The sequence below is a fragment of the Ranitomeya variabilis genome, chromosome 4, assembly GCF_051348905.1.
Source record: "Ranitomeya variabilis isolate aRanVar5 chromosome 4, aRanVar5.hap1, whole genome shotgun sequence".
In the NCBI taxonomy this organism is placed as follows: domain Eukaryota; kingdom Metazoa; phylum Chordata; class Amphibia; order Anura; family Dendrobatidae; genus Ranitomeya; species Ranitomeya variabilis.
This window is the reverse complement of record NC_135235.1, coordinates 415,979,334-416,051,422: the sequence shown is the minus strand read 5'-3', so window position 1 is coordinate 416,051,422 and position 72,089 is coordinate 415,979,334. Positions and strand designations below refer to the sequence as shown.

Here is a 72,089-nt window from a genome sequence, read left to right as displayed (position 1 = left end):
CTGTTATGAGACCTTGCGCCTTTTTCTCTAGGAAGTTTTCGCCTGCTGAGCGAAATTATGATGTGGGCAATCGGGAATTGTTGGCCATGAAATGGGCATTTGAGGAGTGGCGTCATTGGCTCGAGGGTGCTAAGCATCGTGTGGTGGTCTTGACTGATCACAAAAATCTGATGTATCTCGAGTCTGCTAAACGCCTGAATCCTAGACAGGCCCGCTGGTCATTGTTTTTCTCCCGTTTTGACTTTGTTGTCTCGTATTTACCAGGTTCAATGAATGTGAAGGCCGATGCTCTTTCCAGGAGCTTTGTGCCTGATGCTCCTGGAGTCGCTGAACCTGTTGGTATTCTTAAGGATGGAGTTATCTTGTCAGCTATTTCTCCAGATCTGCGACGTGTGTTGCAGAGATTTCAGGCTGATAGGCCTGATTCTTGTCCACCTGACAGACTGTTTGTGCCTGATAAGTGGACCAGCAGAGTCATTTCCGAGGTTCATTCCTCGGTGTTGGCAGGTCACCCAGGAATTTTTGGCACCAGAGATCTGGTGGCCAGATCCTTTTGGTGGCCTTCCTTGTCAAGGGATGTGCGGTCATTTGTACAGTCCTGTGGGACTTGTGCTCGAGCTAAGCCTTGCTGTTCTCGTGCCAGCGGGTTGCTCTTGCCCTTGCCTGTCCCTAAGAGACCTTGGACACATATTTCCATGGATTTCATTTCTGATCTTCCGGTGTCTCAAGGCATGTCTGTTATCTGGGTGATATGTGATCGCTTTTCCAAGATGGTCCATTTGGTTCCTTTGCCTAAGCTGCCTTCCTCTTCCGATCTGGTTCCTGTGTTTTTCCAGAACGTGGTTCGGTTGCACGGCATCCCTGAGAATATTGTGTCAGACAGAGGATCCCAGTTCGTTTCTAGATTCTGGCGATCCTTTTGTAGTAGGATGGGCATTGATTTGTCGTTTTCGTCTGCTTTCCATCCTCAGACTAATGGACAGACGGAGCGAACTAATCAGACTTTGGAGGCTTATTTGAGGTGTTTTGTCTCTGCTGATCAGGACGATTGGGTGACCTTCTTGCCGTTGGCTGAGTTTGCCCTTAATAATCGGGCTAGTTCCGCCACCTTGGTTTCGCCGTTTTTCTGCAACTCTGGTTTCCACCCTCGTTTTTCTTCGGGTCATGTGGAACCTTCTGACTGTCCTGGGGTGGATTCTGTGGTGGATAGGTTGCAGCGGATCTGGAATCTTGTGGTGGACAACTTGAAGTTGTCACAGGAGAGGGCTCAGCGCTTTGCCAACCGCCGCCGCGGTGTGGGTCCCCGACTACGTGTTGGGGATTTGGTGTGGCTTTCTTCCCGCTTTGTTCCTATGAAGATTTCCTCTCCCAAATTTAAACCTCGTTTTATTGGTCCTTACAAGATATTGGAAATCCTTAATCCTGTATCCTTTCGTCTGGATCTTCCTGTGTCGTTTGCTATCCACAACGTGTTTCATAGGTCCTTGTTGCGGCGGTACGTTGTGCCTGTAGTTCCTTCTGCTGAGCCTCCTGCTCCGGTGTTGGTTGAGGGCGAGTTGGAGTACGTGGTGGAGAAGATCTTGGATTCTCGTCTCTCCAGGCGGAGGCTTCAGTACCTGGTCAAGTGGAAGGGCTATGGTCAGGAAGATAATTCCTGGGTGGTCGCCTCTGATGTTCATGCGGCCGATTTAGTTCGTGCCTTTCACGCCGCTCATCCTGATCGCCCTGGTGGTCATGGTGAGGGTTCGGTGACCCCTCACTAAGGGGGGGGTACTGTTGTGAATTTGCTTTTTGCTCCCTCTAGTGGTCATTAGTGATTTGACTCTGGAGCGTCTGTCTTCTCCTATATGCTCACCTGGGCCGTTAGTTCAGGGGCGTTGCTATATAAGCTCCCTGGACCTTCAGTTCAATGCCTGGCATCGTTGAAATCAGAGCTAATCTGTTGTGCTCTTGTCCACTGATCCTGGTTCCTGCGTGTTTAAGCTAAGTCTGCTTCCTTGCTTTTTGCTTTTGTTTTGTTTTGTATTTTTGTCCAGCTTGTTCCAAATCTGTATCCTGACCTTTGCTGGAAGCTCTAGGGGGCTGGTGTTCTCCCCCCGGACCGTTAGACGGTTCGGGGGTTCTTGAATCTCCAGCGTGGATTTTTATAGGGTTTTTGTTGACCAAATAAGTTATCTTGCTATATTCTGCTATTAGTAAGCTGGCCTCTCTTTGCTGAACCTGGTTCATTTCTGTGTTTGTCATTTCCTCTTACCTCACCGTTATTATTTGTGGGGGGCTTGTATCTTGCTTTGGGGTCCCTTTCTCTGGAGGCAAGAGAGGTCTTTGTTTTCTTCTCCTAGGGGTAGTTAGATTCTCCGGCTGGCGTGAGTCATCTAGCGATCACCGCAGGCATGATCCCCGGCTACTTCTAGTGTTGGCATTAGGAGTAGATATTTGGTCAACCCAGTTACCACTGCCCTATGAGCTGGATTTTTGTATCTCGCAGACTTACACGTTCCTCTGTGACCCTGTCCACTGGGGTCATAACAGTGATGGTATGTCTCCCTTGTATGTGCTAATATTGGGTCACTGAGTGGTGACAATATGTGGTCAGATCAGTGTTTGTTACTTGCATGTGGTATTATTCATTCACTATGTGGTGGTAATATCTGATATGGTCATGGTATGGTGGAATTAGTCCCCTGTATGGTATTATTTGGTCACTACAGGTCCTTCTCAAAAAATTAGCATATAGTGTTAAATTTCATTATTTACCATAATGTAATGATTACAATTAAACTTTCATATATTATAGATTCATTATCCACCAACTGAAATTTGTCAGGTCATTTATTGTTTTAATACTGATGATTTTGGCATACAACTCCTGATAACCCAAAAAACCTTTGAAACTGCTCTGACAGTGCCGCCGTACAGTGAGAGCAGTGCGCAGCGGTAACGTCACTGCTGTGCTGTGCTCTCACTTTACGGCCGGCGCTCACAGTCAGAGCAGGAAGCAGACGGCAAGGGACCTGACGGACATCAGATGGTGAGTATGTATGTTTTTTTTTTTTTACATTTACGCTGGTAACCAGGGTAAACATCGGGTTACTAAGCGCGGCCCTGCGCTTAGTAACCCGATGTTTACCCTGGTTACCAGTGAAGACATCGCTGGATCGGTGTCACACACACCGATTCAGCGATGTCAGCGGGACCTCAACGACCAAAAAAAGGTCCAGGCCATTCCGACACGACCAGCGATCTCACAGCAGGGGCCTGATCGCTGGTACGTGTCACACATAGCGAGATCGCTACTGAGGTCGCTGTTGCGTCACAAAACTTGTGACTCAGCAGCGATATCGCTAGCGATCTCGCTAAGTGAGACGGGGCCTTTAGACCTAAGCCTCTATAATCCGAAACTCCCACTCCTGTCTCCAGAACTTCTATTGTGATGCACTAGTGTTCTTGAATGCACTACTAAAGACAATCCAATTAATTTCCAGTATCCACAGTTTAAAGTGTGCCCTAAAAACACATTTCTTTAGACTGTCCTGTCACCTCACTAACCATATTCCCTATTCTCCCTACCAAGCACTCAATATCACTTTGTTTCTGTACTTGTGAACAGTTCAAGCAGCGTTATTTGAATGCCCCTATTTATTATATTGATGGCTGGTCTTTACACGACAAGCATTTTATTTTTACCTTTTGTGTATTTTCACTGTGTGATAGCAGCAAAACCTAAAAAAGTATCGCTGTAATCGCACCGACCCAATCAATAAATCTGCCTCATCACTTATACCCCAAAACCGCTATTCAGACAAAATCCCGGATGGAACCACTCACTTATGAGACAGATGAAGTCACCTTGGACTGGTTTGCGTTCCGGCGGTGTCCAAAATTAGGTGTAATTTTAGCGCACTAGTGTGGACGACCACCGATCTGTGCATGCCTAAAAAATGGATACCACTAGAACAGACACCAAACGGACTCCAAAGTGTCCCCACCTGCCTCATTATGGGGCGTGGTTCTGTTTGGGGTTTCGTCCGAATCGCTTTTTTGTGGAATTTACACGGATACTCCAACATTAGTGCTCAGCGTAGAACACAATAATGTGATCCCAGCCTTATTCTGGAAGCGATCAAAAAAATATAAAAATATTATGTACCCCAAAATGTTACCAATAAAAACCTTATTTATCCAACACAAAACCAGCTCCCACTCAGGTCCATCATTTGTCACTAATTATAGGGGTGATTTTTTTTTCACAGCTCTACGTTATAAACTTCTGTGAAGCACCTCGGGGTTCAAGGTGCTCAATATACATCTAAATACATTCGGTAAAGGGTCTAGTTTCCAAAATGGTGTCACTTGTGGGATGTATCCAGTTTAGGCACATCAGGGGCTCTCCAAACACGACATGGTGACCGCTCTCGATTCCAGCCATTTTTGTGTTTAAAAAGTCAAATGTTGCTCCTTCCCTTCCAAGCCCTGCCATGCGCCCAAACAGTGTACAGTACTCAGGATAAATTGCAAAACAAATTTTAGGGACCATTTTCTCCTGTTACCCTTGTGAAAATAACAAAATTTAAGCTAAAGTAAAATGTTTGCAAAAAAAAGTTAAATGTTAATTTTTTCCTTCCACATTACTTCAGTTCCTGTGAAGCACCTGACGGGTTGATACACTTCTTGAATGTGGTATTGAGCACCTTGATGGGTGCAGTTTTTAGAATGGTATCACTTTTGGGTATTTTTCTTTTATATGGGCCTCCCCCTGTGCACAGTAACCTACAGACAGTGTCAGGTTGGCACCATTATACTGATTACAATGACACCTGGGTTGATGAAATCTGTCTTGTGGTTGTTGTTTACGGTAATCTTTATTTTCAGTTTTGAATTAATTATATGCTTGTGCTCTGGGGCGGCCTGTGGGGGGTCTCCATTTGGTTATCTGATTAGGTATTCATACTGATGGCTTCTGATAGGTCACTGACCCCTCTGTGACTTGCCCCATAGTTTACATAATTTATATTATAAAAAAAAAAAGAAATTCTGAAAGCAGGCATCTGAATCTGCGCTGCACCATGATCGCATCCATATTGTGCATTTAATTATTCTTTTTGATTATATCCATAAATTAATTTAATAAAATCAGTTTGAAAATGGCGCTGGCCGTGGCTGCGCGATAGCTGCTACTGCGCGGGCACGGCCGATGCCGTTTTCAAATTGATTTTTCTTTTTTACGAATTTAATTATTCTTTTTGATGGTATCCATAAATGCACAATATGGATGCCTGTCTGCAGAAGGTGATTTAATATATATATATATATATATATATATATATAAATAATTTTGAGCATAAAATAAGGGGCAGGTCAGTGAGGAATCAGTGACCTGTCAGCAGTCTTCATTATGAATACCCTAATCAGAGCACCACAGGCCGCCCCGAAGCATGAGCATATCATTAAAGGTACCTTCACACTAAGCGACTTTGCAGCGAGAACGACGACGATCCGTGACGTTGCAGCGTCCTGGATAGCGATCTCGTTGTGTTTGACACGCAGCAGCGATCTGGATCCTGCTGTGATAACGCTGGTCGGAGCTAGAAGTCCAGAACTTTATTTCGTCGCTGATCACCCGCTGTCCATACCTGGATCGGTGTGTGTGACGCCGACCCAGCGATGTGTTCACTTGTAACCAGGGTAAACATCGGGTTACTAAGCGCAGGGCCGCGCTTAGTAACCCGATATTTACCCTGGTCACCATTGTAAAAGTTAAAAAAAAAAACAGTACACACTCACCTTCTGATGTCTGTCACGTCCCCCGGCGTCCACAGGGTTACGCGCAGCTGCTCAGAGCTTCCTGCACTGAATGTGTCAGTGCCGGCAGTAACAGCGGTGACGTCACCGCTGTGCTCTTCTTTACGGCCGGCACTGACAATCAGTGCAGGAAGCTCTGAGCAGCAGCGCATAACCCTGTGGACGCCGGGGGACGTGACAGACATCAGAATGTGAGTATGTAGTGTTTTTTTTTTTTACTTTTACAATGGTAACTAGGGTAAATATCGGGTTACTAAGCGCGGACCTGCACTTAGTAACCCAATGTTTACCCTGGTTACCCGGGTGCTGCAGGGGGACTTCGGCATCGTTGAAGACAGTTTTAATGTCTTTCCCCTGATCGTTGGTCGCTGGAGAGAGCTGTCTGTGTGACAGCTCCCCAGCGACCTAAACAGCGACGCTGCAGCGATCGGCTCGTTGTCTATATCGCTGCAGCGTCGTTGAGTGTGACGGTACCTTAACTCAAAACTACAAATAGAGATTACACAACAACCACAAGACGGATTTCATCAACCCAGGTATCATTTTAATCAGTATAACGGCGCCGACCTGACACTGTCTGTAGGTTACTGAGCACAATCCTGCCGACAGGTTCACTTTGATAGGCATAAGAAATAAAAGTTTGAAAATTGCGAAATTTCCAATATTTTCACAAATAAACTCAAGTCACATCAATGTTACCACTATTATGATGTACAATATGTCATGAGAAAACAATTTCTGAATCACTGGGATCAGTTGAAGTGTTGCAGAGTTTTTACCCAATAAAGTGACGCTGGTCAGATTTAAAAAATTTGACCTGGTCATTAAGGGTATAAGAAAAAGGATAGAGTGAATTTTCTACTTGTAGTTCTGTGCATTATAAAATGTGTTTCTATAATTTACACAACCAGTACACAGATTAAGTTGTAGAAAACTCCAAACATGTGAAATAGCCAGGTGCTCAATTATTGTTCTGTCCTTGTACATGGACTGTCCTGTAGAGCACGCTGACCCAACAACACTATTAATACAAATACTGAAATGCTTATGCAATCAGGGCAGCGATATGATCCAGCAGGCGGGACCCATCACCTGGCACATATCGGTGTCTATCCAGGTATTAGATCAATTTCTGGCACTACACCGGCAACACCGTGCACTGCAGCACAAAGTAGGGCACCACATGGACTGCGATCACTACGGTCACTATTCTAAATCATATTAACATACACTCCATAACGTTCACATTACAACATCAAGAAGGAAAAGTTGTGGGGTCTGTAGGTTCCTCAGCACAATCCTGCTGACTGGTTCCCTTACCTACATGGAATTGCTCTTCCTAGGCTGTCTGGAGCTACAAGGGAGGCTTTGGATCTGCCCCTGGACTTGAAAGAACTAGATGATGCATTACAAACATTGCAAAATGAGAAAGCACCTGGTCTCCCAGGAGAATGGTAGAAACTAAATAAAGAGGTACTGTTGCCAAAGTTCTTAGATGTCTTTAAGTAAAAAATAGAAAGAGGTTCCCTACCAAATTAAGACCAAATATTGTAAAAAAAATTTTTGTATCTATCCTCAAAATGGTATCAATAAAAACATCAGCTCAGTGAGCAAAAAATAAACCCTCACTCAGCACTAGAGCCCAAAAAATGGAGATGCTACAGGTATCGGAAAATGGCACCTTTTCTTCTTTTTTAACAAACTTTGGATTTTTTTTCACCACTTAAATAAAAAAGAACCTAGACATGTTTGGTGTCTGTGAGCTCATAATGACCTGGAGAATCATAACGGCAGGTCAGTTTTAGCATTTAATGAACATGGTAAAAAAAAAAATTGTGGAATTGCACTTTTTTTTGCATTTTCAAATTTTTTTCGGTTTTCCAGTACACAATATGGCAAAATCAATGGTGGCACTCAAAAGTACAACGCCTTCTGCAAAAAACAAGCCCTCACATGGTCACACTGACAAATAAATTAAAAAGGTATGGCTCTGGGAAGAAGGGGAATGAAAAACGAAAAAGGCCCAGTGGTGAAGGGGATAAAACATCAGTCAATCCCTGGACAGTCTGTGGTGCAACGTGACGTTGGTGGATGGAGTGAGACATGATGTCCCGGATGTAATCGGATTCAGGTCTGGGGAACGGGCGGGCCAGTCCATAGCTTCAATGCCTTCATCTTGAAGGAACTGCTGACACTCTTCAGCCACATGAGGTCTGGCATTGTCCTGCAGAAGAAGGAACCCAGGGCCAACCACACCAGCATATGGTCTCACAATGGGTCTAAGTGTAAGAGGGTGAACTGTAGTCACACTGAGAGAGCACTAGGACCCTGTGGTTTCTGCCTGCTGCAGCAAGGGACAAATTCTGATACTGCCAGAATCCCGGAGACAATCTGGGCTGGTGGGTGGGGTCTGGTGTCTTCTGTGTAAAAATGAAACAAGGAAGTGAGAGAGAAAGTGCGGGAAGAGAAGACAGAAGCTGCGGTGATATTGCAAGGAGTCAGTGTGTGGACTTTACTGCGAGTGTGTAGAGAAAAGAAGCTGTGGAGAGACTTAGTCTTGCTAACGTTCCCCTGGAGAAGAGCCAATCTTTTGTTAACCTTTGAGAGACTTCGTTGCCAGCGTATTCTGAAGAAGAGCTAATCCATTATCTAAAAAGACTGAGACTTGACTAAAGACCCACTACGTGTTTGAGAGTCTGTGATTCCCTGTGCATTGATTGGAGAAACAAGTCTGACCGATTGCTGATACAGAGACTGACGGGTTGTAGTGGAAGCATTCCTAGGAGCTACAGAAGAAGAGACAATATCATGAGGCCACTAACTAAGTCCCCGGCGTTTGGGCTCGGCATCCGCCGATCAGACAAGAGGAGCTTGCTGTAACTTATTGGCGCTGAAGATATAGACTGGGCTGCAGCCTGTGCGGATTCTTACCTGAGAGGAGATCTATCTCAGGATACGGTACCAATAGTCATAGATACCCGGGTATCCCTGCGCAGAGTGTTTAATTGTTACTTTAGAGGTGTATCTAATATTAGAGTTGTGTAAGTTATACTCAGTGTGCCGTTCCAGGGACTCCCTTTATAACATTACAATCAATTTACACTTGTTCCTGTTTTAGTTTCCTTGTTAGGTAAATTTCTTACTAGTCTTTTGTAGCATACAGTTCTCAGGAGACCTTGGAGTGGCACAGTGATTTCAGCTGATGCTGAGCTGGTGTATCTTTGGGGTGCATCTACTTTAATATTCTCCATATTACCTTTATTATTTTGCCTTTGAGTAAATACCGTTTGGAGATTTCTGCCTTAGTCTTGGTTTGTGACTCACTGGATCTTATTCGGACCTCTGGTCATTACATTTTTGGCGTAGTCGGCAGGATACAGTGTTTGTCATGGACGAGGGCGAGGGTAGAAATGACCCCGATGTATCCGCATCCTCCTCGGGGGTTGGGGTTCCCCTGGCAGCCGCGGCGATTTCGGGAGGGTATGTGCCTGTAGGAGCTTTACTTCAGCACATGCCGAAATACGACGGGCGCAATATGGCGTTGCAAGATTGGGCTGAGAGAATCCGGAGTATTCTGCGCATGTGTAATTTGACCCCCGCGTTACGCGCTGAGCTGGCATTAAATGCACTGGAGGGCGATATTAGACGTATGGTGATGGTGCGCCCAGAATCAGAGAGGGATACGTTAGAAAAGATTTTGGAACTGTTAGAGGGGAGTTTGGGGGGCCGAGCGCGTGTGGCCCAGCTTCGGTCCCTATTCTTTAATCGCCCCCAGAGAGAGTGTGAGTCCCTGATGCAGTACTCTAATATCTTGCAAGAGACGCTGAATGAGATGCAGCGACTAGACCAGGGGGCCATGGGAGCGTTCCGGGAGGTAGACCGCTTGCTCCGGGATCAATTCATCACCGGTTTAGCTAATAGACTTCTCCGGGACAAACTGTTGGAAATGGCCCGGGCTGCACCAGAATTATCCTTCTGGCAGATTTACCGAGCTGCAGTGGAAAGGGAAGAGAAATCTGCCCATGTGCCCGAGGGGTCAGTGAACAGTGCCCAGCTGGAAGAAGGTGGGTCATCAGGGTCAGGGGGAGAGGGGCTGGTGAGCGTGGTACAAGCTTTGCGTGCTGAGGTGAAGGAGTTGAGGCTGAAATTGTCTCAACTGACAGTTGATCCCGCCTCTACCCCCTCACGGGGGCCTCCTGCCTCACCCCCTGGAACGGTGACCCCACGGACGGCCAGGTCGTCCTATCAGAATGAGTCAAGCCCTCGTCCACGAGGAGCAATCACCTGCTGGAAGTGTGGACGCCAGGGACACATCTCTCGTTACTGCCGGACGCTTGCAGCCCCAGAAACTCCGTCGCCGGCTTTAAACTTCCGGCCGCTGCCATGAGAGGGCAAGCAGCAGCGGCCCCACTCACACAAAGTCCTCGACGGAATGAGCAAGATTTGTTTGCATGTAGTCCAGTGATAGAAGCAGAATTTGAAGGGCGGAAGATGAGGTGCTTGGTTGACATGGGATCCGAATGTACTATAATGCCACTAGAAATATATGAGAGATACTTCAGTCGACTAGTGATTCCAGAGGATGGCCGAGTGAACGACTGACCGCCGCAAATAATGGTCAACTGTCAGTCAAGGGAATCGTGTGGATGCAACTAAAAATGTTTGGTCAAGAGCTGGGGCAGAAAGGGGTAGTACTGGTGGATCACCCCCCTAGAAGAGGGATGGAAGTGACGCTCGGAATGAACGTGCTGCGAGACTTGAATCACCAGATGTATGCCAGTGAAGGACCCCGATACTGGGCCCGTGCGACAAGACACCGACCCACACAGAGAATTCTACACCGTCTAGTGCTGAGTTGCGACTTGCTGAAAAGTGCGGTCCCAGGCGGCCGGGTGGGCCGGGTCCGAGTGCCATCGAGGGCCCCGATCCTGCTGGGACCAAGACAAGAGGAACTCTTAATGCTGCCTGTGGGAGCTGCACAGAGATTGAATGGACTTGAAGTGCTACTTGAGCCCGTCCGAGAGGGTTCCTCATTCGCCAAGGTACATGTGGCCCGGTCTCTGGCGATTGTGAAGAATGGACGAGTGCCGGTCCGATGCATCAATGTTTTAGATGAAGCTGTTGCAATTCCTGCTGGAACCATACTGGCTGAACTGTTCGTGCCGGCAGAAAAGGTGCCGGAAAATGCCGGATTCGAACTGCGACCAGACCAACAGTCATCCTGGACCTTTGCGGTCGAGGTAGGCCGGGCTGAGCCTCCTACGGAGGAATGGAATGGTCATGTGATCATGGAACAGATGGGAGTGGATCGGGAGAAGCTGACTCCCGCGCAGTTGGAGCAGTTGGAGAAAGTTTTGTGGGAACATCAAGAGACCTTTTCCCGACATGGAGAGGATTTCGGGTGTACCCAGATGATTGAGCATGAGATTCCAACGGGGGATACTCCACCCATTAGAGAAAGATATCGGCAAATTCCTCCAGCGCTTTATCAAGAGGTGAAGAGCATGGTGGCCAGTATGCTGGACAACCAAGTGATCCGAGAGAGCCGGAGTCCCTGGGCGGCTCCTGTAGTCTTGGTCCGCAAGAAGGATGGGACACTCCGATTTTGTGTGGACTATCGAAAATTGAACGCCCACACCGTACGGGACGCATATCCTTTACCCCGTATTGAAGAATCCCTGTCGGCCCTGGGTCGGGCCAAGTATTTCTCAACGTTGGATTTGGCAAGCGGGTACTGGCAGGTCCCAATGGCTGAAAAAGATCGGGCCAAGACGGCGTTTGTCTTGCCAATGGGGCTCTTCGAGTTCAACCGGATGCCCTTTGGCCTCGCTACCGCCCCGGGAACCTTCCAACGCCTGATGGAACATTGCTTGGGCGATCTAAATTTTGAATCAGTCTTGATATATCTAGACGACATTGTGGTGTTCGGAACCTCATTTGAAGATCATCTGGAGAAGCTGCGTCAAGTTCTCCGGCGGCTCAAGAGCTACGGCCTGAAAATAAAGCCAAAAAAATGTCAACTGTTACGAAACCAGATTGAATATTTGGGGCATCTGGTGACCCCGGACGGGGTACTACCTTTAGACAGTAAGATCAAGGCGGTACAAGAGTGGCCACCTCCTTGTGACTTGCGAGAAGTGCGGGCCTTCCTGGGTCTAGCAGGATACTATCGGCGGTTTGTGCCTAAATTCTCACAAGTGGTGAGTCCCTTGAATGAACTTTTGAGAGGGACAGCGCTGGGTCCTCGAAATCGCCCCATCCCATGGGGGCCCCTACAGAAAAAGGCATTTGATGAAGTGAAAACCGCCCTAACGAGTGCCCCATTGCTGGCCTACGCCCGGTTTGACACCCCTTTTTTGTTGTATACCGATGGTAGTCTTCATGGGTTGGGGGCAGTGCTAGCACAGGTGCAGGACGGCCGAGAGCGAGTGATTTCTTATGGTAGCAGATCTTTAAGAGATTCCGAGCGAAATCCGGCTAACTACAGCTCATTCCGGCTGGAATTGCTGGCCCTGGTGTGGGCAATGACAGAACGCTTCGCCGAGTATCTAACAGGAGCGGAGGTGCTAGTCATGACAGATAACAACCCGCTAGCTCACTTAGAGAATGCAAAACTTGGGGCGTTGGAGCAGCGGTGGGTCGCCAGACTAGCCAAGTTCAATTACCGCATTAAATTTCGTTCTGGTCGAGAAAACGGCAATGCAGATGCATTGTCAAGAGTGCCCCTTGGGTCATCAGGGGAAGATGTTGACGAACAACTGGAGGACACTGAAACTCCAGTTTTGGGGCAGATACCTATCTTCCAAAGTGTGGTATACTCAAGTGGGGTGGCCACCGGGATGCCCTGTGTCCTGGGTAAAACATCCTCAGATTGGATAAGAGTCCAGGATGAGTGTCCGGACGTTGCACTTGTGCGCCGTTGGGTACAAAACAAGGCCTGGCCCAGTGCAGAGGAGAAGGCTCAGTTGTCCATGGAAGGAATGAAACTCCTTCGACAATGGGATAAATTGTGTGTGGAACAAGGTCTTTTGTATCGTAAGGTGTACCTGCCATCGGAGCTGCAGCATCGGTACCAACTGATAATCCCTGTGGGGATGGGTCCAGTGGTCGCTCGTGAGGCGCATGAGAAGGGGGCCCATTTTGGAAGTGAAAAGACACTCCAGTGGTTGCAGCGAGTCCTCTACTGCCCTGAGTTGGGAGGGATGGTGGCCGACGCGTGTCGGCAGTGCCGAATTTGTGGGCTCAACAAAAGCCCTGAGCAGCGGGCTCCCACACAATCTATTAAAACTTCAGCTCCGCTGGAGCTACTCATGATTGACTACGTGTTGATAGGGTACTCTACGTCAGGGTACTCCTATTGCCTGGTGATGACAGATCACTTTACCAAGTATGCTGTAGCGGTGCCGACAAGAGATCAGACGGCCAAGTCGGCGGCTGAGGCAGTGTGCCAACATTTCTTCCAAGTGTTCGGGTGTCCGCAGAGAATACATTCAGATCAAGGGGCCTGCTTTCAGGGGACGCTGATGAAAGAGTTGCACCAGCTCTATGGTATCGAGCAGTCGAGAACAACGCCTTACCACCCTCAGGGTAACGGGGCATGTGAGCGTTTTAATCGGACCTTGTTGCAAATGTTGCGGTCCTTAGAGAGTCAGCAACAGACATGCTGGCCTGAGTATCTCCCCGAATTGATGTGGGCTTACAATAACAGGGTGCACAGTACTACTGGTTACTCGCCACACATGTTAATGTTTGGTAGACCTGGCCGAGACATTGAGGATTTGAACATGCCAGATCCCTCCTCCGTCCCCCCCCGGACTGCATCCGAGTGGGTACGAGAACATCGGCGACGGTTAAGGGTGGTGCATCAGGTGGTGGGCGACCGTCTTCGCCAGGTGGTTCATAGGGACATGCGACCCGTGCAAACAGAATTGTTCTCTCCGGGAGACAGAGTGTTGGTGAGGACAAAGCGACGGTCAGGAAAGCTGAGTGACCGATGGGAGGCGATACCGTATCTGATAAAAAAACAAGTGAATCCTGAGATTCCAGTGTACGAAGTTGAACCGGTGGGGACAGGGGGGCCAACCCGTAATTTGCACCGTAACATGCTACAACGGTGCTGGTTTGAAGATTCGGCGCCTATTCCCCCAGAGCCAGAGGCCATGTCCCAAGGGGCGGGAACTCTGAATGATCTTGAGTTTGATGGTGTGCTTATTCCTGCGCCTGCTTATTTGCCCCCTGTGACCAATCTTGCCTCGTGTGATGAGAATGTTGAGAATGTGGCGGATGCTGTTGAGGAGAGCGCATCAGGTCAACTGCTTGGTCCTGACGCTGTATCGCGGAACATCGAGCCGCGGAAGGAGGCAACTCCACTTGCGCCCACTAACACGATCACGGAAGAGACTTTAGCTCCCTCTAGGGTTGCACCTGTTGATGTAGGACTCAGGAGAACTACACGATCTACGGCAGGAATACCGCCTCAGCGATAGGCTCAGGATGAATTTGAGTGGGAAGGTGTGTCGAGGACGCCAACCTCTAGTGGGGTGGCATGTAAGAGGGTGAACTGTAGTCACACTGAGAGAGCACTAGGACCCTGTGGTTTCTGCCTGCTGCAGCAAGGGACAAATTCTGATACTGCCAGAATCCCGGAGACAATCTGGGCTGGTGGGTGGGGTCTGGTGTCTTCTGTGTAAAAATGAAACAAGGAAGTGAGAGAGAAAGTGCGGGAAGAGAAGACAGAAGCTGCGGTGATATTGCAAGGAGTCAGTGTGTGGACTTTACTGCGAGTGTGTAGAGAAAAGAAGCTGTGGAGAGACTTAGTCTTGCTAACGTTCCCCTGGAGAAGAGCCAATCTTTTGTTAACCTTTGAGAGACTTCGTTGCCAGCGTATTCTGAAGAAGAGCTAATCCATTATCTAAAAAGACTGAGACTTGACTAAAGACCCACTACGTGTTTGAGAGTCTGTGATTCCCTGTGCATTGATTGGAGAAACAAGTCTGACCGATTGCTGATACAGAGACTGACGGGTTGTAGTGGAAGCATTCCTAGGAGCTACAGAAGAAGAGACAATATCATGAGGCCACTAACTAAGTCCCCGGCGTTTGGGCTCGGCATCCGCCGATCAGACAAGAGGAGCTTGCTGTAACTTATTGGCGCTGAAGATATAGACTGGGCTGCAGCCTGTGCGGATTCTTACCTGAGAGGAGATCTATCTCAGGATACGGTACCAATAGTCATAGATACCCGGGTATCCCTGCGCAGAGTGTTTAATTGTTACTTTAGAGGTGTATCTAATATTAGAGTTGTGTAAGTTATACTCAGTGTGCCGTTCCAGGGACTCCCTTTATAACATTACAATCAATTTACACTTGTTCCTGTTTTAGTTTCCTTGTTAGGTAAATTTCTTACTAGTCTTTTGTAGCATACAGTTCTCAGGAGACCTTGGAGTGGCACAGTGATTTCAGCTGATGCTGAGCTGGTGTATCTTTGGGGTGCATCTACTTTAATATTCTCCATATTACCTTTATTATTTTGCCTTTGAGTAAATACCGTTTGGAGATTTCTGCCTTAGTCTTGGTTTGTGACTCACTGGATCTTATTCGGACCTCTGGTCATTACATAAGCATCTCATCCCAGTACCCAATGGCAGTAAGGGTACCTCTGGCTGGCACATTGAGAGTTGTGCGGCCCTCCAAAGAAATGCCTCCCCACACCTTTACTGACCCACTGCCAACTGGTCATGCTGGAAGATGTTGCAGGTAGCAGAACGTTCTCCATGGCAGCTCCAGAATGTGTCATGTCTGTCACATGTGCTCAGTGTGAACCTGCTCTCAAACACAGAGTGCCAATGTCAGATCAGCCAATTTTGATGATCTCTGCCAATTGCCAATGGCCCTGCACGGTGTTGGGTGGCGAGCAAAACACCCACTTGTGGACGTGGGGTCCTCATACCACCCTCGTGGAGTTTTTCTGACAGTTTGAGCAGACATATGGATGCTCCATGCTCTGGACACTGTGCTGACAGACACAGCTATTCTTCTTGCCACATCTCACATTGATGTGCCATCATGGATGAGTTGCACTAAAAGAGCAACTTCTGTGGGTTGTAGACACCACCACATGCTACTATACAGTTCCTCTAGGGGTGATATCAATAACAAAATGCAAAAGTGATCAAAACAACAGTCAAAAAGATGATGGACAGGTTGACTTCACAGAAGTGTGATTGACTTAGTTACATTGTATTGTTTAAGCGTTCCCTTCAATTTTTAGAGTAGTGCAATATATATATATATATATATATATATATATATATATATATATATAAATAAATATATATATATATAAATAAATATAAATATATATATATATAAATATATATTACAGCCCCTGGCAAAAATTATGGAATCACTGGCCTTGGAGGATGTTCATTCAGCTGTTTAATTTTGTAGAAAAAAAGCAGATCACAGACATGGCACAAAACTAAAGTCATTTCAAATGGCAACTTTCTGGCTTTAAGAAATACTAAAAGAAATCAAGAACAAGAAAATGTGGTAGTCAGTAATTTTTACTTTTTTTAACCAAGCATAGGGGAAAGATTATGGAATCACTCAATTCTGAGGAAAAAATTATGGAATCATGAAAAACAAACAAACAAACACTCCAACACATCACTAGTATTTTGTTGCACCACCTCTGGCTTTTATAACAGCTTGCGGTCTCTGAGGCAGGGACTTAATGAGTGTCAGACAGTACTCTTCATCAATCTGGCTCCAGCTTTCTCTGATTGCTGTTGCCAGATCAGTTTTGCAGGTTGGAGCCTTGTCATGGACCATTTTCTTCAACTTCCACCAAAGATTTTCAATTGGATTGAGATCCGGACTATTTGCAGGCCATGACATTGACCTTATGTGTCTTTTTTCAAGGAACGTTTTCACAGTTTTTGCTCTATGGCAGGATGCATTCTCATCTTGAAAAATGATTTCATCATCCTCAAACATCCTTTCAATTGATAAGTTTCCAAAATATCAACATAAACGTGCATTTATTAAAGATGTAATGACAGCCATCTCCCCAGTGCCTTACCGGACATGCAGGCCCATATCATCAATGACTGTGGAAATTTGCATGTTCTCTTTAGGCAGTCATCTTTATAAGTATCATTGGAACGACACCAAACAAAAGTTCCGGCATCATCACCTTGCCCAATGCAGATTCGCAATTCCTCACTGAATATGACTTTCATCCAGTCATCCACAGTCCACGATTGCTTTTCCTTAGCCCATTGTAACCTTGTTTTTTTCTATTTAGGTGTTAATGATGGCTTTCGGTTAGCTTTTCTGTATGTAAATTTCATTTCCTTTAGGCGGTTTCATACAGTTCGGTCACAGACGTTGACTCCAGTTTCCACCCATTCGTTCCTCATTTGTTTTGTTGTGCATTTCCTATTTTGGAGACATATTGCTTCAAGTTTCCGGTCTTGATGCTCTGATGTCTTCCTTGGTCTACCAGTATGTTTGCCTTTAACAACCTTCCCATGTTGTTTGTTATTTGGTCCAGATTTTAGACACAGCTGACTGTGAACAACCAACATCTTTTGCAACATTGCATGATGATTTACTCTCTTTTAAGAGTTTGATAATCCTCTCCTTTGTTTCAGTTGACATCTCTCATGTTGGAGCCATGATTCATGTCAGTCCACTTGGTGCAACAGCTCTCCAAGGTGTGATCACTCCTTTTTAGATGCAGATCTAATTTGATGCAGGTGTTATTTTTGGGTATGAAAATTTACTGGGTGATTCCATAATTTTTTCCTCAGAATTGAGTGATTCCATAATTTTTCCCCATGCTTGGTTAAAAAAAAGTAACCATTACTGACTACCATATTTTTTGTTCTTGATTTCTTTTAGTGTTTCTTAAAGCCAGAAAGTTGCCATTTGAAATGACTTTAGTTTTGTGCCATGTCTGTGATCTGATTTTTTATTTCTACAAAATTAAACAACTGAATGAACATCCTCCAAGGCCAGTGTTTCCATAATTTTTGCCAGGGGCTATATATATATATATATATATATATATATATATATATATATGTATATATATGTATATATATATATATATATATATATATACATATATATACCGTATTTTCCGGCGTACAAGACGACTTTTTAACCCCTGAAAATCTTCTTAAAAGTCGGGGGTCGTCTTGTACGCCGGGAATCGCCTTGTACGCCGGGTGTATATGGTGGGTGGGGGGGGGGGGAGTGATCCTGATGACGACGAGGGGGCGTCTCACAGGAAAGTGAGTATCCCCCATTACCTTATCATAGCGCTGCAGCGTGGGGTCTCTGTGCTGGGAGCGGCGGCTGCTGTGCTGTGCTGTGGCGGCTCCTCTTCTGCAGTGTGGGGCCTCTGGTGCTGTGGGGCGGTGGCGTATCTTCATGCAGTCGGGGCTCCTCCGGCATCTCAAAGCCTAGAAGCCCCGCCGGCAACTCCATCGGTGTAATGCGCTGGCCTCCGGGAAAATGGCCGCTGCTTAGATTCAGATCTCGTGTCCCGAGATTTCGGGACGAGATCTGAATCTGAGCATGCACAGCCCCCAGCGGCCGGGCCACCGCATCGCACCTATTGAGCTGCCTCCGGGAAAATGGCCGCTGCTCAGATTCAGATCTCGTCTCCCGAGATCTCGGGACGAGATCTGAATCTGAGCAGCGGCCATCTTCCCGGAGGCCACCTGACCGCATTGTACCGATGGAGTTGCCGGCGGGGCTTCCAGGCTGAGATGCCGGAGGAGCCCCGACTGCATGAAGATACGCCGCCGCCACTGCCCCACAGCACCAGAGGCCCCACACTGCAGAAGAGGAGCCGCCACAGCACAGCAGCCGCCGCTCCCAGCACAGAGACCCCACGCTGCAGCGCTATGATAAGGTAATGGGGGATACTCACTTTCCTGTGAGACGCCCCCTCGTCCTCATCAGGATCACTCCCCCCCCCCCCAAAAGGCACATATTCACCGGCCCTATAAGACGACATACGGTGTATAAGAAGACCCCCAACTTTTAAGAAGATTTTATTTTTTAACTGGTAAAGTTGGGGGGTCGTCTTATACGCCCAGTCGTCTTATACGCCGGAAAATACGGTATATATATATATATATATATATATATATATATATATATATATATATATATATATGTGTATATATATATATATATATGTGTATATATATATATATATAAATATATATATATATATATATATAATCAACACAAAGAATATTCGTAGTCACCAAGTGCGGATGCATTAGATTGTTTAATTACTCCTAGTGGTCAGGACGGATGGGGAGAGTCAAATATAGACAGCATACATAGAAGGTCCATGTTAAATAACAAATCCTTAAAGTGCAAATAATTACACTAGAGTATGTCTGGATAGGGTAGAATAAGGAGATTATCTTGGGTAGGCAGACAGAAATAGCTATATATAGCTATATATAATGATTGGCCAAGGGTCTCCTGACCTGAACTCTGCAGCCTTATACAGTGCCTTGCGAAAGTATTCGGCTCCCTGGAACTTTTCAACCTTTTCCCACATATCATGCTTCAAACATAAAGATACCAAATGTTAATTTTTGGTGAAGAATCAACAAGTGGAACACAATTGTGAAGTTAAACGAAATTTATTGGTTATTTTAAATTTTTGTGGAAATTCAAAAACTGAAAAGTGGGGCGTGCAATATTATCCGGCCCCTTTAACTTAATACTCTGTTGCACCACATTTTGCTGCAATTACAGCTGCAAGTCCCTTGAGGTGTGGCTCTATCAGATTTGTACTTCGAGAGACTGAAATTCTTGCCCATTCCTCCTTGGCAAACAGCTCGAGCTCAGTGAGGTTTGATGAGATCGTTTGTGAACAGCAGTTTTCAGCTCTTTCCACAGATTCTCGATTGGATTGAGGTCTGGACTTTGATCTGGCCATTCTAACACCTGGATATGTTTATTTGTGAACCATTCCATTGCAGATTTTGCTTTATGTTTGAGATCAATGTCTTGTTGGAAGACAAATCTCTGTCCCAGTCTCAGGTCTTTTGCAGACTCCAACAGGTATTCTTCAAGAATGGTCCTGTATTTGGCTCCATCCATCTTCCCATCAATTTAAACTATCTTCCCAGTCCCTGCTGAAGAAAAGCAGGCCCAAACCATGATGCTGCCACCACCATGTTTGACAGTGGGGATGGTGTGTTCAGGGTGATGAGCAGTGTTGCGTTTACGCCAAACATATCGTTTGGCAGTTGCCAAAAAGTTTGATTTTGGTTTCATCTGACCAGAGCACCTTCTTGCACGTTTGGTGTGTCTCCCAAGTGGCTTGTTGCAAACTTTAAACAACACTTTTTAGGAATATCTTTGAGAAATGGCTTTCTTCTTGCCACTCTTCCATAAAGACCAGTTTTATGCAGCGTACAACTGATTGTTGCCCTATGGACAGACTGTCTAATCATATAAGTTTGAGGGGGCACCACGGTATAGACAGTGGGATCATAACCCTGACCAACAATATGTATAGCAAAAGAAAACAGAGAAGGAAGGTCATAAATGGGGATCACCACGCAATAGATTTGAAAACAATGTAAACACAGCTTTATTAATAACTAATCACCAATATGAAACATGCATATAAGAAAAACACGCACATTTAAAAACAATTAAAAAAAGGTAACATACTTGTTCCTTTAAAACAAAGCCTACAATAAGACTTAACACCTGCGCCAAGACACACAGTCAGATCTGTGTGAGCGGGTGCCTGTATGGACACCACTAAGCATGCACTAAAGAATTGTAGTATACAGGGACAGATCCATAAGTTGTCATTGTGGAAGGGCAAAAATGAAGTAGACAACCAACCTGCCTGACCCAGGCATGGTAAACACCAATATACACTTTGATAAACACATTAAATAGCAAGATAACCTGGGTACATATATACAAAATGTTTTAGCCCAAATCACTACCCCCACATGGGCTAAAAAATAAGCCCAGATGTAAAGAGCCCTGTATGCAACCGCTCACATACTATACCATGAGCCCATCCCTAGCCGTGCACAGCCTGATGGCAAAAAGATAGCAGCAAATAACATAGGCGCAGGTGGAGCGGAGACCCAACGCGTGTCGCCACGCAAAGGTGGCTTCGTCAGGGGTCCCTGACGAAGCCACCTTTGCGTGGCGACACGCGTTGGGTCTCCGCTCCACCTGCGCCTATGTTATTTGCTGCTATCTTTTTGCCATCAGGCTGTGCACGGCTAGGGATGGGCTCATGGTATAGTATGTGAGCGGTTGCATACAGGGCTCTTTACATCTGGGCTTATTTTTTAGCCCATGTGGGGGTAGTGATTTGGGCTAAAACATTTTGTATATATGTACCCAGGTTATCTTGCTATTTAATGTGTTTATCAAAGTGTATATTGGTGTTTACCATGCCTGGGTCAGGCAGGTTGGTTGTCTACTTCATTTTTGCCCTTCCACAATGACAACTTATGGATCTGTCCCTGTATACTACAATTCTTTAGTGCATGCTTAGTGGTGTCCATACAGGCACCCGCTCACACAGATCTGACTGTGTGTCTTGGCGCAGGTGTTAAGTCTTATTGTAGGCTTTGTTTTAAAGGAACAAGTATGTTACCTTTTTTTAATTGTTTTTAAATGTGCGTGTTTTTCTTATATGCATGTTTCATATTGGTGATTAGTTATTAATAAAGCTGTGTTTACATTGTTTTCAAATCTATTGCGTGGTGATCCCCATTTATGACCTTCCTTCTCTGTTTTCTTTTGCTATGGACAGACTGTCCCACCTCTGCTGTAGATCTCTGCAGTTCATCCAGAGTGATCATGGGCCTCTTGGCTGCATCTCTGATCAGTCTTCTCCTTGTTTGAGATGAAAGTTTAGAGGGACGACCGGGTAGATTTGCAGTGGTATGATACTCCTTCATTTCAATATGATTGTTTGCACAGTGCTCCTTGGGATGATTAAAGTTTTGGAAATCATTTTGCATCCAAATCCGGCTTTAAACTTCTCCACAACAGTATCACGGACCTGCCTGTTGTGTTCTTTGGTCTTCATGATGCTCTCTGTGCTTCAAACAGAACCCTGAGACTATCACAGAGCAGGTGCATTTATACGGAGACTTAATACACACAGGTGGATTATATTTATCATCATTAGGCATTTAGGGTACTGTCACACAGTGGCACTTTGGTCGCTACGACGGCACGATCTGTGACGTTGCAGCGTCGCTTGATTATCGCTCCAGCGTCGTATATTGCGGTCACACGTTGCAATACACGGCGCTGGAGCGATAATTTCATGATGTATTTGCGATGTAGAAGCCATTGGTTACTGTGCGCACATCGTATACAACCTTTGTCACACGATGCAATCATGCCACCACAGCGGGACACTTGACGACGAAAGAAAGTTTCAAACGATCTGCTACGACGTACGATTCTCAGCGGGGTCCCTGATCGCAGTACTGTGTCAGACACAGCGATATCGTATGGATATCACTGGAACGTCACGGATCGTGCCGTCGTAGCGACCAAAGTGCCACTGTGTGACAGTACCATTAGGACAACATTGGATCATTCAGAAATCCACAATGAACTACTGAAAGCAAAGGGGCCAAATAATATTGCACGCCCCACTTTCCAGTTTTTGAATTTCAACAAAAACTTAAAACAACCAATAAATTTCGTTCAACTTCAGAATTGCGTTCCACTTGTTGTTGATCCTTCACCAAAAATGTATCTATGTTTAAAGCATGATATGTGGGAGGTTGAAAAGTTCCAGGGAGCCGAATACTTCTGCAAGGCACTGTATATATATATACACACATACATACACGCACACAGTACAGACCAAAAGTTTGGACACACCTCATTTAAAGATTTTTCTGTATTTTCATGACTATGAAAATTGTACATTCACACTGAATGTGTGCAAAGCAGTCATCAAAGCAAGAGGTGGCTACTTTGAAGAACCTAGAATATACGACATAACAAAAGAGTGTGAAAACAACTGAAATTAAGTATAAAATTCCACATGTGTTAATTCATAGTTTTGATGCCTTCAGTGTGAACGTAGTTTTCATAGTCATGAAAATACAGAAAAATCTTTAAAGGAGGTGTGTCCAAACTTTTGGTCTGTACTGTATATGTATACACCCACACAGTGGGTGTCCGGCGCTGCCCGGGGCTCTGTCAACATTTTGCGACAGGCCAGAGCCCCGGCATCTCCAGGGTTCCACTTGCGCTGGTCTCCGGGAATTTGGCCACCGCCGAGAGTGGCGCATGCGCTGATGGTTATCTCGGGACCAAGATCTTGAGAGATGAGATTTCAGCGCTGATTACCGAGGCACAGTTGTGAACCCTTGGCTTGTCGCCTAAGAGAGTCAAGAGATTTTACTGGGTTTAAATGTGGAGAAATAGAGGAGCAGGTGAGTCTCTATGCAGATAATATGCTGCTTTTCATACATAACGTAAAATCCTCAATCAGTCCAATAATATAAATCATAACAGACTTCGGAAGGTTATCAGGTTTATCAATTATTTGGAATAAATTTGTCCTGATGCCAGTAGACCCTCTCTGCCCCCTTCTCCGATAGTGGAACAATGTCAGTTACAAATTGTAGACAAGTTTAAATACTTGGGAATAAGTGTCAGTACCAAGCCAAAAGAATATGGAACATTAAACGCAGACCCTTTAATATGGAACATTAAATGCAGACCGTTTGTTAGCCAAATTTAGAACTAAGGTGAATGCATGGTCCAACCTCCCACTATCAGTTAGGGTATGTGCACACATTCAGTAATTGATGCAGGTTGGACGCTGTGTATTTATGCAGCATCAAACCAGCAGCAGCCAGATGTTACAGCGTAGGGGATGGGATTGCTAGAAATCCCATGTCCATTATGCGTGTATGTGCGCCTGCAGATCACCCGCAGAGGACGCGATGAATCCGCATGGTTCAGTGAACACATATGGATTTACTTGCGTTCAATAGATGGCAGCGCTTTGAACGCAGCGAACATAAGCTGCATCCAAAGTGCTGCTAGTTCTGGTTCGCGGGCACCCAGCGTTATAGGTAGAGGAAATCTTATCAAGATGATCCTTATGCCACAATTGTTATATGTGCTACTTAATGCTCCTTGTTGGCTTCCTCCCTCCATATGTCATAAAATAGAAACCATGTTCAGGGAATATGGGGTAAACACTATGCTCAAATAAAACTACAACGTTTCCAACGTAATAAGGATGAGGGTGGTTTGGCGGTATTTTATTGCATCCCAATTACACCTCTATGGATGGAGAAGTAGAGATGACATGGGCAGGTCGGGTGCTCTTGTTTTATAGAATATGAAATGGGCCTCACCTCTGTCTTCTGGAGTTTGGGATTTCTCCCGGAGAGGACCCTCTTACTCCCACATTGAATATTACGGGATTCACTAAATACACACCACTACGGCATAATCCCAAGTTGGGTGAAGTATCTAAGTTAAAGGGTTTTTCTGATTGGGAGCAAAAAGGGATCTGGTCGATAGAACAATTATTTGCAAACTCAGTCCTTAAAAGTTTTCAACAGCTCCATGAAGAATTCAATTTATCCCGCAACACTTTTTACCAATACCTACAAATCTGATATGCTTTCAGCTCAATCGGGTCTGTTGGATCTCAGCACACATCATCATCCCCTAATAGATACTACTGCATCTACGGGTCATACAAAGGGTTTCATTTCTACCATATATACGTGCCTATTGTCATCCCAACTAATAACCCCCTGACAGTTACAGCTAAATGGGAGGCGGATGTAGGCCCTATATCGATGGAGTAATGGAGAGAGATTCTAGAAACTGTTTCCAAATTATCTCCCTGTGAGGCCCAAAGGATCTCAACTATATCTAATTCACAGAGTATACAAAACCCCAAGATTTTTACACAAGATAATGATATCGCCATGATGAAAAATGTCTTACGTGTGGGATTGCACGTATGATGCATAGGATGTGGGAATGTAGACGGGTAACCTCACTCCAAGATGGGCCCGTCTCCTTGATAGAGAGGGTGTATGGAGTGAAATTGTTAACAGATCTCCGTATATGTATATTGGGATTATTTGAAGATGGAGGGGATCTCAACTTGCCCCTCTCTCTCGTATCTTATTTCAAGCACGTAAACTTCTTGCATTTCATTAGTTAGACGCAACCTCCATCAATGGGAGAACTACAACAAGGGATAAATAATATAATCTGGTGGAAAGAAGAGTCTATCATATAAGTAAGTCTCCTGGCAAATTTGCAATGATATGGAGTCCTTTGTTGGATATGCCAGGGTGGGCCACAAATCTTCTATTTAGAGAGAGAATATTTACAATGCCATCTTGTTAGTCCTCTTTTTCCTTCTTCTCCCTTTCTACAAATTTTATACTCCATTATTCTAGAACTGCTCTGAAAATGAAAATGGTTCTCTCTGGAATGTTGGGGTTTGGGTTTATGGTGGGATAGGGAAATAAAGTAGAGTTACTTAGGCTTCTTTTTCACTTGCCGTGACTTTTGCGGCCCGTTATTGGGGCCGCAAAATAACGGCAAGTGTAAAAGAAGCCTTAGTTCATGTATTACACTATGCAATTATTATGTCATTTGTGATATTTCAAAGATGGAAAATTTGTGTTTGGATTTAACAATAAAAATGATTTGATTTAAAAAACAACAACAAAACAAACAACAGATGTTAATATTTAAAAAAAAAAAAAGATTAAAAATGAAAACTTTACATTGTCATTTATTTTTATGGCACCTTCCCTTTAGTCAAGTGTAGCTTTACAGCGCCCCCTGCTGGTATTTGCAGAGCTTACTTACAGGGTCATCTTGGGGAGGGCGGCACATACATACAGTTTCATGGTTGCATGCCATGATATTATCAGCAGGGTAACGTCTCAGGAGGAGCAAAGATGGAACATAGGAACGGGAGACATCGTGTGGCCAGTTGGAATCACTTTATTTCAGAAAAAGGAAGCAGATGACCGCTGTATCATGCTATTCTGGCTTCTGAGAAATGTTACAGACAAAATACAAAACAAAATAAACCACAAATTTTCTTCTCTGTCCGTGAGAAACGACCCCCCCACTTCCACAAAGACTCTCCAGGCTGCAACAATACAGATACCCCAGGAGTCCCCAGGGTGGAATGGCGCATCTGGGAGTATGATCAAGGCAATAAATATTGGTAATCCCAAGGAAGAGCACTTTCACAACTTGGACATCTCCCCTGGGTGGAAAGCCGCCCGTCTGAGCTAAAACCCCACATTCATATGTCAGTACTAGAGTTAATAACGGTGTATCGCTCTACTGGAAATGCCATAAGGACATTGTGCATGGTGAAGCAGGCTGACTACAGACAAGCAGCTCTGTACTGGCGGGTCTCAATACACTGGCACATCACACAACTAAGCCCAGATACTGGAGAGTGGGCAATCCAGCCCCTGCTGCCCATGGATAGAGGATTGACACAGAACAATGTTTCATCTTACGTTTGGTCCTATAGTAATCTGAGCTGGAGGGAAAAACAAACCTTCAGGATATACAGAGAAGTGCCTTCAAAAGCGATCTCATCGCGGCAATACAAGCAGCTTAGGAACTTGCGAGTGTGGTCACCCCATTCCAGGGTGTTACACTGCAGCAGGCGGACTTTGAAACGAGGCACACATTACACCAGTGGGGCATTGGGCACTGCCCGACTGCAACAAACGCAAAATCATTAAGGCAACACGGCTACGAGAAGTGATTGAAAAAAAAAAAAGAATCATTGGCAGAAATGATGGACCAGGCAATGATCATAAGGCGGCCATGAGGTGGAATAAACGGGAGAGAAGAAGAAACAGAAAGAAGTCCCTGGAATAAATTCCCAGCCCAAACTGGCTGCCAATTCTGAGGCCAGGCACCTTGACTAAGCCGGCACGATAACGTGAGCAGATAGGGAACACTCCCTCTCCCAGTCATCCTGCAGTATACATAACACAGGGCAAGGCAAACAGTGCCCACACCAGGCAGAAACGGCAAGCCCACTTGGCATTTCTTACAGGAGCATGGGTAGGAGCTTGTGAGGGGGAACACCACATGGTACAGAGTTGGGAGACAATCCGGCAGCTTCTCTCAGAGAGTAGGACGACAGAGGGGTGTTACAGACCCCAAAGGGGGTATTCTCTGGGCAGACCTAGTTCTTCCAATCTTTACTGATGTTGAGGTTCCACTCCCAGGAGAGGTGATTGGTCTTATCGTCGTCAGTGAAAAGAGACTTCATATTGTAACAGGCTCTGGCCAACAAACCCTTGGGCGCTTCCTCGATCGGAGTGAGAAATTCATAATCGTCCGCACGGGGGCCGTAACTTCCGACCATATAGTTTGTCTTGTCCACTAGAAGAAATAAAAAGCTTTCATTAGTGTGGTTGCCGACAGCTCAATGACTACACACTAGTCTAGAACTTGAGCCACAAGCCTACATGTAACCACAGCCTACCAGTAACACGATGGATCTGGGCACGGGTCATTATGTCTGTCTTAGCTCTCTCCTGTGTCACACAAAACAGGTTCTCAGACTCTCACTGTAATTAATGATAGTTTTCATTCACCGACCCACAAGCAGCGCACAGAACAAGGCAAAGTATAACAACACAAAGAACTTTTTTAATCATTCCCCCAATTCTGACTAATGTTTCACAACTGCCAAGATCAGGGATCAACTCTTACAGGTGTGCCAGTGTCTTGGCTGCACAGGACACTTACCTGTAAGACGCATACTTATTGTGAACCTGACTTATGATACATGCTGCCCGATCCACAAGCACCATGTATCAGGCACTGACTGTATGACCTCAGCCAGGTATGTTTGACTCAGAAACACTGCAGCATTTAAAACTATTACTTAATTTAAAAACTGCCGGGGACCTCGGTGATCACGGTTTTCGGTGCTGCAGATCTAGAAGTTCTCTAATGCGGAGCTCTGTATAACCCCGCCCACACCCCTGATTGGCAGCTTTCGGTATACACTGTGCATAGGCAGAAAGCTGAGAATCAGTGGTTTCAATGCGGTTACTCAAGAGCAGGAGGACTACATGGCACCAGACAACTAGTCCGCTAGTGATAATCTCCTACTAATAAAACAGTGATTTTATTGAAGCTACAATAAGCAGCCCTGTAAGTGACACATTACTGAAATCAGGCTCTCAGCCTCTACATTATGCTACTCTCAAATTAAAATAGCAAAAAACTGATGATAGATTCCCTTTAAAGGTAACCTATCATAAAGGGAATACAGTCACCATGATATAGAGCAGGGGGAGAGGAGTAGATTGATACATAGGTTTGTGAGAAAAGATTCAGTATAACCCGTGTTTCCATTATTTAATCCTCTGCTCTTTCTGGGATTTTGGGCCTATTACTGACTGACAGCCATCTCTATACACACTTATACAAGAAGAGCTTTCAGTCACTGATCAGACCGCCCTCTGGACCCAAAACCCCAGAAAGAGTACATGATTAAATGACTACAACACGGGTTATTCTGAATCTTTTCTCACAAAGCTATATATCAATCTACTCCGCTCCTCCTGCCATATAACATCATGCCTGCAGATTGGACTGCATCTTCTCTTCATGGTGAAAAGTTCCCTTTAACTTCTGAGGGAAGATCAGACCGCCCTTATGTACATTAGATTGTCCCCAAAATCAGATGAGATGTCTGACCGCATCATATGAAGTGAGGAAGCTGAACTCAGAGGTAGAATGGATGTATATGAACACTTACATCTTACACCTTTCCTGTACGTCTGCTGCTGATATTTCAGTCCGGACACTATCTCCTTGTTAACCTGTAAGCCCAAAAAAACAATGGAAGTTTCATTATATGACGACTGACATCTCCAGAACCTCGCACCTAGCATTCAGCATCCTCACCTTAAAGCTGATTTTGATTCTGTACTCAACCCCTTCTTTAAGGGTGAACGATTCCTTCTTAAACTTCTCAAGGTCTCCTGATGTGTACAGAAAACAATTAAGGTCAGACCCTCGAGTGTGATGAAGCCATGACTATGCGCACTGTCCGATTCACAAAGGCTCACATACCTGTTAGATCCAACTGCAGGGGGCCGGGAGCATCGGCACACACCAGGGTCAGTTTGGTGACAACAACATTTGGAGCGCTGTGATCTAATAGGAAAGAAAAAGCTACATTAGTTATGGTTTCTTCCATAGCCTGCAATCAATCGCTCGTCCCCCCTCTCTCACACAAGACGGGATGAAGGAGGCGTCTTAGGTGTGGACAGGGACAACAGGCATACAGTACAAACTTCCTGCAGATTAGGATTTGGACAAGGCTGTGCTTAGTTTTGACATAAAGAAAGCATTAACCCCTTCACCCCGAAGCCTGTTTTCACCTAAGTGACAGGGCCAATTTTTACAATTCTGACCACTGTCACTTTATGAGGTCATAACTCTAAAACGCTTCAACGGATCCTGCTGATTCTGACAATGTTTTCTCGTGACATATTGTACTTCATGATAGTGGTAAAACTTCTTCGATATGACTTGCATTTATTTGTGAAAAAAAACAAAAATTTGTCGAAAATTATGAAAATTTAGCAATTTTCAAACTTTTAGTTTTTATGCCCTTAAATTAGAGAGTTATATCACATAATATAGTTAATAAACAACACTTCCCACATGTCTGCTTTACATCAGCACAATTTTGGAAACAATTTTTTTTTGTTAGGGAGTTATAAGGGTTAAAAATTGACCAGCGATTTCTCATTTTTGCAACAAAATTTGCAAAACCATTTTTTTTACGGACCACCTCACACTTGAAGTGACTTTGAGGGGTCTATATGACAGAAAATGCCCAAAAGTGACACCATTCTAAAAACTGCACCCCTCAAGGTACTCAAAACCACATTCAAAAAGTTTATTAACCCCTCAGGTGCTTCACAGAAATTTTTGGAATGTTTAAAAAAAATTGAACATTTAACTTTTTTTTCACACAATTTTTACTTCAGATCCAATTTGTTTTATTTTACCAAGGGTAACAGGAGAAATTGGACCAGAAAAGTCATTGTACAATTTGTCCTGAGTACGCCGATACCCCACATGTTGGGGTAAACCATTGATTGGGCACATGGCAGAGCTCGGAAGGGAAGGAGCGTCATTTGACTTTTCAAAGCAAGATTTGCTGGAATTGAGATCGGAACCCATGGCTCGATTGGAGAGCCCCTGACGTGCCTAAACAGTGGAAACCCCCACAAGTGACACCATTTTGGAAAGTAGACCCTCTAAGGAACTAATCTAGATGTGTGGTGAGCACTTTGAACCTCCAAGTGCTTCACAGAAGTTTATAACGTAGAGCCGTAAAAAAAATGTCATATTAATTTTCACAAAAAATGATCTTTTTGCCCCAAATTTTTTATTTTCCCAAGGGTAACAGGATAAATTGGACACCAAAAGTTGTTGTGCAATTTGTTCTGAGTACGTTGATACTTCATATATGGGGATAAACCACTGTTTGAGCACATGGCAGAGCTCAGAAGGGTAGGAGCGCCGTTTGACTTTTCAATGCAAAATTGGCTGGAATTGAGATCGGAACCCATGTCGCGTTTGGAGAGCCCCTGACATGCCTAAACAGTGGAAACCCCCCACAATGGACCCCATTTTGGAAAGAAGACCCCCTAAGGAACTTATCTAGATGTGTGGTGAGCAATTTTAACCCCCAATTGTTTCACTAAAGTTTAGAATGTAGCGCTGTGAAAATTAAAAAAGTCATTTTTTCTTTCCACAAAATGATGTTTAAGCCCGCAATTTTTTTTTTCCCAAGGGTAACAGGAGAAATTGGACCACAAAAGTTATTGTCCAATTTGTCCTGAGTACGCTGATATCCCATACATGGGGGGGAACCACTGTTTGGGCGCACAGCAGAGCTCGGAAGGGAAGGAGCGCCGTTTGAAATGCAGACTTAGATGGATTGGTCTGCAGGTGTCATGTTGCATTTGCAGAGCCCCTGATGTACCTAAACAGTAGAAACCCCCCACAAGTGACCCCATATTGGAAACTAGACCCCCCAAGGAACTTATCTAGATGTGTTGTGAGAACTTTTAACCAACAAGTGTTTCACTACAGTATGTAACGCAGAGCCGTGAAAATAAAAAATATATTTTTTTCCACGAAAATGATATTTTAGCCCCCACGTTTTTATTTTCCCAAGGGTAACAGGACAAATTGGACCCCAAAAGTTGTTGTCCAACTTGTCCTGAGAACGCTGATACCCCATATGTTGGGGGGGGGACCACTGTTTGGGCGCACAGGAGAACTCGGAAGGGAAGGAGCACTGTTTTAGTTTTTAAAAGCAGAATTGGCTGGAATTGAGATCGGGCGCCATGTCGCGTTTGGAGAGCCCCTGATGTGCCTAAACAGTGGAAACCCCCAATTATAACTGAAACCCCAACCCCAACCTTAACCCCAGCCCTAGCCCTAATACCAACCCTAACCCTAGCCCTAACCCTAGCCTTAACCCTAATGGGAAAATGGAAATACATACATTTTTTAAAATTTTATTATTTTTCCCTAACTAAGGGGGTGATGAAGGGGGGTTTGATTTACTTTTATAGCGTTTTTTTGGCGGATTTTTATGGTTGGCAGCCATCACACACTAAAAGACGCTTTTTATTACAAAAAATAGTTTTTGAATCACCACATTTTGAGAGATATAATTTATCCATATTTTGGCCCACAGAGTCATGTGAGATCTTATTTTTTGCAGGACAAGTTGACGTTTTTATTGGTACCATTTTCGGGCACATGACATTTTTTGATCGCTTTTTATTCCGATTTTTGGGAGGCAGAATGAACAAAAAACAGCAATTTCTGAAATTCTTTTAGGGGGGGGCGTTTATACCGTTCCACGTGTGGTAAAATTGATAAAGCAACTTTATTCTTCAGGTCAGTACGATTACAGCGATACCTCATTTACGTAATTTTTTTATGTTTTGGCGCTTTTACACAATAAAAACTATTTTATATAAAAAAATAATTATTTTTGCATCGCTTTATTCTGAGAGCTATAACTTTTTTATTTTTCTGTTGATGATGCTGTATGGCAGCTTTTTTTTTGCGAGACAAGATGACGTTTCCAACGGTACCATGGTTATTTATATCCGTCTTTTTGATCGCGTGTTATTCCACTTTTTGTTCGCCTGTATGATAATAAAGCGTTGTTGTTTGCCTTGTTTTTTATTTTTATTTTTTGCGGTGTTCACTGAAGGGGTTAACTAGTGGGATAGTTTTATAGAGCGGGTCGTTACGGACGCGGCGATACCAAATATGTGTACTTTTATTGTTTTTTTTGTTATTTACAAAAATAAATGGATTTACTGGGAAATGTTTTTTTTTTTTCTTTATTTGGGGATTTTTTTATTTTATTTTTTATACATTGTATTTTTTTTTTTCCTTTTTACCATTGTCCCAGGGTGGGACATCACTGTTTTAGATCAGATCGTTGATCTGACAGTGTGCATAGCACTCTGTCAGATCAACGATCTGACAGGCAACTTACAGAGGCTTGCCGGCGCCTGCTATTAGGAACTCTCAGCAGGCGCCGGCAACCCAGGTCAGTAAATGACCCGGAAGGAGTCCCGCGGCCATCTTGGATCCGGGGACTCCTTCCGGATCACCGGAGCAGCGCGATCTCATCGCGTTGCTCCGGTGGGAGAGCGCAGGGAGCCCCCGTCCCTGCGCGATCCACCTCTATGCCGCTGTCACTACTGACAGCGGCATCAGAGGGGTTAAATGCCCGCGATCGGCGCTAGCGCCGATCGTGGGCATTGCTGCGGGGTGTCAGCTGTCATATACAGCTGACACCCGCACCCGATCACCGCGGCGCTCAGCGCGAGACCGCGGTGATCGATCCGCCGTACTAGTACTGCGGCTGGCACAAATGCAGTGCCGGCAGCGCAGTACTAGTACGGCGCATGTCGCGAAGGGGTTAAGCTACTTACTTGTAGCGGCATTTTTCGGAGGCCCGTGACAGCACCACGAGAGAGTGGATCTGCCCCTTAGGAACAGGAAACCCACAGATACAAAAGGGCGGCACCTCTCCCACGTATCAGTTGTATTACAGAGCCTGAGAGGACTACCGCAGTTAATGACAAGCAAACACAACATTATATAGTTAAATACAATATCTTTAATAAAGTAACAATCCAGATATCACACGTGAGAAAATCACCCTTTTTTTTTTTTTTTTTTTTTATAAATACTTAAAGGAAGTGCAACCCCCACGTGAATAGGGAGGGAATTAAGGGTGCTATCATGGGCCTCCGAAAAATGCCGCTACCCATAAGTAGCTTAATGCTTTATTCGAACTCCCATGACAGCACCACGAGAGATTTACAGAGATGTAAGCCATTTTAGGGAGGGACCACAGCCTGCAGCACCCTTAACCCGAAGGGGAGATCTGAGGAAAACCCCAAGTCCAACCGATAGTGTTTGAAAAAGGTGGAAGGGGATGACCATGTGGCCGCCTTACATATCTGGTCGATTGACACTCCAGACCTTTCCGCCCAGGATGATGCCATGGCTCGGGTGGAATGCACCCTCAGATTCTGCGAAGCTGGACCCCCACCTGCCGTGTAAGCCAGAGAGATAGCCTCCCTAATCCATTTAGCTAGTGTGTATTTTGACGCTCTAACCCCTTTCCTAGGACCTTGGAAGGATAGGAATAGTGCATCATCTTTCTTCCAGTCATTAGTAACTGAAATATATTGTAAAAGGCATCTCCTAACATCTAATGTATGGACTTCATTTTCTTTAGGGTTAGAAGGATTAGGGATAAATGAAGGTAAAACTATCTCCTGCGATCTGTGAAAGTAGGCTGGGTCTGGCCTGAAGATAACTCATAAATCCTGTAAAAATTCTGTATACGGGGGAAGTCTAGAAAGCGCCTGGATGTCTCCTATTCTGCGAGCTGATGTTATAGCTATCGGAAAAGCTGTTTTGAGAGATAACATTTTGATTGAGGCTTCATTTAAGGGCTCGAAGGGGTCTTTTGTTAGAGAAGAAAGGACTAGATTTAAGTCCCACGGTACCATTTTATTTTTATGTAACGGTCTAGCTCTACCGGCTGCCTTAATGAATCTCGACACCCAATGATTGTTAGCAATATTACACGAGAACAGGGCACCAAGTGCTGATACCTGTACTCTCAGTGTGCTTGTGGAGAGATTTAACTCTAACCCCCTCTGCAGAAATTCTAATATTTGGCGTATCGGTACTCCTTCACTGATGTTAAAATCTGAGGAAGTCAGGAACTTTCTCCAGGTTCTAGAGTAGATTCTCGTTATCTGCTTTCTACTTTTTAAAAGGGTATCAACCAAATTAGAGAAGAAGCCTTTATTTTTTAATAACGAACGCTCAAACTCCAAGCCGTTAAATGGAGTGCCTTCACTTGTGGATGGAATACCGGCCCCTGGAAAAGTAAATTTGGGATGTCTGGTAGCACCCAGGGATCGCCTACCGACATTGTCCTGAGCCATGCGAACCAGGTTCTCCTGGGCCAGAAAGGAGCAATCAGAATGACCCTCGCACGATCTTCTCTGATTTTCCTCACCACTAGAGGTTAAAAGGTTCAATGGTGGGAAGGCGTAAGCCAGAGTAAAATCCCATTTTATGAGGAATGCATCCACTGCTAGCGGATTTTCCCTGGGATTCAGAGAACAAAAGTCTTTTACTTTCTGTTGTCTTTTGTAGCAAATAGGTCCACCACTGGCCGACCCCATCGGCGGACAATCTGCTTGAAGAAGTCTCCATTTAGAGACCATCCCCTTGTCTTAGTATATTGCGGCTGAGAAAGTCCGCTTTTATATTCTCCTTTCCTCTGATGTGGAGAGCAAAGATTGAAAATTCGCTTCTGCCATCTGGAACAGGCGATCTGTGACCTGCATCAGAGTCTCGGAACGTGTTCCACCTTGATGATTTATATAGGCGACTGCCACCTGGTTGTCCGAGAGGATCCTGACGTGGTGGCCCTGCAGATACATGAGGAGTTTTTTAATTGACAATTCAATTGCCAATAATTCCCTCTGATTGGATGAAGACGTTGTGTATGATTCCCATTGACCCTGAATCACAATGTCATCCATGTGAGCCCCCACCCTGATGAGCTAGCATCCGTAGTTATCACCCACAATATATCTATTATCCAGGGACTCCTGCCGACAAATTATCCCTATACAGCCACCAATTTAGGGATTCAATAGTTGCCGGTTTCAAGGTTATTTTTTCCCCTAATACACCCCTCAAGATTTTGTCATTAATCAACACATCTTTTTGAAGGGGTCTAGAATGAAATTGTGCCCATCTTACAGCTGGGATGCAAGATGTGGAGGACCCCAGCAGGGACATAGCTTGTGGAAGGGACATAGAGGGTGTATTAATCGCCTTTAATACCTGATCTTGAATCTGATTTAATTTATTTTCTGGAAGGAGACACTGTTGTGTAGTTGAATCTAACAACAACCCTAAAAACTTTGGAATTTTTAGGGGCTGCAACCGGGATTTTTCATAATTAATTATCCAGTCCAGGAGTTCCAATTTAACTCTAATTGGGACAAACAGTGTTCCACTGAGTTCCCTGCTATGAGGAAATCATCAAGGTAGGGAACAATAAGAATATTAGATTCCCGCAAATGAGCCATAACCTCCGCAACTATTTTTGTGAATACTCTAGGGGCAGAAGTTATACCGAAGGGAAGTGGTCTGTACTGAAAATGGTGAACTACACCCCCCATTAATACTGCTACCCTCAGGAACTGCTGGAAATCTTCATGAATGGGCACATGATAATAGGCATCTTTTAAATCGACTACCACCATAAAACAATTTTTGAACAGCATTGTTATTGTTGAGTTGATGGATTCCATCTTAAAGGTATGTTTAACCAGATAACTATTAAGATGTGTGAGATTTATAATGGTCCTATAAGTCTTATCAGGTTTCTGAATCAGAAACAGGGGAGAATAAAATCCCTTCTCTCTATCAGACTTTGGAACCTCTATAAGGACATTCTTAGAGCAAAGAGACCACACCTCTTGCTCTAGAGCAGATTGTTCCAGGGGAGAAGAACGCAAAGGAGTTAACTTAAAATTATCCCGTGGGGTACGGTAAAACTCAAGTGTGAGACCCTGAGAAATAGTGTTTTGTACCCAAACACTATTTGTGATCTCTGACCATTCTGAATAGAACTGCAATAGTCTACCCCCCCACCGGAATTCTTAGTCATTTGTCCTCCTTCTTCCTCTCCTTTGAGGAACGATGGAACATATATCCTGTACCTCTTCTACGTCTATCATCCCATCTAGACCAATCTCTTATAGGTGAAAAGGCACGCTTTCTTCTGCGACCAAATCGCTTTTTATTAAAGGGACGACGATAGGATCCAAATAGATTAGGGAACTTCTTTTTGTCGTCTCCTGCTTTTTCTAGTTCATACAAGGTGGACCCGAGTAAATATTCTTTTTTGCACGGAATGGCACAAAGCTTTGATCTCGGTTGTATATCACCTGGCCAGCATTTTAACCATTGGGCTCTCCTAGCCGCATTCGAGAATCCTGCTGCCCTAGCAGCCATTTTAACAGAGTCAATGGAAGCATCCGACAAGAAGGCAGCTGCCTCCTGAATCACCGGTAAAGCAGTAAGAATAGAGTCCCGTGAAGCTCCCTCTTTCAACTGGGTCTCTAACTGATCCAGCCAAACCATCATTGATCTCGCTGTACAAGTTGAAGCTACCGCAGGTCTCAAGGAACCGGCCGACATTTCCCAGGTACCCTTTAGAAAAGGGTCCGCCTTCCTATCAAGGGGGTCCTTTAGGGTTCCCATATCCTCGAAGGGAAGAGAGGCTCGTTTCGCCACCTTGGCTATTGCCGCATCCAATTTAGGGGCTTTTTCCCAATTGATGACTGCTGGATCATCAAAGGGATACCTGTGTTTCTGTGCTGGTGGTAAGGAACCTTTTTTCTCAGGCTTCTTCCACTCCTTATTAATAAGTTCTTGAATTTTTTCATTGAGCGGAAAAACTCTACGTTTCTTTTGCTCCAGTCCACTAAACAATTTCCTCTTTGGAAAGTTGGGGTTTGGGTTCTGTTATGCCCATTGTTCCTCTGACCGCTTTAACTAACTTATCTATCCTCTCAAGGTTTAGACAGAAGCGAGCGGCATCTTCGTCCGAGGAAGAGGAAGATGCAGCTGAACCAGAGAAAACTTCCTCCCTATCCTCATCCACTGAAGAATCGGAGAACAATGGAGCTTTATATTTAGAACTTCCCGCTTGAGATAGGCACTTTATGGACTGTTTGACTTCCATCCTGACCATCTCCTTTAGGCTTGCGGCCATAGTAAGGGATTCCTCCGCTACCTGAGGGGGCAAGTAAGGCAATCTAATCTATGTAGATATAATGCTCTCACCCCCTCCCCCTTCCTGAGACCTCACCGTCTGCTGGATACAGGGGGCACATAGTTTTTTTAGGGCACAAATCAGGTAAGGGAACCCTGCAGATGCCGCATTCTCTGTGTTTCGCCTTACTGACACATTTCTTCCCCTATAATAAAACATATGAGGGGAATCACGTCACTGGGTGAACTTTCACGAAGATCACTTACCAGCGGCTGCCCAAAGAAAGGTACCGGAATATGAGGGGGATTCTTCCTGGCTGATGCTCCAGACCCCTGTCTGGAGGAGCTTTTGCGGCCAGATTCACTACTCCCTCTGTCGCGTTCCTTTCCTTTAGGCTTCTGAGACACCTCTTCCAGCAGCTGAGGCTGCTGTATATGCTCGTCCTCCATACTCACAATATGAGGTCAGAAGCAAGGAACCACGATCCGGAGTTCTTCTTATAACCCCTCCTCCGGTCAGCAGATATGCCCAGTGCTCCTCTGATTTGCTGCCTGCTTCCCCCCAGGTGCAGGAGGTCATCTCCGGGGTCCGAATGCAAGCGGCGTGCAATTACCGGTGGGCGCCGCCATCTTGGATACATCGCGCATGCGCGGGACCCCGAAAACCCGGAAGTGACTGCCGGCTCCGCCCCCGACATCACCCGGGCTCCCAGCGATTCCTGTCGGCGCTTGGAACGGCGTGGGACACCGGCAAACCAGCAGCACACAGGGTGGTGCCACCAAATGCGCCGCCGTACACAGAGCCCCCAGCCACACCATTGCACCGGGAAGAGGAGACCCAGGGGACATACTCACCCAGCGCTGGTCCCGGAGACAGGACACCACCGGTGGCCGCTCCCTGACGAAAGTCACTGCCGTGCAGCCCTGCCAGGGCCACCGTGACATCTTCCAGGATCTCCGCACCGGCCGAGGTAGGAGACCCCCCCGCTACCTGAGTCGGCCGGCCGGCCTGGGATCCTTTTGTAAATTCTGCAGGATCCCGTCCCTTTAGGAACAGGAAACCAACTGATACGTGGGAGAGGTGCCGCCCTTTTGTATCTGTGGGTTTCCTGTTCCTAAGGGGTGGATCCCCTCTCTCGTGGTGCTGTCATGTGAGTCCGAATAAAATATATTGCCAAGTTTTTGCTGCTGTGTCACTTAATGGGCTGCTTGCTGTAGTTTTGACAAAACACTTATCTGTTGCAGCTATGAGCTCCTGTTATGCAGTCCTCCATATTTATGAGTTCTGGCTACACACGAATCCCACCACGGATTAGCAGCTTTCTGCCTATGCAGTGTCATCAGAAAGCTGTCAATATACTGCATAAGCGGGGCTTGACATAGATTATTGAGAAGAGTAACAGAGCTGCAACAGATTAAGCATCAAAACTATAGTAAAGACCCCACTGAATGATCCATGCTGGAATCAGGGGCTCTGACCTCATTATATGCTGCATTCCAATTGGCATAAAGCCGGAGACAGATCCCTTTTAAAGTGGCTGGACTTACCCAGTGTGCTAGGAACAGGGCCCAGCAGAGCCTCTTTGTACTTCCGCAGGCTCTCATCATCCTGGTCCAGAGCTTGTATCTCCTGGATGGTTTTCTGTGCTGGAGGCTTGTAGTTCACAGAATGCTCATCCTCCTCATTCTCTGCTGCGATCTGTGCAAGTTGCTCTGAAGTGGGTTCGTGTTCAGCCATGTTTCAGAGAGGGCGCCCTTTATTAAGGATAGGGAAAAAGAAACAGTTTTACCAACATTACAGCCCTGAGCAAATGTCAATAGTGATTATTGCTAAAACGTTATTGTGCATGTACGAAAAAGATGAATACTGCCGGGACGGAGGCCACTCGGGGTCCACAGTGACTTCATTGGCTTCACTGAAGTGCAGGCCTCTGTCAGAGGTTCCCTGCAGGATCCCTTTTATCAGGGGTTTACAATGCTAGCCTTAAGGTAAACCTAGTCCTACTAGTGTCCTCATTCAATGACAGCAAGCAAACATCTGGGAAATCACGAAGAACGGAAACAAAACTTGTAGAAGCTTTCATTCATATAGCAATTAACAATCAAACACCTAAAACTGGAAACTGTCAGCAGATAAATGTGAAGCATTGGGGGAAGTAGATTTACTAAGCGAAAGAATCGGGCTAGCAAGTATACTCACTATATATCTGTATGGTGCCGACTGGCACATGGCCCTGCCATAGGGTGAGGTTTCACATTCAGGACATTCATCAGATACAAGCACCCGGCACTGCGATAGGGCAGCAGACAATGAGCCGGCCCCAGTAGTGTAAATGACTGCAGCAAGGTCACAGGATTTCCCCTGAAAGAGGAAGTACAGCAGCGTTCCTCCCCCGCCCTGCGCGCACCCGTGTGGGTACAGAAGTGACTGGCAAAATGAGCAATGGCACAGGGCAGACAGGGCATTGGCACAGCACTGGGCATCGGCTCAATTCAGGGTGAAATTACAGACAGAAGCCCCCCAAAGGGGAACCCCACCATGCACCGCAACATTAACTATTTAGTGCCATGCTGGTGGTCCGGGAGGTAAAGAGATGTTTTTTGTTTTTTTTAAATTATGGGCAATTTACCTGGCTGTCAAGAGGTGGACAGACCCTTTAAGCAGACTACTGTAAAGATGTAAAGGCGAGGTGCCTCTATATACTGCTGCGCACAAATCTTGTCCGTTTCATTTTACAAGGCACGACAAACCTTTGCACCATCTTCTGCTTATTTTCTATCAACATTCAAGAGCTAAATGCCTCCCATCCGTGTGCCATAAAAAGAGCAACAGACGACAGATGAGCAGCCACTGTGTGCGACCATCACATAACTGCACATCTAGGACACCTTGTACCTGAGATCAGTGGGGGGGGGGGGGGGGGGGGGGGGCAAAAGTCAGATCTTCAGCAGTCTAAAATGTGTTATCTAGAAGGCAGGCGATAAAGGTTTAGGGGCGGACAATCCCTGTATGAACCAGGTTTGGTTTTTTTCCGTTAAACAGGAATCATGTCAGGTGTAGCTGGAAGGTAGCCGCAACACATACATGTCGGCAGGACAGCGGGGTTCCCTCTCACCATGTACACAAGGACTTAAGAAGGCATTAGAAAAGCAATGCACAAGATTGACAGCTTTTCATTCTTCAGGTCACTGCTGCTAAAATTGTACGAGCAAGCACGAAGATCAGGCAGCAGCAGGGGTCCAGCCAGCACCCTGATCACATGGGGTGGAGCAAACACCCAGATCACAGCCAGCACCCTGATCACATGGGGTGGAGAAAGCACCCAGATCACAGCGAGCACGCAGATGACACGGGGTGCAGCGAGCACGCAGATCACAGCAAGAATGCAGATGACAAGGGGTGCAGCGAGCACGCAGATCACATCAAGAATGCAGATGACACGGGGTGCAGCGAGCACGCAGATCACATCAAGAATGCAGATGACACGGGGTGCAGCGAGCACACAGATCACAGCAAGAATGCAGATGACAAGGGGTGCAGCGAGCACGCAGATCACATCAAGAATGCAGATGACACGGGGTGCAGCGAGCACGCAGATCACATCAAGAATGCAGATGACACGGGGTGCAGCGAGCACGCAGATCACAGCAAGAATGCAGATGACAAGGGGTGCAGCGAGCACGCAGATCACATCAAGAATGCAGATGACACGGGGTGCAGCGAGCACGCAGATCACAGCAGGAATGCAGATGACACGGGGTGCAGCGAGCACGCAGATCACAGCAAGAATGCAGATGACAAGGGGTGCAGCGAGAAAGCAGATCACAGCAAGAATGCAGATGACACAGGGTGCAGCGAGCACGCAGATCACAGCAAGAATGCAGATGACAAGGGGTGCAGCAAGCACGCAGATCACTGCAAGAATGCAGATGACAAGGGGTGCAGCAAGCACGCAGATCACTGCAAGAATGCAGATGAAAAGGGGTGCAGCGAGAACGCAGATCACAGCAAGAATGCAGAAGACACGGGGTGCAGAGAGCACGCAGATCACGGCAAGAATGCAGATGACATGGTGTGCAGCGAGCACACAGATCACAGCAAGAATGCAGATGACAAGGGGTGCAGCAAGAATGCAGATGTCACGGGGTGCAGCGAGCACGCAGATCACAGCAAGAATGCAGATGTCACGGGGTGCAGCGAGCACGCAGATCACAGCAAGAATGCAGATGACAAGGGGTGCATCGAGCACGCAGATCACAGCAAGAATGCAGATGACAAGGGGTGCAGCGAGCACGCAGATCACACAGAAAGCACGGGCGGGGGCACAGCGAGCATGCAGATCATATGAGGTGCAGCGAGCATGCAGGGCATGGCACACAGCCACATATAACGCTGAGTGATGCGTCCTTCATGTACTGACCCTGACTTACAGCCTGTTACAGTCTGCAGCATCATTCACACTTCTGCAGCTTGCCTGTACAGTATGAGCCAAGGCACTAACTGCTGACTGCAATGACAGCCAACAGAATTGCGAAACCAGCTCTGGGCTATACTACAGGGTGTATCCGTATATAGGGTGTATGATACAGGGTGTATCCGTATATAGGGTGTATGACACAGGGTGTATCCGTATATAGGGTGTATGACACAGGGTGTATCCGTATATAGGGTGTATGACACAGGGTGTATCCGTATATAGGGTGTATGACACAGGGTGTATCCGTATATAGGGTGTATGATACAGGGTGTATCCGTATATAGGGTGTATGACACAGGGTGTATCCGTATATAGGGTGTATGACACAGGGTGTATCCGTATATAGGGTGTATGACACAGGGTGTATCCGTATATAGGGTGTATGACACAGGGTGTATCCGTATATAGGGTGTATGACACAGGGTGTATCCGTATATAGGGTGTATGATACAGGGTGTATCCGTATATAGGGTGTATGATACAGGGTGTATCCGTATATAGGGTGTATGATACAGGGTGTATCCGTATATAGGGTGTATGATACAGGGTGTATCCGTATATAGGGTGTATGATACAGGGTGTATCCGTATATAGGGTGTATGATACAGGGTGTATCCGTATATAGGGTGTATGATACAGGGTGTATCCGTATATAGGGTGTATGATACAGGGTGTATCCGTATATAGGGTGTAGGATACAGGGTGTATCCGTATATAGGGTGTATGATACAGGGTGTATCCGTATATAGGGTGTATGATACAGGGTGTATCCGTATATAGGGTGTATGATACAGGGTGTATCCGTATATAGGGTGTATGATACAGGGTGTATCCGTATATAGGGTGTATGATACAGGGTGTATCCGTATATAGGGTGTATGATACAGGGTGTATCCGTATATAGGGTGTATGATACAGGGTGTATCCATATATAGGGTGTATGATACAGGGTGTATCCGTATATAGGGTGTATCCGTATATAGGGTGTATGATACAGGGTGTATCCGTATATAGGGTGTATGATACAGGGTGTATCCGTATATAGGGTGTATGATACAGGGTGTATCCGTATATAGGGTGTATAACATAGCGTATATAGGGTGTATAATATAGCGTGTATCCGTATATAGGGTGTATAATGCAGGGTGTATCCGTATATAGGGTGTATAACATAGCGTATATAGGGTGCATAATATAGCGTATATAGGGTGTATAATATAGCGTGTATCCGTATATAGGGTGTATAATGCAGGGTGTACGTATATCGGTAGAAGAGCGGTACCGGGCAGGATGCCGCCAACAGTGAGCAGTGGCGGGTAACACCGGCACTGTTCGTATATATCATGTGGGAGAACCCGGAGCCTCCCTGCGGCGCAGGACCAGGTGGTGACACTCCACCATCCCGGCTCAGGGAGCTCTCAGTCAGCTGTCACCGCCGCACCCATGTGAGCAGAACACTTACCGCTGCCGGTTCGGTTCCCCGCTCTTACAACTCCCACCCTCAGGAATGGCGAATGATGGCTGGACACGCCCCGCCGTGCTCTATCGTCTTCCGTTCCGGAACGTGCGTCATTTCCGCCTGGTGCAGCCATGTTGGTACACCCAGGCAGGAAGACTCGATGCAAGTACTGGAGGGTGAGGTCAGTGCAGCACAGTGTGCGGTGACCGTAAAGCGAGCCTTACAGTGTGAGTGCAGTGCTCTGTACCCCAGGCCAGAGAATGGGCATCATATCATAGTGCTTACTGGTCTGCACCCAGTGGTCTCCAGCTGGTGGGAAACTACAACTCCCATGATGCTGCGGGTAATGCATGCTAGGCATAGATCTCTGCCGGGCTCCAGGACTGTACTGCAGCTATTTCCATCACCTATGTGTGGTGTGCAGTAATCTGCTGGTGATCAGCTGACAAAAGAGCAAACCACTTATCTCTTGGGTGATCGCATGTAGTATTAACATTATACTCCCTTATATAGCACCATTAATTCCGCAGCACTTTACAGACATTATCGGCACTGTGCCCATTGCGGCTCACAATCTAGATTCCCTATCACTAGGTCTTTGGCATGTGGGAGGAACCCCACGCAAACACAGAGAGAACATACAAACTCCTTGCAGATGTTATCCTTGGTGGGATTTGAACCCAGGACCCCAGCGCTGCAGTGCAACTGTGCTAACCACTGAGCCACCATGTGAAAACCCAAAGTGTCTCAGCGGTCATCCTGGCCACCACTGGTCATTGTCCTGCGTACACGAGAGCCTGATAGAACAATGTGTATGTATGCGACTTGCGCCCACTGCGGTGCATTGGCTGGTAGAAATTGGCACATCAGGTTGTACCATGAGGTTGTGAAAGCCACAGATTTCAGCGGCCAACCAGCCCCCATCTGTGCCCTCAAGGGTGAGAAGACGCTGCCAGAAAAGTCCCTGTGGTGCATTTGGCGATTTTTGGCGTGTCCATACACCTTAAGGCTGCCGTCACACTAGCAGTATTTGGTCAGTATTCTACATCAGTATCTGTAAGCCAAAACCAGGAGTGGGTGATAAATGCAGAAGTGGTGCATATGTTTCTATTATACTTTTCCTCTAATTGTTCCACTCCTGGTTTTGGCTTACAAATACTGATGTAAAATACTGACCAAATACTGCTAGTGTGACGGTAGCCTAAGGGTATGTGTCCACGTTCAGGATTGCATCAGGATTTGGTCAGGATTTTCCATCAGTATTTGTAAGCCAAAACCAGGAGTGGGTGATAAATGCAGAAGTGGTGCATATGTTTCTATTATACTTTTCCTCTAATTGTTCCACTCCTGGTTTTGGCTTACAAATACTGATGGAAAATCCTGATGCAATCCTGAACGTGGACACATACCCTAAGAAGTGCCGGTCGACCGTATAGAAGGTGTTGGAGACCCATGTACCAGCAATGATCAGTGATGGAGACAGCCTTCATACAGTATCGAAGGATGTTCACACAAGGTGATGTGCTGCCGATAAATGGCCAATGAGCACTGGCCTGTTTATACAAGCAGATACGTGGGGCAGAGTATTCCTACTGATTAGCACAAGTGCCCGTTCCTCGGGTGTGCACGGAGTATTGCGGGTGCTTGAGTGACATGTTTGAGTCCTTGCATGTTTTGCGGCTGTTGGATAGCCACTGACGTTCATGGACAATGCCAGCATGTTTTGTGGCTAAGGCCGGGTGCCCACGATCATTCGGGTGCTTTATACACAGTACATGTCGGTTATTGAGCGCAAGTGATTCCGCATGTGTTCAGTCACCGCGTCCACTACATTGTACGGGTGACATTTATCTTGCGGAGGCTCACGTCTCCAGAAAAAATATTGACATGCTGCAGTCTGGAGAGACGCGCCGCATGTCAGTGTCTGCAGGTTACTATGGATGCATAGTAATAAAGTAATTTTTTGGCACTCAACTTGTTTTATAGATGAATTTTTTATTTGCAGTCGGTATATAACGTTTCGGTCAAACAGCTGACCCTCTTCAGTACACCAACTGCTTATTGAGGTGTCTGAGTCGATAAGGCACTAAAGATGTGCAAAGAGTTCTACGAATATTGAATGCACACATGCAGGGTTGGTCCTATCAAGAGAATGTATCAGAGGTGGCCAATGATATGTCTTGTCAGAAAACGACGGCTCTATATATATTAGGCTGCCGTGTTTAGGACCAGTGGAATGTCAGCACCATCGGTGGTGGTGGGTGTCTCGTGCCGTACCAAACGCGGTATCCACTGCTTGTTTAGGGCCCTAATGGCAGCCTAATATATAGAGCCGTCCTTTTCTACTCACTGAATCAGATCCCCACTGAGGCCCAGAGATCTGTGACAAGACTCATATCATTGGCCACCTCTGATACATTCTCTTGATGGGACCCAATAGGACCAACTCTGCACGTGTGCATTCAATATTCTGGTGTGGGAACCTCTTTTTGAGCACCTTCAGAGCAGTGCCACGGTTTACACATATATATGGATGCATAGTAGACATGGGATCTTTAGAAATCTCCTCCACTATGCTGTAACATCTGGCTGCTGCACAAGTACCCAGCAGCAGTTTCTGATCATGGGCACATACCCTAACAGCCGTGAGACATGTGGGGACGCGAACATGTCATCCCAGCACCCTAGGCAAACTTGAGTAAAGAGCACTTGCGCTAATCACTACTGATTACTTGTTTAAATGCTGCATTAGTCCCCCATCCTAATGTGAACACGTACTTGCTTGGAAGCTATGGCCATCTATCTGCAGGGTGAGCGCTGCAGCTTCTGCTCGGTTAGATCCCACCCATGCCTCACTGAGGATGTGTTCTTTTTATTTTTTTTTTAACAAGATATTCAGAAAATGTAAAATAGCATAGTGGAAAAATTACAGCAAAAACACATCACAAATGCATTTGTGTGAATGCAGCCTAAAAATTGCTGTCGTGGTGAACAAAACCCAAGAATTCAGCAGTTATCATGGTAGTGACGGACGGGATGTGCAGCCTTCTCTCCATCAGTCTCATTTGACCTCCCCGATTTCATGGTATAGCGGGCCTGGTAATGAATTTAATTTTTCCCACATTTCCATTAGTGGTATTCTTTGAGTTACAATATTGTTTTATGACCCAGCCTTACACAGGTGATATACCCAAATCGGTGGCACCAGGATGCGTCTTCATTTCACACTAGCGAGTCTCCAGAAGGAAGGGTTTATAGCACCATCTACTGGTAACTATCTGTAAGGGGCAGTGTATAATCACATGGCCACCACTTCTGTTCTTCTGACACCAATTTAGGTCAGAATCTGGTCTCATAGGCCTCGATCCCTCATTGCCGTAGCACCTTATTTCTGGAGAACAATAGGTCTCATAGTGACTTCTATGTCTGCACTTTATACGTTATTTAAATTGAGCCCTTTTATTAAGTGTACTTCACAACGCAGCCATGGTTTTTTACTCACTCGCAACTTTTCAGAAAGTTGCATTCTAGTACCCTAGTGGAGTCTGACCTGTCTAAGTTTAGATTTGCACAGCTGAAGACTAACATGCAACTTTTTTTTTTTTTTTTTAAAGGAGTTTTTTTCTCTCAAAAGGCACAAAATAGTTGACTGGAAAAAGAATATCTTTGACTTTGCACAAAACTACCTTTATCAGCCAACATGTGCCACTTTTTTTTTTAATTTGGTGCAGAATACTACAAAACAAATGACTTGGAAAATAAAACCCCCAAATCATAAACCAGGCCCGAGTACCTTAGTTCTGCCGCAGAAGGTCCAGGTCTTGTGGTCATATTCTTCCTGTGGACACAACGGGGCCAATACAGCAATACCAGCATTGGACAAAGCTCGTGCTATGCCACTCTTTACACATTGTCACATAAACTGAATATGATCCATTTTTAACCACTTCAACAACAAAAAACAGTGACCTGACCATTCTTTAGGCAGCTGCTGGTATTTTATACATAAAATAAGGCACGCTTTAGGAAGAACACTGATAGCGTTCAAGCTTCTGCTTCAAAGACTATGTACGCTTATGCCTAAAGTTGGATGTAGCTGGTCCTATGAGACCCTTTATTGGACTGAAATTCACCCAGATCCCTTCCTAACATACAGTGGCATGGAAAACGGACACCCATGATCAAAATTACTGCTATTGTGAGAAGTTCTGAAATTATCTCTAAATGGACTAACATTAAAGATGACACATTTCCTTTGCATGTTAGGTAAAAAGTTTAACATTGTAAAATTTACAAAAAGGCAAAAGTTTGTGCACCCTACATGGTTAGCACCTAGTAGCACTCCAGCTTGTAAACACTTTTTGTAGCCAGCCAAGTCTTTCATTCTTGTTTGAGGGATTTTCTCCCATTCTTCCTTGGAAAATGTCTCACTTCCAGGATTATTATGACATTTAGTGGTATTATTGAATATTTTAGGTGATTTTATTCACTTTTTAAGCAGCATCACAGAGCTGTAGTCCCATTTTTATTTGAAATGGTGTTTAGTAGGGTTATAGGATGAGTAGTTGTAGATCAGTTGTTTTTGTTATTATTGTGTGGAACATCTCATGCAACTTTCCATCTACCTTTACACGGCTTGGAATCAAAGTACCTGACAGCCACAGAAGTTGAATCGTCATCAAAACCCAGCCAACAATAACATAGGTAGTTAAAGTGGGAGTCAGATAGTCGCAGACAGAGCTTTCACATGTAATATTGTCATAAATCCTTGGATATCAAGTTGCCACCTCACAAGAACATACAGCATGTCCTTTGCAGAGAAAGCATCCCTCTGACCCCACAATTGCTCATGTCGATGTTCCTTGTACAAGTTACTGAACTGACCTATACAAGTCTTCATGTAGGATCTTAACAGAGTAACCCAAGTAACAAAAACAAAACAAACAAAAAAAAAAAACACTTGAAACAAAAAGACAAACCCAGCACTGCAGACCCAACAGGATTTAATAAATGCAATACTTGAGTGCCCCCTGGCAGATAGCTTCATAAAAAGAGCATATTACATTGGCATAGAGAAGCAGGATAGTGTCCCCCAACGTTCATCCTTTTGTGCACATGACATGTGCCACAAAGAACAAATATACCAAATCCTTTTTATTAAATATAGCCCTATTCATGACACAACCAGTAAAATATCCCAGAAAATAACTGTACAAAAAAAAATTATAGGTCTGCATAATAAAAAAAAAAAAATAATGCAACTTTACATGAGTTTAAAACCTATCAGAAATAAAAGCAAAAAAAAAAAGTTGAATAGAAAGGAAATGATGTCCAGAGATAGAACTGCAGCACAGGAGCATGGGGAAGGATTAGCTGGTGTCCATCTGTGGAGAAGCGGAGACAGGAATAAGAATGAACAGCTGGCACAGCATCAGCTGCCTGCACATTATAAGGAACAGCTGCGGCAACACACGCTGCCGCCGGGAGGGTATGCTGCAGAAGTGGGCACCACATATAGGCATCAAGTACTATCTTTTTAATAATAATAAAAAAAAAAAAAAACACCACCCCAAACACGCAACAGCTCTTAAGGGAGACAAAGTAAGATCAACTTTCATAAGCCGTCTATATGTGCATGTAGGTCATAGGAAGCTGAATAAAGTGACACCTTGCTCTGACAACCAGGGTCATAAAAAACATGGGTTCCTCTGGAATATGTGAATGAGTCATTAGGATCTGAGCCAGCCAAATCTGTGAGAAGCTGCCTCTAGAGCACATTACTAACGTGAGACATGTAATGACTGACAGTTGGCTCTGCCGATCTATACGTCTCACACCTGTGATGGTCCTCTTCATTTATAATAAGCTCTGCAGGCAGATACGTATCCGGCCATAGACTTTAACAGTTGATTTACATATACAAAAACTTTTTATGTCTCTGAAATAAGGAATTGATATCTGTGACTGAAGGGGTCATTTTATTCATTTTCACATGACTTACAGGCCCATATAGACTGGAAGGGTTTATCCCACTCAGATTCCCTTTAACAAGTCTCCTAAACAGACCACAGTGGTCTTTTACTACACGGATACTTAAGAATAATAGGTGTTGGGGACCCTAAACACCACAACCAGTAGTTTAGTTACTCATTAATTATTTTTTTTTTGCATTATTAGTAGTATGAAATCTAGCATCAATACTAAAACTGGTTTCTGTGTCAGCGGAGTGAATGGTGTTGATGTACATCACCATCCTATTTGGCACACAGTCGCCACAGGACCACAAGTCCCATTCAGAATTACTGTGAAGCAATTCAAAACCTCCCATCCTCTGGATAGCCAGGACTTAACCCTACAAGTTACAGACAGTGCCATCATGCAGCAATAATAATAACACTGCCACCATCACTCACCCTGGCATTGTAGGCGTCCAGCTGTGCATCCAGCTCTTCTGCCGATAACTGTTGCTTTGTGTCTCTGCCAGCTCCCCGTCCACGGCCCCGATTTCCTCCCCTGCCACCTCTTCTGTTTCCTCCACCAGCACCAAACCCTGCTGAGCCCCCTCGTGGCCGTGTCATACCACCCCTAGGCAAACTGGAAAAAAAAAAAAAATATATAGAAAAATTACTACAGTTCAGGAGTCGTCCATCCGCAGCGGCCCAGCCAGCTTACTACCCACCTCTGTACAGGTCTTCTCTGTGCTTCTATCTGTGACGTGACCAGCTGAATGTTCATAGGACGACCTGCAGAAGGAAGGAGGACAGATCACCGAGCTGCTCACCGTCCCCGTGGAGGACAGATCACCGAGCTGCTCACCGTCCCCGTGGAGGACAGATCACCGAGCTGCTCACCGTCCCCAGGCGGCTGCCATGGGAAGCCGAGCGGGACCTTACCATCTAGCGGGACACCGTTGTATTGCTTCATTGCCTTCAGTGCATCAGCTTTCCTTTCAAAGTGCACATCTGCTGTCCCCAAGCTTCGGCCCGATCGGTCGTAGTGAACTGCTGCCTTCTTCAGAGTGCCGAACTCCGCAAACAGCTCCTGAAACCACCAACAAGGGGGTCACACACTGGGCACGGAATGCCCGCATATGGGGGCATTACAGGACGGGCCACAGCTGCAATAACCCACAGAAGGAGCCATACCTGGATGTCAGCATCAGAGACCCCGAAGTCCAGGTTAGACACCAGCAGCTTCCCTCCGGTCTCCACTCCTGCACCTGCCCCGAAGCCGCTGTCAAACAGGTCATGCTGCCACTTGTCCGGGAGCTGCTTGGGCTGGAAGACAAGAGACTGTGAGCCCCCCAACACCAGGCGCCATAGGCCTCTCACAGGCCGCCCCCCGCTGCTAGGCCGCGGCCCTCCCCTCCTACCCGGCTGTACGGCGCGGGGCGGTTCCTGCCGCCTCGGTTTAGCATCGGCCTTGTCCGCACGGGTCCTCCGCCTCCCCGACCGCCGCCACCACTTCCAATGCGGCCTATTGCTCCACCACGGGACGCGCCACCGCGGGCCCCTCGCCCTCCCCTGCCTCGGCCAGTCGTCCTCTGGGTTCGGTTCATCTTGATAATGTCGTCCAGGGACATGTCCATCTTGTCCCCCATGGTGGCGTCGGGTGCCCGGTGTTGTGGGATCACGTGTACGGGTGCGGTTTCCGTTCTAACAATACAACGGCCGCACTGAGCAGCGCTTATATAGCCCCTCCTCTCACAAGCCCGCCACTATCGACGCCACTTCCGCCTTACGTCATCAGGCGTTCTGCGTTCCATGCCTCGTGAGCTGAGGAAATACCGCAGCCAATCAGCTGCAGAGGAGGTGAATAGACAGGGACACGTGACGTTCCGGTGGGGCCACGCTATCGCTGCATACTAGAATGTACATGTTTGTTTAAACGAGCCACGTGATGAGTGACACCTAGCGGCGGCTGCAGACATAGCCTAGCCCCAAATCATTGACCCCTGGTGAAACGCAGGTGTGCACTGGGGGGCTATGCAATGTGTGTACAAGTCGTGCAGCCATAAGGGGTCTGATTCATCCAGGTGTTTACAGCGGACAGCTTGAATGTACGGGGGCCTCGAGACGGCCGTGCACAATGGCGGTCTGCATGCTCGGGGCCTAGTGTGTATTTTTGCAGTGTCCTAACACTGACTAATAGAAAGGCGCCATAATGTCTGTGGTCCCTATTCTTTAAGACAAACGTTAATTGTATAATGAGGGAGGCCCAGATTGTCTGCAAACCAGAAAGGAGCATGGACCCAGAAAATATAACTTAATATTACCAAGTTTAAAACATTTGTAAACTCAGGGTCTCCTGTAGGGTCGGGTGTAGAGTCTGCTGTGGGGACTCCTGTAGGGTCTCCTGTATGGTCTTCTGTAGGGTCTCCTGTAGGGTCTTTTGTATAGTCTGCTGTAGGGACTCCTGTAGGGTCTTCTGTAGGGTCTCCTGTAGGGTCTTTTGTATAGTCTGCTGTGGGGACTCCTGTAGGGTCTCCTGTATGGTCTTCTGTAGGGTCTCCTGTAGGGTCTTTTGTATAGTCTGCTGTAGGGACTCCTGTAGGGTCTTCTGTAGGGTCTCCTGTAGGGTCTTTTGTATAGTCTGCTGTAGGGACTCCTGTAGGGTCTTTTGTATAGTCTGCTGTAGGGACTCCTGTAGGGTCTTTTGTATAGTCTGCTGTAGGGACTCCTGTAGGGTCTTCTGTAGGGACTCCTGTAGGGTCTCCTGTAGGGTCTGCTGTAGGGTCTCCTGTACGGTCTGTCTGCTGTAGGGTCTTCTGTAGGGTCTCCTGTAGGGTCTTCTGTAGGGACTCCTGTAGGGTCTTCTGTAGGGACTCCTGTAGGGTCTAATGTAGGGACTCCTGTAGGGTCTTCTGTAGGGTCTCCTGTAGGGTCTGTCTGCTGTAGGGTCTGCTGTAGGGTCTCCTGTAGGGTCTCCTGTAGGGTCTGTCTGCTGTAGGGTCTCCTGTAGGGTCTGTCTGCTGTAGGGTCTTCTGTAGGGTCTGCTGTAGGGACTCCTGTAGGGTCTGCTGTAGGGACTCCTGTAGGGTCTGCTGTAGGGACTCCTGTAGGGTCTGCTGTAGGGTCTCCGGTAGAGTCTGCTGTAGGGTCTCCTGTAGTGTCTCCTGTAGGGTCTGCTGTAGGGTCTCCTGTAGGAACTCCTTTAGGGTCTTCTGTAGGGACTCCTGTAAGAGCTCCTGTAGGAACTCTTGTAGGGTCTTCCGTAAGAACTCCTGTAGGGACTCCTGTAGGGTGGGATAGACTGCATTTATCTCCAGGTGAAGGATTCAGTGCTTATTGGAATACAATCCTGGTAATAGATCATGCGTATCATATTTTACCCAGTAATATTTCATGTTAATGAGAGTCTGCAAATCTAGAAGTAATAATGAGTGGATTGCAATCAAAGGTATATTACCATTACACACACTAGTATAATTCATGGCATGAAGCGTCCTTTCCCCACACGGCCATTACGGACAGCATTTCCTTCTGCACTAGCTTTTAAACTGGCCTCCTCCTTAGTAAACCTATTTAACTGGTAAGATTGTCTAAGGCTACTTTCACACTAGCGTTAACTGCATTACGTCGCAAATCCGTTTTTTTGCTGAAAAAACGGATGCGTCAAAAAAGTGAAAAACGTATGCAACGCATACAGCATTTCGACGGATCCGTCGCAAATCCGTTAAACGTTTCCATCGAAAATACTGGATGCGTTGCATACGTTGCATCCGTTTTTACCATCCGTTGCATCCGTTTTTACGACTGATCCGTTTTTAAAATGGGAGGCTCCCAAATTTGATTGGCTACTGGAAAATATGGAAAACTATATAGTTACTGTTTTTACAGCCCATCTTTGAGGGTTTTAGTTTTGTGGCAGCGATGGAAGGTGTTCTTGTGAGCATTGCTAGTTTGGTTACCGACATTATCTTTGAGACGAATCGCCTGGATATCATAGTGCGGGAGAAGGAGGCGGCAGCGGAAAAACGGAGGATGCTTCTGCAGCAACGGAGACGGAGGCGACTCTGGATACATCCGATTAATGAACTACGGATGATGATAAAGGGATCCAAACCCTACCCCTAACCTCACCCCTAACCGTTTAATGAACATTTTCTGACAGTCATAGTGCCACGTATTTCAGTGCCACGTATTTCAGTGCCACGTATTTCAGTGCCACGTATTTAAGTGCCACGTATATAAGTGCCACGTATTTCAGTGCCACGTATTTCAGTGCCACGTATTTCAGTGCCACGTATTTCAGTGCCACGTATATAAGTGCCACGTATATAAGTGCCACGTATTTCAGTGCCACGTATTTCAGTGCCACGTATATAAGTGCCACGTATATAAGTGCCACGTATTTAAGTGCCACGTATATAAGTGCCACGTATATAAGTGCCACGTATATAAGTGCCACGTATAACCACGTAGTTATAGTATTTATAGTACGTGGCACTTAAATACGTGGCACTTATATACGTGGCACTTATATACGTGACACTTAAATACGTGGCACTGAAATACGTGGCACTTATATACGTGGCACTTATATACGTGGCACTTAAATACGTGGCTGGCTGGGGTCTTGTGGCTGGCAGTCTTCTCTCTGGGTCTTGCTGGCATATGTGGGGTTGAAGGCCCAGGCCAGGTTTATATAGATTTGGGGGTGTCTGGCCAATTGGCAACAAAATCCAGCTTCTGAGCATGCTCAGTGTAAAAAAACGTATTGCAGCGCTGCATTGCGTCGCTCATAGGCTTCCATTGTAGCCAACGACGTATGCCGCAGGATGCGTCGCGACACGTTTTTTAGGCGGAGACAAAAAACGTTACAAGCAACGTTTTTTGCCGACGACGTGTGGCCAAATTTCGACGCATCCGTCGTAAAACGGACACGACGTATGCCAATCCGTCGCAATACGTCGCCAATACAAGTCTATGGGGAAAAAACGCATCCAGCAAAAACTTTTGCTGGATGCGTTTTTTCTGAAAAAAGACGTTTTGAGACGTAATGCAGTTAACGCTAGTGTGAAAGTAGCCTAATTCCAGTTATTTACTCAGCGGTATTATAACAAGGGGTCGACTGCACCATACCCTGAAGTGAACATTGTTTTTGGTGTCATATGAGGTTCTTGTTCTCACTTTCTTATCCTCAAGTGCGGTATCATGTATTATTACTTCTAGATCTTTTCAGTGGCAGAGTTGGCACTTATCTGACTTGATCCTGGCAGCTGAGGATTTTTGAGGTGGGTGAGCGCCATTGTGTCTATATTAGTTTTTGAGAGTTTACAAATGTTTTTAACTTGGAAATATTAAAAGTAATATTTTAGGGATCCATGCTCCTTTCTGGTTCGCAGAACATTTTGTATGCCAGTCTTAATGAAGGGTGTTAAAACAACAAAATTCGTAACATTTTTACACAACTTTATCATGTTGTGATATTTTGAGCTGTTTTAAGCCAAAATTCTGGTAAAAAACCCTGGGTTGATCGAGTCCTGCCATGTATCACATTCCCAATTTAGGCCGATCTATCTGGTTTTGGTTCTAAGTCTCGTCCTTTGCACAATAAGGTGTCATCAATAGGGATGAGATGTCATTACACGTGAAGGCGTATCTCAGCCAGCGCCATATTGTGTAGATCCAGCAGAATATCATAAAGCCCGACAGGTGCAGGTGTCACCCAGGAGAACATTAGTGATCACAAGAACCACTTTCCCTATATAAGAGAATGTAAAGTCCCTCTTTATTATGGGAGTATCTGCAGTCCCAATGCCATATTCTCTCAAAAGCTGGTGAGGTCTGCATATACGAGGCATTTATAACTACTATATATGATCAATCATCATTACTGGTCATAAATGTTCTGTCAGGTAAGAAAATGCAAAGGAAAACTCTACCCCCATTGCAGATATTGCCTCTTTATAAAATATAAATATATTACACATCTTCTCTGACTGCAGAAAGAGCTTTATATCTATGGCTTTAGATGGTGTAAAAGGGTTAATCAGAACTCATAGGCAGAAACATCTGCATGGTGATGGTGGGGCTGGAGCATGTATGTAAATGTGCCCCCTACTGAGAGTGACCAGGAGGGTGAGAGTATACCTGTATGGTATCAGTGGTCCAGTTCTGGCCACAAAGCTATGGGCAGGGTCCTGTTCACCAGCTATTTGCCCCAGGGCAGGAATGTGAACCTGGCAGAGTGGTCTGGAGGTAACTGCTCTGGGAGCCATGGTGTGATCTGATCATATAATACAGCAGGACACTGGACGGAAATGTCACGCACCAACAGAAAGAATATGCCGAGTGTGGAACCCATCAAAACCTTACTGACCTTGTGTCCAATTAGCCTAGTTTTCAGATCTTTCCAGAAAACCAGTTTTGGATTATTTTACATTAATCAGAAGGATACTGTTTACGCTTAAAATATCACTTTCATTTTAAATGCCATTACAAAAATATATAATTTCCTATTATATACTGTATAGAGTTGTGTATTTTAAATCTCAATAGTTGTGTATAGTTGCGTATATCTCAATAACAATCCTTTAATGTCCTCTTATCTGTATAATATACTGTATATACATGCACCGGTACATATACAGCTCTGGCAAAAATTAACAGACTACTTCAAAATGTTCAGTTTGTCTGATTTTTCTCTTTATAGGTATATTTTTGAGTAAAATGTAAATTGTTCTTTTATTCTATAAACTACTGACAACATGTCTCCGAAGTTCCAAGCAATAAATTTTGTATTTATTTTCTGAAAAAGAGAAATGGTAAAAATATCAAAAATTGCATTGTTTCCAGACCTCAAATAATGCAAAAAAACCAAGCTCATAAACATTTAGAAACAACAATACTAATGTTTTAACTCAGGAAGAGTTCAGAAATCAATATTTTGTGGAATAACCATGATTTTTAATCACAGCTTTCATGCGTCTTGGCATGCTTTCCACCAGTCTTTCACACTGCGTTTGAGGTGACCTTATGCCACTCCTGGTACAAAAATTTAAGCAGTTCTTTGTTTGATGGCTTGTGACTATCCATCATCCTCTTGATTACATTCCAGAGGTTTTCAATGGGGTTCAGGTCTGGAGATTGGGCTGGCCATGACAGGGATTTGATGTGGTGGTCATTCATCCACACCTTGATTGACCTAGCTGTGTGGCATGGCGCATTGTCCTGCTGGAAAAAAACAGTCCTCAGAGTGGGGGGAACATTGCCTGAGCAGAAGGAATCAACTGTTTTTCCAGGATAACCTTGTGTGTGGCTTGATTCATACGTCCTTCGCAAAGAATAACCTGCCCAATCCCAGCATTGCTGAAGCATCCCCAGATCAATACCTGGTTGTCTAATGGTTAGACGGAGTCCTGGAGAGGCGTATAAGCCACAGTGTCTTGCACCCACTGTGAAATTTGGTGGAGGATCGGTGTTGATCTGTATGGGCTGTGTTATATACTGCGTGGCCTGTGTTATATACTACGTCTCTGTGCTATTTACTACGTGGGCTGTGCTATATACTACGTGGCTGTGCAATATACTACGTGGCTGGGCAATATACTACGTGGCTGTGCTATATACTACGTGGGCTGTGTTATATACTGCGTGGCCTGTGTTACATACTGCATGGGCTGTGTTATATACTGCATGGCCTGTGTTATATACTTTGTCTGTGCTATATAATACGTGGGCTGTGCTATATACTACGTGGCTGTGCTATATACTACGTGGCTGAGCAATATACTACGTGGGCTGTGCAATATACTATGTGGGCTGTGTTATATACTACGTGGCTGTGTTATATACTACGTGGCTGTGCTATATACTACGTGGCTGTTATATACTACGTGGGCTGTGTTATATACTACGTGGGCTGTGTTATATACTATGTGGGCTGTATTATATACTGCGTGGGCTGTGTTATATACTACTATACATATTATAGAATACCCGATGCATTAGAATCGGGCCACCATCTAGTACACAATAACTATTAAAGTGCATTATGCATGATTTCAAAAGGTATATGTAATAACACCACCAATCACAAAATGGGTTAGAGGGCAATTGAATAGTACCTAGCACATTATACTCATAATATCCATATGATAGTATGGCCATTAATCTAAAGCAGTTGTCAACAGTGAAAATCGTGGCCGATAAAATACCATACAAGCCCATGAGATTAAAGTATCACAGCCTCTTACCCATATTGATGCCAACCTCTTGCACAAATGCCCCACTGGTTGCTTTCTCAGGGGGCAGTGCATGTGTGTTTCAAATGCCACATTATATATCCCATAACAATCGCTGGTAACCAATGGTGGCAGTGGAGAGAAGAAACATCTGGCCGCGTTCATCGTGTGCTTGGAGGCGGGACTTCCACCGCTACCGCGTCACATCCAGCATCACAGAAGTGGTGCATATAGGGAACAAATGTTCCGTCTGATGTCAATGGAATGTATCGCTCTGTAAAGATGCCTTCTGACACGCAGGCTAGCAGGAAGCACCGTCTACATGCATCACCTGCGGCAGGAAAAAGGTGACCCATCCAGAGATATATACCATGTAGGAGTGGCCATATTGGTTATAGGGCAAAAGACTATAATCACATATAAATTCCATCGAAAAGAAAAAAAATTACAAAATAACATGATTGCCCAAGAAAGTATCATAGAAGCACACTTAATCCATGATTTAACCCATGTATAAAACACAGATTATTAATTGCTGATGTAGTATATAAAGCCAGTCCATATATCCATAATTAAACCATGGATGACAGATTATCTCTTGTAGACAGCACATAATATATTATTGATATATCATATACGCTCGATTGTCATATCCATACTTTGGCCAGATTATGGGACATCATAAAGGATATTCACTCAGATAATGCTGACAAGGCACAAATTCCAATTGCTGAAACAAATCCGCTGAATAAAATAAAGTGAAAACAGAAAAAAACACATTAATAAAATTGAGATAAAAGAATCATTCCAGAGGCACAAGTGTCACAACAGAAAAGGGTCAAATGAAATAATAGGCATGTTATAGAAAAGATGAAAAACTCAACTTTTCATTTAGACCCAAAGGGATCATAGTATCCACTTTTATGATGCAACGGAGCTCAAGCTGCGCCAATCTACATCTCAGATCACCTCCTCTAATGCCACCATGTATCCTATCAATTCCACTTATCTTTAGAAAATCTGGATCGCAAGCATGGTGTAGCTTGAAGTGGCGGGGAATCATCTTTAGAGATGCCACGTCATCAATTGTCTGGGCCGCCTTAATGTCCCTAACATGCTCCCTAGTTCTTATACGTAATTGTCTTGATGTTAAGTCCACATATATCAAGCCAAAGGACATGTGGCATAGTATACCACAAAATCCGTACTACATGAAATGTATTCTCTGATTTTGAACACTTGTTTTCCATCAGAGGAACAGAAATCAGCAACTCTTTCAATATTTCGACATGCCAAGCATGACCCACATGGGAAGCAACCTACACGTTTCCATGTGTAGAAAGGGAGGGAGGGATTTGCCACATAGTGGCTCTTAACCAGAAGGTTCCTCAGACTTCGACTTCGTCTCGCTGTCATCAGTGGTCTCTCAGGGAGCAAACCACCTATATCAGGCTCAGTTTTTAAAATCGACCAATGTTTATTGAGAATGTTACGGATAGTACTCCAACTATTATTATACGTAGAGATAAATGTAATTTGATGGGACTCATCCTGAAGTTTCCTAGAGGCTGACAGAAGCTGGCCACGGCAGGACTCCTTGGCCCTCTGATAGCCACGTTTTGTACAGCGCTTACTATACCCCCGTGCATGAAATCTATTCCGATGGTCCAGCGCCTGCGTCTCAAGTTGTTCACTGGTGGAACACAAACTTCTGATCCACAGGAACCGGCCTATCGGGATAGCCTCGATGGTAGATGGAGTGTGGACCAATGAGGCATGTAAAAGAGCATTCACCGACGTCTTCTTTCTGAAGACCTCGGTTTGTACTCTATTGTCCTCACAAACAAGGATCTGGATGTCCAGAATATAGATCTGTTGCCTATGAAATTTATACGTAAGTTTGATGTTATAAATATTCATATTAAGATGAGAAATGAAACTATGAAGGTCTGCAACCGAACCCTGCCATATAATCAACAAATCATTAATATAGCGATACCAGCATTGTACCGGGGTAACGGCAGATGCCCCGTCCCAAAAAAACTCCCTCTCCCAATAACCAAGAGGTTGGCATAAGACGGTGCACTTGCTGCTCCCGTAACGATACCGCGTTTCTGTAGAAAAAAATGATCTTTGAATGTAAAAAAATTATAAGTCAAAATAAAATTAAGCAATTCCAAAATCAAAGATTGAAGTGTGACATCCAGATTACTTGTACTAAAATAAAATTCGACGACCCCCAAACCATGTTCATGTAAGATACACGTATACAGGGATTCTACATCCGCAGTGACCAGCCACATATCATGCTCAAGAACAAGGCCATCAAGTCTCCGAAGGACGTCGGTAGTGTCCCTGATGTGGGAGGGGAGCATCTCAACCAGTGGATGTAAATAATATTCAATAAATTTGCAAATAGGATCGCATAGCCCTCCCAGGCCACAGACAATAGGACTCACAGGGAGGACCGTCGGGTCCTTGTGTATTTTGGGTAACAGATAAAGCGTAGGTATTACTGGAAACTGGATGAGTAAACCCTCAAAAACTTTTTTTTAGTAATAACTCCCTGAGTGTTAGGGGTCAAGTTCCTGCCTCTGCACAGGGGGAATCTCGAGTCATCTCTGCTGCGGTCTCCCATTCTTCTCCTGCCACAGTGGAGCCTGCTCAGCGGAGGCGTCGGTCCCAGCGTCATGCTCAGTCTGACACTATGCGAAGGGTTACTGCTGTCCTTCCAGCTTCTGCCATTGTAGCCAGTACTGGTCAGCAGCGAGCAGATGTCTTTGGGACTAAGTCCTACTTTTCCCCTTCTGAGCATGCCCAGGGTAAGATCTCTCATTGGAGATCAAGGGTCACATGCTCAGGTACTGCAGCAAATTCTATTGGTCCTCTAGGAAGGTCCTGAAGCTGTTCAACGTCTGTGGCAGTCTCTCATTGGTCCTTCTAGGAAGGTCCTGTACTTGCTGCAGCTATAAGAGGTGCGCATGTCCGCACGGCCATGCGCTAGTGTCAATTTATGTACGAGCTCAGCGCCAGTGTGGTCATGTTTGTGTGTGTATTCAGGGACCCGGCTGAAATAAGCCCCTAGAATGCTGGCACCTCCGGCGAGGAGTTTGGTGTGTGTGTATTCAGGGACCCGGCTGAAATAAGCCCCTAAAATGCTGGCTCCTCCGGCGAGGAGTTTCATGTTTGCATTTGACTGCATGACCTCTGTTGTGAAATTGGATTTTGGGCTCCCCCGGTGGCCACTGGTGGAATTGAACTGGTGTGCATCATCCCCTCTGTTCACCTGTTTCCATCAGGATGTGGGAGTCGCTATTTAACCTTGCTCCTCTGTCACTTCCATGCCGGTCAACATTGTAATCAGAAGCCTTTCTGTGCATGTTCCTGCTGCTAGACAACTCCCAGCTAAGTTGGACTTTAGTCCTCGTTTGTTTTTGCATTTTGTTCCAGTTCACAGCTGTAGTTTCGTTTCTGTGTCTGGAAAGCTCTTGTGATCTGAAATTGCCACTCTGATGTTATGAGTTAATACTAGAGTCTTAAAGTAATTTCAGGATGGTATTTTGATAGGGTTTTCAGCTGACCATGAAAGTGCCCTTTCTGTCTTCCTGCTATCTAGTAAGCGGACCTCAATTTTGCTAAACCTATTTTCATACTACGTTTGTCATTTCATCTAAAATCACCGCCAATATATGTGGGGGCCTCTGTCTGCCTATCGGGGAAATTTCTCTAGAGGTGAGCCAGGACTAAATTTTCCTCTGCCAGGATTAGTTAGTCCTCCGGCCGGCGCTGGGCGTCTAGGGATAAAAAACGTAGGCAACGCTACCCGGCTACTGTTAGTTGTGCGGCAGGTTTAGTTCATGGTCAGTTTAGTTTCCATCCTTCCAAGAGCTAGTACTTATGTTTGCTGGGCTATGTTCTCTTGCCATTGAGAACCATAACAGTTTGACCGGCCAAAAAGGGTTAAATTAATTGACAGAGAAAGGAGAGAAAAGAGAAGTCTGCTGAAGATTTTTTTTTTTTTTTTTTTTTCCCCTTCCCTTCAGTTCTGAGTGTGCTTGTAATTGAATCTCTTGCAAGTCTGCCTATATTGCAGCCTTTCTCTCTCTCTCTCTCTCTCCTTCTAATCCTGGAATGGCTCTGTGTTCACCTGTTTAAAATGGATATTCAGAGTTTAGCTGCAGGTTTGAATAATCTCACCACGAAAGTTCAAAATTTACAAGATTTTGTTGTTCATGTTCCTATATCTGAACCTAGAATTCCTTTGCCTGAATTTTTCTCGGGGAATAGATCTTGCTTTCAAAATTTTAAAAATAATTGCAAGTTGTTTTTGTCCCTGAAATCTCGCTCTGCTGGAGATCCTGCTCAGCAGGTCAGGATTGTGATTTCCTTGCTCCGGGGCGACCCTCAGGATTGGGCTTTTGCATTGGCTCCAGGGGATCCTGCGTTGCTCAATGTGGATGCGTTTTTTCTGGCCTTGGGGTTGCTTTATGAGGAACCTCAGTTAGAGCTTCAGGCGGAAAAGGCCTTGATGTCCCTATCTCAGGGGCAAGACGAAGCTGAAATATACTGCCAGAAATTCCGTAAATGGGCTGTGGTTACTCAGTGGAATGAGTGCGCCCTGGCGGCGAATTTCAGAGAGGGTCTCTCTGATGCCATTAAGGATGTTATGGTGGGGTTCCCTGTGCCTGCGGGTTTGAATGAGTCCATGACAATGGCTATCCAGATCGATAGGCGTCTGCGGGAGCGCAAACCTGTGCACCATTTGGCGGTGTCTACTGAGAAGACGCCAGAGAATATGCAATGTGATAGAATTCTGTCCAGAAGTGAACGGCAGAATTTAAGACGAAAAAATGGGTTGTGCTTCTATTGCGGTGATTCAACTCATGTTATATCAGCATGCTCTAAGCGTACTAAGAAGCTTGATAAGTCTGTTTCAATTGGCACTTTACAGTCTAAGTTTATTCTATCTGTGACCCTGATTTGTTCTTTATCATCTATTACCGCGGATGCCTATGTCGACTCTGGCGCCGCTTTGAGTCTTATGGATTGGTCCTTTGCCAAACGCTGTGGGTATGATTTGGAGCCTCTTGAAACTCCTATACCCCTGAAGGGGATTGACTCCACCCCATTGGCTAGTAATAAACCACAATACTGGACACAAGTAACTATGTGGATTAATCCGGATCATCAGGAGATTATTCGCTTTCTTGTGCTGTATAACCTACATGATGTGTTGGTGCTTGGATTGCCATGGCTGCAATCTCATAACCCAGTCCTTGACTGGAAAGCTATGTCTGTGTTAAGCTGGGAATGTAAGGGGACGCATGGGGACGTACCTGTGGTTTCCATTTCATCATCTATTCCCTCTGAGATTCCTGAATTCTTGACTGAATTTCGTGACGTTTTTGAAGAACCTAAGCTTGGTTCATTACCTCCGCACCGGGAGTGCGATTGTGCCATAGATTTGATTCCGGGTAGTAAATACCCTAAGGGTCGTTTATTTAATCTGTCTGTGCCTGAACATGCTGCTATGCGAGAATATATAAAGGAGTCCTTGGAAAAGGGACATATTCGTCCTTCGTCATCTCCCTTAGGAGCCGGTTTTTTCTTTGTGGCTAAGAAAGATGGCTCTTTGAGACCGTGTATTGATTATCGGCTTTTGAATAAAATCACGGTTAAATATCAATATCCGTTGCCACTGCTGACTGATTTGTTTGCTCGCATAAAGGGGGCCAAGTGGTTCTCTAAGATAGATCTCCGTGGGGCGTATAATTTGGTGCGAATTAAGCAGGGGGATGAGTGGAAGACCGCATTTAATACGCCCGAGGGCCACTTTGAGTATTTGGTGATGCCTTTTGGTCTTTCAAATGCCCCTTCAGTCTTTCAGTCCTTTATGCATGACATTTTCCGTGATTATTTGGATAAATTTATGATTGTGTATCTGGATGATATTTTGATTTTTTCGGATGACTGGGACTCTCATGTCCAGCAGGTCAGGAGGGTTTTTCAGGTTTTGCGGTCTAATTCCTTGTGTGTGAAGGGTTCTAAGTGCGTTTTTGGGGTTCAAAAGATTCCTTTTTGGGATATATTTTTTCCCCCTCTTCCATCGAGATGGATCCTGTCAAGGTTCAGGCTATTTGTGATTGGACGCAACCCTCTTCTCTTAAGAGTCTTCAGAAATTTTTGGGCTTTGCTAACTTTTATCGTCGATTTATTGCTGGTTTTTCTGATGTTGTTAAACCATTGACTGATTTGACTAAGAAGGGTGCTGATGTTGCTGATTGGTCCCCTGCTGCTGTGGAGGCCTTTCGGGAGCTTAAGCGCCGCTTTTCTTCCGCCCCTGTGTTGCGTCAGCCTGATGTTGCTCTTCCTTTTCAGGTTGAGGTCGACGCTTCTGAAATCGGAGCTGGGGCAGTTTTGTCGCAGAGAAGTTCCGATTGTTCCGTGATGAGACCTTGTGCCTTTTTCTCGCGTAAATTTTCGCCCGCTGAGCGGAATTATGATGTTGGGAATCGGGAGCTTTTGGCCATGACGTGGGCTTTTGAGGAGTGGCGTCATTGGCTTGAGGGGGCTAGACATCAGGTGGTGGTATTGACTGACCACAAAAATCTAATTCATCTTGAGTCCGCCAGACGCCTGAATCCTAGACAGGCGCGCTGGTCGTTGTTTTTCTCTCGGTTTAATTTTGTGGTGTCCTACCTGCCGGGTTCTAAGAATGTTAAGGCGGATGCCCTTTCTAGGAGTTTTGAGCCTGACTCCCCTGGTAACTCTGAACCTACAGGTATCCTTAAGGATGGAGTGATATTGTCTGCCGTTTCTCCAGACCTGCGGCGGGCCTTGCAGGAGTTTCAGGCGGATAGACCTGATCGTTGCCCACCTGGTAGACTGTTCCTGATGATTGGACCAGTAAAGTCATTTCTGAGGTTCATTCTTCTGCGTTGACAGGTCATCCTGGAATCTTTGGTACCAGGGATTTGGTGGCAAGGTCCTTCTGGTGGCCTTCCCTGTCTCGAGATGTGCGAGGCTTTGTGCAGTCTTGTGACGTTTGTGCTCGGGCCAAGCCTTGTTGTTCTCGGGCTAGTGGATTGTTGTTGCCCTTGCCTATCCCGAAGAGGCCCTGGACGCACATCTCGATGGATTTTATTTCGGATCTTCCTGTTTCTCAGAAGATGTCTGTCATCTGGGTGGTGTGTGACCGTTTCTCTAAGATGGTCCATTTGGTTCCCCTGCCTAAGTTGCCTTCTTCTTCCGAGTTGGTTCCTCTGTTTTTTCAAAATGTGGTCCGTTTGCATGGTATTCCGGAGAATATCGTTTCTGACAGAGGAACCCAGTTCGTGTCTAGATTTTGGCGAGCATTCTGTGCTAGGATGGGCATAGATTTGTCTTTCTCGTCTGCTTTCCATCCTCAGACTAATGGCCAGACCGAGCGGACGAATCAGACCTTGGAGACATATTTGAGGTGTTTTGTGTCTGCAGATCAGGATGATTGGGTTGCTTTTTTGCCTTTAGCGGAGTTTGCCCTCAATAATCGGGCCAGCTCTGCCACCTTGGTGTCTCCTTTTTTCTGTAATTCGGGGTTTCATCCTCGATTTTCTTCTGGTCAGGTGGAATCTTCGGATTGTCCTGGAGTGGATGCTGTGGTGGAGAGGTTGCATCAGATTTGGGGGCAGGTAGTGGACAATTTGAAGTTGTCCCAGGAGAAGACTCAGCTTTTTGCCAACCGCCGGCGTCGGGTTGGTCCTCGGCTTTGTGTTGGGGACTTGGTGTGGTTGTCTTCTCGTTTTGTCCCTATGAGGGTTTCTTCTCCTAAGTTTAAGCCTCGGTTCATCGGCCCGTACAAGATATTGGAGATTCTTAACCCTGTGTCCTTCCGTTTGAACCTCCCTGCATCTTTTTCTATTCATAATGTTTTTCATCGGTCATTGTTGCGCAGGTATGAGGTACCGGTTGTGCCTTCCGTTGAGCCTCCTGCTCCGGTGTTGGTTGAGGGCGAGTTGGAGTACGTTGTGGAAAAAATCTTGGACTCCCGTGTTTCCAGACGGAAACTCCAGTATCTGGTCAAATGGAAGGGATACGGTCAGGAGGATAATTCTTGGGTGACTGCCTCTGATGTTCATGCCTCCGATCTGGTCCGTGCCTTTCATAGGGCTCATCCTGATCGCCCTGGTGGTTCTGGTGAGGGTTCGGTGCCCCCTCCTTGAGTGGGGGTACTGTTGTGAAATTGGATTTTGGGCTCCCCCGGTGGCCACTGGTGGAATTGAACTGGTGTCCATCATCCCCTCTGTTCACCTGTTTCCATCAGGATGTGGGAGTCGCTATTTAACCTTGCTCCTCTGTCACTTCCATGCCGGTCAACATTGTAATCAGAAGCCTTTCTGTGCATGTTCCTGCTGCTAGACAACTCCCAGCTAAGTTGGACTTTAGTCCTCGTTTGTTTTTGCATTTTGTTCCAGTTCACAGCTGTAGTTTCGTTTCTGTGTCTGGAAAGCTCTTGTGATCTGAAATTGCCACTCTGATGTTATGAGTTAATACTAGAGTCTTAAAGTAATTTCAGGATGGTATTTTGATAGGGTTTTCAGCTGACCATGAAAGTGCCCTTTCTGTCTTCCTGCTATCTAGTAAGCGGACCTCAATTTTGCTAAACCTATTTTCATACTACGTTTGTCATTTCATCTAAAATCACCGCCAATATATGTGGGGGCCTCTGTCTGCCTATCGGGGAAATTTCTCTAGAGGTGAGCCAGGACTATATTTTCCTCTGCCAGGATTAGTTAGTCCTCCGGCCGGCGCTGGGCGTCTAGGGATAAAAAACGTAGGCAACGCTACCCGGCTACTGTTAGTTGTGCGGCAGGTTTAGTTCATGGTCAGTTTAGTTTCCATCCTTCCAAGAGCTAGTACTTATGTTTGCTGGGCTATGTTCTCTTGCCATTGAGAACCATAACAGACCTCCATCTGCTCTAAGTAGCTGTGTTCCTCTGTGAGCCAAACAGGGCACAGCGTTATCCTTGCTAACAGACTCTGTGATGTAACAGAGTATGTTTATATTACTAAATTGTACCGCCATATCTAGGTGCAGGTGCTTTCCTGCACGGTGGATCCCGGGTTGCGAACGCACCAACTTCTAATAAATATACTGTATATATTCGGTGTGTTCCGCCAACCCTAACAGTACACTAGTGCCAGGATCTGGCTAGTTATGGTGGACACACAGCAATCTGTTATGATCTGGTGGCCTAAGAGCAGCATGGGACGTACTCTGGAGAAGGTGGTACCTGTACTGACCGCAGACCCTGAACCTAACACCGCAACTAGAAGTAGCCGTGGAATGTACCTAGCGCTCCCTAGACATCTCGACACAGCCGGAGGACTAATTACCCCTAGAGATAGAAAAGGGAAAACTATCTTGCCTCAGAGAAAATCCCCAAAGAACAGGCAGCCCCCCACAAATATTGACTGTGAGAGGAGAGGGAAAAAACATACACAGACTGAAATGAGAATTTAGCAAAGGAGGCCACTTCTAGCTAAATAGAAAGGACAGGATAGAGTACTATGCGGTCAGTATTAAAAAAAACTAGAAAATATCCACCACAGAAAATACAAAAACTCCACAGCTAACTAAAGATATGGAGGGTATATCTGCATCTCCAGAGATACCAGCTTGGCTAAAAAAATCCTAATACAGACCAAGCTGGACTAGACAAAACATAGAAAGGAACTGAGCAATAAGATCACAACATGTGGACAGCAAATCAAGGCCAGAACTTATCTTTGATGAAAAGAACTGCAAAGCAGAAGGAACCAGGCAGGGATGTGAATCCTCCAGGAACAATGGACAACTGGCACTGACTAAAGGGTGAAGCAAGACTAAATAGCCCAGTCAGAATTGCAAAAGGTGAAAACACCTGATAAATGCTGTGATTCAGAGACAGCAGCGCTACCACTTACAACCACCGGAGGGAGCCCAAGAGCAGAATTCACAACAGTACCCCCCCCTTGAGGAGGGGTCACCGAACCCTCACCAGAGCCCCCAGGCCGATCCGGACGAGCCAAATGAAAGGCACGAACCAAATCATCAGCATGAACATCGGAGGCAACAACCCAAGAATTATCCTCCTGGCCATAACCCTTCCATTTGACAAGATACTGAAGCCTCCACCTCGAAAAACGAGAATCCAAAATCTCAACCACATACTCCAACTCCCCATCAATCAACACCGGGGCAGGAGGATCAACAGAGAGAACAACGGGCACCACATATTTCCGCAACAAAGATCTATGAAAAACATTATGGATGGAAAAAGAGGCTGGAAGGGCCAAACGAAAAGACACTGGATTGATAATCTCAGAAATCCTATAAGGGCCAATAAACCGAGGCTTAAACTTAGGGGAAGAAACCTTCATAGGGACATGATGGGAAGACAACCAGACCAAATCCCCAACCCGAAGCCGGGAACCAACACAGCGACGACGGTTAGCAAAACGCTGAGCCCCCTCCTGAGACAACACCAAATTGTCAACAACATGAGCCCAAATTTGCTGCAACCTGTCAACCACAGAGTCCACCCCAGGACAATCAGAAGGCTCAACCTGCCCTGAAGAAAAACGAGGATGAAAACCAGAGTTACAAAAGAAGGGTGAAACCAAGGTAGCAGAACTAGCCCGATTATTAAGGGCAAACTCGGCCAATGGCAAGAAAGCCACCCAATCATCCTGATCAGCAGACACAAAGCATCTCAAATAAGTTTCCAAAGTCTGATTAGTTCGCTCGGTTTGGCCATTTGTCTGAGGATGAAATGCGGAAGAAAAAGACAAATCAATGCCCAGCCTAGCACAAAAGGCCCGCCAAAACCTAGAAACAAACTGGGAACCTCTATCGGACACAATGTTCTCCGGAATGCCATGCAAACTAACCACATGCTGAAAAAACAACGGAACCAAATCAGAAAAGGAAGGCAACTTAGGCAAAGGTACCAAATGAACCATCTTAGAAAACCGGTCACAAACCACCCAGATAACTGACATCCTCTGGGAAACCGGAAGATCCGAAATAAAATCCATAGAAATATGCGTCCAAGGCCTCTCAGGGACCGGCAAAGGCAAAAGCAACCCACTAGCGCGGGAACAGCAAGGTTTGGCCCGCGCACAAGTCCCACAGGACTGCACAAAAGAACGCACATCCCGTGACAAAGAAGGCCACCAAAAGGACCTACCAACCAAATCTCTGGTACCAAAAATCCCAGGATGACCGGCCAACACAGAACAATGAACCTCCGAAATCACTTTACTAGTCCATCTGTCAGGAACAAACAATTTCCCCACTGGACAGCGGTCAGGTTTATCAGCCTGAAATTTCTGAAGAACCCGACGTAAATCAGGGGAGATGGCAGAAAGAATCACCCCTTCCTTCAGAATACCGACCGGCTCAAGGACCCCAGGAGAATCAGGCAAAAAGCTCCTAGAAAGGGCATCAGCCTTAACATTCTTAGAACCCGGAAGATACGAGACCACAAAATCAAAATGGGAGAAAAACAGGGACCATCGGGCCTGTCTAGGATTCAGCCGTTTGGCAGACTCGAGATAAATCAGATTCTTATGATCGGTCAAGACCACAATACGGTGCTTGGCCCCCTCAAGCCAATGTTGCCACTCCTCAAATGCCCACTTCATAGCCAACAACTCACGATTGCCGACATCATAATTGCGTTCCGCAGGCGAAAACTTTTGAGAAAAGAGGGCACACGGTTTCATCAAGGAACCATCAGAATTCCTCTGAGACAAAACGGCCCCTGCCCCAATCTCAGAAGCGTCAACCTCAACCTGAAAAGGAAGAGAAACATCCGGCTGACGCAACACAGGGGCAGAAGTAAATTGGCGTTTAAGCTCCTGAAAGGCAGAAACAGCCGCAGAGGACCAATAAGTAACATCAGCGCCTTTCTTTGTCAAATCGGTCAGGGGTTTAACCACACTGGAGAAGTTGGCAATGAAACGGCAATAAAAATTAGCAAAGCCCAAAAATTTCTGAAGGCTCTTCACGGATGTGGGCTGGATCCAATCATGAATGGCCTGAACCTTAACCAGATCCATTTCTATAGATGAGGGAGAAAAAATGAAGCCCAAGAAAGAAATCTTCTGTACTCCAAAGAGGCACTTAGACCCCTTCACAAACAAGGCATTATCACGAAGGATCTGAAATACCATCCTGACTTGTTTCACATGAGACTCCCAATCATCTGAAAAAGTCAAAATATCATCCAAATATACAATCATGAATTTATCAAGATAATTCCGAAATATATCATGCATGAAGGACTGAAACACAGATGGAGCATTAGAGAGTCCGAATGGCATCACAAGGTATTCAAAATGGCCTTCGGGCGTATTAAACGCAGTTTTCCATTCGTCCCCCTGCTTAATATGAACCAGATTATATGCCCCTCGAAGGTCAATCTTAGTAAACCAACTAGCCCCCTTAATCCTAGCAAACAGATCAGAAAGCAAAGGCAAAGGGTATTGAAATTTGACCGTGATCTTATTCAAGAGGCGATAATCAATACAGGGTCTCAAGGAGCCATATTTTTTGGCAACAAAGAAAAAACCTGCTCCCAATGGTGAAGAAGATGGCCGAATATGCCCCTTCTCCAAGGACTCCTTCACATAGCTCCGCATGGCGGTATGTTCTGGCACAGACAGGTTGAAAAGTCGGCCTTTAGGGAACTTACAGCCTGGAATCAAGTCAATAACACAATCACAGTCCCTATGCGGTGGAAGGGAACTGGACTTGGGCTCATCGAATACATTCTGGAAATCTGACAAAAACTCAGGAATTTCAGAAGAGGGGGAGGAGGCAATTGACATCACAGGAACGTCACCATGAACCCCCTGACAACCCCAACTAGTCACAGACATAGATTTCCAATCTAATACCGGATTATGCACCTGTAACCATGGGAAACCCAGCACAATAGCATCATGCAAATTATGCAACACCAAAAAACGACAATCTTCCTGATGGGCTGGCGCCATGCACATGGTCAGCTGTGTCCAAAACTGAGGTTTATTTTTAGCCAACGGTGTAGCATCAATGCCCCTCAAAGGAATAGGACTCTGCAAAGGCTGCAAGGGGAAACCACAACGTCTGGCAAATTCTAAGTCCATTAATTTTAGAGCGGCGCCTGAATCCACAAATGCCATGATAGAAAATGACGATAATGAGCAGATCAGGGTCACAGATAACAGAAATTTAGGTTGTACAGTACTGATGGTAACAGAACTAGCCATTCTCTTGGTACGCTTAGGGCAATCAGAAATAACATGAGCAGAATCGCTGCAATAAAAACACAACCTATTCTGACGTCTGAATCCTTGTCGTTCAGCTCTAGACACAATCCTATCACACTGCATAGGCTCAGGACTCCGCTCGGAAGACAATGCCATAGTGTGCACAACTCTGCGCTCGCGCAAGCGCCGATCAATCTGAATGGCCAGAGACATAGAATCATTCAGACCAGCAGGCGTGGGGAACCCCACCATAACATCTTTAACGGATTCAGAAAGACCCTTTCTGAAGATTGCTGCCAAGGCATCCTCATTCCATTTAGTCAGAACAGACCATTTTCTAAACTTCTGGCAATATGATCCTGCCGCTTCTTGACCCTGAGACAGGGCCAACAAGGTCTTCTCAGCATGATCCACAGAATTAGGTTCGTCATACAATAACCCAAGCGCCTGAAAAAAGGTGTCTACATTAAGCAACGCTGGATTCCCAGGTTCCAGGGCAAATGCCCAATCCTGGGGGTCACCACACAGCAGAGATATAATAATTTTAACCTGCTGGATGGGATCACCAGAGGAACGGGGTTTCAGAGCAAAAAACAGTTTACAGTTATTTTTAAAGCTCGGAAATTTGGACCTATCCCCAAAAAACAAATCAGGAGTTGGAATTCTAGGCTCTAAAACTGGAGTCTGAACGATATAATCGGAAATACCCTGTACTCTAGCAGCAAGTTGATCCACACAAGAAACCAGTCCCTGAACATCCATACCAGCGCCGAACTCTTGAGCCACCCAGAGGCAAAGAGGGAAGAGAAAAAAAAAACACAACAGACTACAGAAAAAAAAATGGCTCAGCACTTTCCTTCCCTTGTTCTGAGATGCGGTTAACTCATTGTTGGCCAGTTGTACTGTTATGATCTGGTGGCCTAAGAGCAGCATGGGATGTACTCTGGAGAAGGTGGTACCTGTACTGACCGCAGACCCTGAACCTAACACCGCAACTAGAAGTAGCCGTGGAATGTACCTAGCGCTCCCTAGACATCTCGACACAGCCGGAGGACTAATTACCCCTAGAGATAGAAAAGGGAAAACTATCTTGCCTCAGAGAAAATCCCCAAAGAACAGGCAGCCCCCCACAAATATTGACTGTGAGAGGATAGGGAACAAACATACACAGACTGAAATGAGAATTTAGCAAAGGAGGCCACTTCTAGCTAAATAGAAAGGACAGGACAGAGTACTATGCGGTCAGTATTAAAAAAACTAGAAAATATCCACCACAGAAAATACAAAAACTCCACAGCTAACTAAAGATATGGAGGGTATATCTGCATCTCCAGAGATACCAGCTTGGCTAAAAAAAATCCTAATACAGACCAAGCTGGACAAGACAAAACATAGAAAGGAACTGAGCAATA

At 45.5% G+C, this 72,089-nt stretch overlaps 2 protein-coding genes across 3 annotated transcripts; both read right to left on the bottom strand.

The window, feature by feature from the left end:
* Positions 1–25,829: 25,829 nt before the first annotated feature.
* Positions 25,830–43,408, bottom strand: ARHGDIA (Rho GDP dissociation inhibitor alpha). 2 transcript variants are annotated; one of them, XM_077251319.1, is made up of 6 exons: positions 43,215–43,408; positions 38,823–39,029; positions 28,971–29,054; positions 28,803–28,879; positions 28,654–28,717; positions 25,830–27,263 (listed from the first exon to the last, which is right to left on the bottom strand). In XM_077251319.1, exons 2-6 carry the CDS (start codon positions 39,010–39,012, stop codon positions 27,064–27,066), a joined length of 615 nt encoding a protein of 204 aa, XP_077107434.1. In that variant the 5' UTR covers positions 39,013–39,029; positions 43,215–43,408; the 3' UTR covers positions 25,830–27,063. The 2 variants fall into 2 exon arrangements, with proteins under 2 accessions (XP_077107434.1, XP_077107435.1); XM_077251320.1 differs by lacking the exon at positions 43,215–43,408 and adding an exon at positions 39,475–39,603.
* Positions 43,409–48,197: 4,789 nt separating this feature from the next.
* Positions 48,198–50,931, bottom strand: ALYREF (Aly/REF export factor). Its single transcript, XM_077251318.1, has 6 exons — positions 50,584–50,931; positions 50,357–50,488; positions 50,105–50,252; positions 49,891–49,954; positions 49,625–49,805; positions 48,198–48,595 (listed from the first exon to the last, which is right to left on the bottom strand). Exons 1-6 carry the CDS (start codon positions 50,809–50,811, stop codon positions 48,581–48,583), a joined length of 768 nt encoding a protein of 255 aa, XP_077107433.1. The 5' UTR covers positions 50,812–50,931; the 3' UTR covers positions 48,198–48,580.
* Between the last annotated feature and the right edge of the window lie 21,158 nt (positions 50,932–72,089).

Excerpts from the sequence above, each read along its gene's own strand:
- ALYREF (XM_077251318.1), bottom strand. The coding sequence starts at position 50,811 with ATGGGGGACAAGATGGACATGTCCCTGGACGACATTATCAAGATGAAC. Across the intron at positions 50,489-50,583 it reads GCCCCGCGCCGTACAGCCGG|CCCAAGCAGCTCCCGGACAA; the intron begins GTAGGAGGGGAG and ends CTTGTCTTCCAG. Across the intron at positions 50,253-50,356 it reads TCTCTGATGCTGACATCCAG|GAGCTGTTTGCGGAGTTCGG; the intron begins GTATGGCTCCTT and ends TGGTGGTTTCAG.
- ARHGDIA (XM_077251319.1), bottom strand. The coding sequence starts at position 39,012 with ATGGCTGAACACGAACCCACTTCAGAGCAACTTGCACAGATCGCAGCA. Across the intron at positions 29,055-38,822 it reads CCCTGTTCCTAGCACACTGG|ATCACAGCGCTCCAAATGTT; the intron begins GTAAGTCCAGCC and ends CTTTCCTATTAG. Across the intron at positions 28,880-28,970 it reads CCTGCAGTTGGATCTAACAG|GAGACCTTGAGAAGTTTAAG; the intron begins GTATGTGAGCCT and ends TGTACACATCAG.